The 60,948-nt window shown below is 41.0% G+C and overlaps 2 protein-coding genes across 6 annotated transcripts in view; both read left to right on the top strand.

Moving 5' to 3' along the window:
• The first annotated feature begins 7,247 nt into the window (after nucleotides 1-7,247).
• Nucleotides 7,248-29,018, top strand: LOC139546513 (tryptophan--tRNA ligase, mitochondrial-like). Of its 2 annotated transcripts, XM_071354973.1 has the most exons (7): nucleotides 7,293-7,428; nucleotides 14,258-14,358; nucleotides 17,545-17,802; nucleotides 26,206-26,286; nucleotides 26,882-26,964; nucleotides 27,079-27,197; nucleotides 28,313-29,018. In XM_071354973.1, the coding sequence occupies exons 1-7, from the start codon at nucleotides 7,413-7,415 to the stop codon at nucleotides 28,759-28,761; spliced, it is 1,107 nt and encodes a 368-aa protein (XP_071211074.1). In that variant the 5' UTR covers nucleotides 7,293-7,412; the 3' UTR covers nucleotides 28,762-29,018. The 2 variants fall into 2 exon arrangements, with proteins under 2 accessions (XP_071211075.1, XP_071211074.1); XM_071354974.1 differs by lacking the exon at nucleotides 14,258-14,358 and having other exon boundaries at nucleotides 7,248-7,428.
• Nucleotides 29,019-46,415: 17,397 nt separating this feature from the next.
• LOC139546511 (T-box transcription factor TBX15-like) overlaps nucleotides 46,416-60,948 on the top strand; it is a 22,438-nt gene continuing 7,905 nt past the window's right edge. For all 4 annotated transcript variants that reach the window (XM_071354966.1, XM_071354964.1, XM_071354965.1 and 1 more), the window contains exons 1-3: nucleotides 46,416-46,926; nucleotides 53,999-54,206; nucleotides 57,069-57,170. In XM_071354966.1, coding sequence (XP_071211067.1) covers nucleotides 46,725-46,926; nucleotides 53,999-54,206; nucleotides 57,069-57,170 — 512 coding nt within the window. In that variant the 5' untranslated portion in view covers nucleotides 46,416-46,724. The remainder of the gene's footprint in view (nucleotides 46,927-53,998; nucleotides 54,207-57,068; nucleotides 57,171-60,948) is intronic.

Raw genomic sequence — 60,948 nt, 5'->3', positions numbered from 1 at the left:
TCGCCAACACCTCATTCTTTAAACTAATTAAACTATAACATGTTATTAGATGTCATACCTCCATGAATCAAATAATTCACTACTCTAAAGACAAACACATTATTCAGCCGTAAGACATGGAGCACCTGTGACCTCTTTTAAATGGGGAAATCAGTAAATGTAATTATTGTTAACGTATTTGCTCAGGCTGCTGCGGGCAAGGTGGACAGTTAGCAGAGGCAGTCTGTTCTGAGCCTCGGGCCAGAGGGTTGTGGGTGTGCGAATCCCTTGTGAGCTGAGAAACTGTTGAACCTGAGGTATGGACCCAGCTGAACAAACGCCTGGAGGAATGTGGGAGATGTTTGAAATGCTAAGTCAATAGAGTCATTGGATAACATACAGATATAGGATCTTCTGTTGTTGCTGCACTGCAGGATTTACATAAATTCACTGAAAACCCGCACTAACACAAGTTATATTAACAGTATTGAACTTTTCTTGTAGCCTTATTTTGGCCGATCAAGCAACATTACAGCGGTGGGTGGAAAAGTGTGAATATGGATTAAACATTGAAATCCTGTTGCAGCAGGATTAATTTGCTGCGACAATGCTGGTCAAATGAAGATCCTGCATCTGTATAGTCACATTAGAGGATGTGGGTTACAAAGGCAGGCCGTTAGGAAGCGGCACTGCTTAGATCAGGCAGATGTGTAGGATCCATTTCTCTGTCTTGCTCTCTGTGAGAATACTATCCCCCTAACTGTCAGTCGCTTTGAAATGTAAAAAGGATGGTCCTGTAAGGGCTGACGCTTTCCTCATCCTCAGAAGAGGTGAGGAGAGAAGGATCTTCAGACCAAAATGCGGAGTCAGGGAAATAAGCCATCTTATTACAAATACGACGGCCACTAAACAAAACAAAACACTTTCAAAACTTACACAAAATAACAAAACGTAACGAACGGAACCTGAACATAAACTTACATCGACAAACGTAAACTCACGAACAGGAACGTTACATCGAAACGTACGAACAGCCAAACAGCCCCGATAGTGAATAACATCGAACACAACGAAGACATCACAGGAGACAATCACCCACAACGAACACTGTGACAACGCCTACCTAAATATGACTCTTAATTAGAGGAACGCAAACACCTGCCTCTAATTAAGAGCCATACCAGGCAACCCAAAAACCAACACAGAAACAGAAAACATAGAATGCCCACCCAACCTCACGTCCTGACCAACTAACACACAAAAACTAACAGAAAATAGGTCAGGAACGTGACAGGTCCCTTCCGCTAGATGACACTTTCCTAGTTTCAAAGAGAGATATTGTGGCTAGTTATGATTGATATACTACTTACATAATCCAAATTATATAATTATTATAAAAATGATAAATTGATTTTCATTGACTTATCTGAGACCATACTGTAGATGTGAATCAAGTAATTAGTAACAGAATAAATACTGCTAAGAGTATAACAATACCAATGGAGAAAAGAAAGGTGTGTTAGCATGCTTTTTATAAGACTATTTCAGTTTATCTATATTTATTTTTGCACAAATAATTTCAGAAAATGAATAACATTCTTGCAAAATATTAATATAAATACAAATTTGCTCAAATATTGTGTACATTTTCCTAATTTGTGATTTTCTATTTTCAAAAGAAATTTGATAAATGTTTTAAATAATACATAATTTCAATATTCCAGCATTTTTCTGTGTAAATGTGTGTCTGTGGACAGTACCACTCCATAATTAATACATTTGCAGAGCAAAATATACATTTTACAGAAAACTGACACAAAGTCAAATCTTCAGACTGAACTTTAATTGAAAGAACAACAACCTGTGAACTTGTGACTTTTAGTTGGTGACATAAACAACAACGTTTGCGTTGTTAACGACATTCTTACCTTACAACCAGTATATATTGCCTTTCCTCCCGCCACTACACAGCCACCACTAATGATCGTGTAATGATCTGTCTGAAATGTTTATGGTTTGTTTTAAAAACCTGTGAATCTGAGAGCAGTCATATTTAGGATTTCAGGATGAACTCCAACTGGGTCGGGTATGCCTGGGCTCCTCTACGCTTCATTATCCGAGAAAGAACCTTAAACTAAGCGGCCTGTAAAAGCAGCCGGTAGATCCTGTGTGTCTCAGAACCGGCTATTGTGTGCTGTAATTACGCATCTAATTACATGCCAGTGCTGGAGGACTGTAGGACTGTTTCTGTTGGTGGCAGTGTTTGTTGGACCTAAGCGTACTCATTTTCTAGGAGAGTTTTAGGAGTGATAGGGCACATCAGTACCTTGAGAGAGAGAGAAGCAGAGGAAGATGCAGAGAGAGGCTGATGATGCAGAGAGAGACAATGTTATTTGCGCGCGAGAATGTTAGATTAGTCCACCAACTTATAATTGAAGTTGGTGGTTACTACTGGTTTCAGATCCGAGGCAAAATACATTTTCTGCCATGTTTTGTGTTTTGGTAAGGTCTCGGAGTGATGTCAAGCACCCAAGAAGCCTCCCAAGAAACCACCCAAGAAGCCTCAACCCAACAGATATGAATGACTTTGCCTCCAGGTATCCTACGAAAGGAAATGTTGCTTACTGTTCAGCCATCGAGTTCCAATTTAGGCGCTTATCAGTGCCCAAATCTGCCATTTTCAACCCGTACACGGGTACGAGTGTAAAGAACTACAACAGTCTACATCTTGATTTGTGCTTACTCATGTCTGATCTATGAACCAGGTGATGCCAGACTTTTGCACCAGGTGAGCCTGGAGCAGGAACATTCTACCGACCAAACAGTCTTATTCATATAGATCTTGTTAAAGGCCCAGTGCAGTCAAAAACGTGATTTCCTGTGTTTTATTTTTATAGTGATGCTCTGGAATGTTAGTATGATTTCAGCTGGGTTTGAAATCCCTATTTTTTGTGTACATTTTTGTGTACATTTCGTATGCTACGTTACGTCCTACAAAAAAAAAGTATATATATTTGGTATTATATGTTACGAATCCAATTCGTACAATATGTTAAGAATTTTTGTGCTTAAGATCCCGGACTGTATCTTTAATTAATCATCAATTAACGACCACTAATTCATCTAGATAATCCCAGCTGAAACTTTGCTGTAAATTGACGTGTTTTGAACATCTGTACAGTGCAAGAAAATTCTGACCTTTCCTTCACTCCTTCTCTGGCTTTCTAACTGGAGAAAATTAGGTGTTATAATATTGAGGGTGTTTTTAGCAACCCTTGAACATACCCACACACCCGCTAGTACACACTAGATTACTGACACTTGAGCGAACAGTGTGTGCACTGTTCTGACGCTTCATCAGTCATTAGGTTGTGAGAGAGGCGGGCGACGCCTACGTCATTGCCGCTCTCCACCATGTGTTAATGCAGGGTAATTATAGCCTGAAACAATGAATTATTTAATCATCAAAGGCTTATAGGCCGAGCAAAAGTAAACCCCCTTCAATAGCTGGGCTTGACCACACTCCCTCTCTCCATGGAGAGTCTATTCACTGTGTGTGTGTGTGTGTGTGTGTGTGTGTGTGTGTGTGTGTGTGTGTGTGTGTGTGTGTGTGTGCGTGTGCGTGTGCGTGTGCGTTTGTGTGTACCAATCTACACAGTAAGCCAAACAAGGCTGTGTGGCTACGATCTTGTAAACCTTCTTTTCTTTCTTTTCCCTCCCTCTCTCCTCCCACATCACTGAATCCTTACTGAACCCCAAAACTAGCGAGACAAAAACAGAAGAAAATATGAGCAAGAAGATAGATAGATCTTGGTAAGTGGTCACATGGATGTAGTGAAACTATGAAGAGAAAAACACTGTCAACAAAATTGAGTTTGGCTCTGTGGCACCCAGTCTCAGGGTGGATTCAGAAAGACCTCGCATCTAAAGAGACAGACATTATTTTAATGCATTCACACTAAATTAATAATGCCAGTCTAGCTAATGCTGGTCCTCAATTGTGGTCAAATCAGGAGAAGTCTTGATCTACTAGCGTCAGTCGTTTTCTGATAAACCCGAGCATTGATTTATGCAAGAGGCTGGCTTTGATTACATGCTAACTAACATGCAGTCATCCCCAGACCTTTGTTATTGTGGAGATGAGCAGAAAACACACCCCCTTGTGTGTTGTCTTAATCCGACATGATGACACTCTTGTAGAAATAGCTTTCATGGAAATTCAGATCTATTAAACAGACTTAAAATCCCACTAGAGAAAACTTACTGGACACAAACTGGTTCTATCAATGCTGTTTTCAAAATATTTCAACAAAGAAATATAGATGATGACAATATATCATCGACAATATACCAAATGTTACCGTCGCCATTTTTCAACCACAATACAAAACATGCCTAAGGGTTTTGTAGGTTTCCTTTTTTGCTGTAGACATGCTAAAGTTACAGTACCCACTCATTGTATACTATATACCTACCCATAGGAGATGCCAGCTAATCAGAGGCACACAAGAGAGAGAGAAAGAGAGATAGAGAGAGAGATAGAGAGAGAGAGAGAGAGAGAGAGAGAGAGAGAGAGAGAGAGAGAGAGAGAGAGAGAGAGAGAGAGAGAGAGAGAGAGAGAGAGAGAGAGAGAGAGAGAGAGAGAGAGAGAGAGAGAGAGAGAGAGAGAGAGGGAGAGAATGATGTTCTTCTGAGAGCAGGAGAAAGGATTAGAAGGGGAGACGAAATAAGGAATGTAGCTAGAATGCTCAGAAAAAGTTAGATTGACAGAACTTGCTTGTATGGAGAAGTACATTCATTCTGTAAGTATGTGTGTGTGTGTGTAAGAAAGAAAAGAGAAACTCTGAGTGTCTGTCTTGCTCATGGTGATTAGTTGATGTCCAGGCCCAGGTGACCCCTGGTCGTGTGATTGGTGTTCTGGTGTCAGTCACATCAGATGCTGTGACAGACAACTCACTTAAAGCCCCTCTCTGCCAGGCCTGGGGGGGGTTCTGCCCGGCTGCTCTGCCTGTCTGCTTGTCTCTCTTTGCTGCCTGCCTGTAGGCTACAACAGACAGACAAACACGCTGCTGCCTTAATGAAAGCCAGACCTTCCTCAGGGAAGCAAACATTGCTTTACACAAAATACTTTAGTGCAAAAAATGTTTATTATCCTTCCAGAGACTTTCACACTAAGAAAATAATAAAATGGGTTTGGGGAATGTTCCTGCAGGCCTTACATCAGATGCTCCATAGACTCCATAGAGACACCTTCCATTAAATAACGCAGAGATTTTCATCTTCTCCAATTTTCTGACCCCCCCGGCCCCCTCCTTTTCCTCAATCCATCCACCCCTCCACTCATCTGTCCATCCACTTGGGTGGCGGACACCCCATGGTCTCAGCCGGCCGCTGTGTCAGAGGGGAGGGCCTGTCTTTCAGTGTCAGGATACAGCCGTGTCGGGGATCCGTTGATCCACACTGAGGCCCATACACAGTGTTGCAGAGCCCCAGGCCTCCCAACCCAGGCCCACGGTGGGCCGCTGCCCCCTGCCTGTCTTTATTATCACAGGTGGGCTGTCGGTCGCCACCACCCTGCCCATTCTCTGTTCAGCTCAGGAGGGGCGGTCAATAGGTCTCGGGCCAAATACATATGTCTGGACAAGGGGGTTAGGCCCAAATACATAGCCTATTGGAAGGGGATAGGGCCCCAATGTTGCCTATTGAAGGGGTGGTGATGGTGGTGAAGGAGGGTGAGGAGTCAAGTCGTGGAGGATCAAAGATAAATCCCCCAGATGGACGTGTGGGGAAAGGACAGACAATTAGTGATCTGTGGAGAGTGATGAAAGGGTGAGGCTGTCACTCAGCAAGCTGGCAGCTTCTCACCATTTCTCAGCAGGCTGCTGGACAGGCAGGAGGGGCCTCAGGAGATCTGCTGACTTTGGCACAACATGTCCCTCGTTGTTTCTCCCTCCATTTTCCACAGATGGACTGTCTGAAAAGTCTGCCAAAAGTCTGCAGATGGCAGTGTACACAGTCAATGAAGGAAGGCCCATTCTTAATGCATTTACTTAAAAACTCTAATTTGACATGGGTGTTAATTTAACAAACCATGTGTGAAAAGAACAGAAGAGGACGATAACAAAAAGAGGGGATAAAACAAAACCCTCCTTCCCCATACCAATAGAGATGAAGAGGAATAACCTGCAGACACACTTTGAAACAAGGGGAGTAAATTCCTCTTGAGTGAGGGAGAGAAGGAGGAGAGGAGAGACAAACCTCAAGTGGGTGGCCAGGAAACGGGGCCAGAGGCTTCAATGGTGGAGCGGGAGAAACCAGCCAACACACACACACACACACACACACACACACACACACACACACACACACACACACACACACACACACACACACACACACACACACACACACACACACACACACACACACACACACACACACACACACACCAACACACACACACCAACCGCTAACTCAGATTGGAGAGGATCCCCACAGAGACCTGGTGCATTAGGAGCTCAGCGCCTCAGGAAATAATAATGAATATGGAATTATATTTGTGTAAATACAGCCAGATGTAAAGGTGGGAAAAACCAGGAGCAGATGTTGATTACGGGGGCAAAACAATGGGTCTGAACTCTGAGGACTTGGAGGATCGAGCGTGCCCTCCAAACGTGTGAAATCCAATCCACCTCAGTGTATAATCATATATATCGCCTCTCGTAATTAGGGAGGTATGGAGTAGAGTTCTGCAGCTGCTGGGGAAGTTTTAGGAGCTGGCTAGACACAACACCCGCCAATTAGACATAGGTTTCAGACAGAGAGGAAACCACACATGTCTGTCACACAACTATACATATGTATACATATATATGTAGGGTCTACTATACTGTGCCTTCCCAATACATACTAAAAATACAAAGACAAACAATATCATAGGAATTGAAAATGTATATAATGTACCGGTATATAATATAATATAATATACAGCATCTTCACATTTGCACTATTATAACTTTTAACACATGTATGTCTATTTGTTAAATCAAATACTTTTTTCCCACCTAAGAAAGTAGCTACATGTTTTGGAAAGAGTTTATCTATAGTGAAAGGGCTCGATTAAAACAATTTAACTGTGAAAAATATCTTACATTAGAGTAAATATATTATAGTAAATATTATATTATTGTATAATAATATGATATTAAATATGCAGGCTCCCCAGCCATCTCATACAACTCAAGTTAGTTCTCAAAAGCCTCATTTCTGAGAGTAGCCGATATAGGAGTACATTATGAACGCGCTGTTTGGCATGTGGTAGCCACCGTAGTTCCTTAGTCCAAGATGGCGCTCCCGATCAGGGGTAATGTGAAATATCTCCTTCAATTCATTCAAAAGCGTCGTTCTCCAAAAAGACTATTCTGCGCTGGACAATGTGCGGACGGAAAGGTAGTGTGTTTCAAATGCACATTTACTGTATATTCATTGGTTATTGTACACCTTGTATATAGCCTCGTTATTTTTTTGTGTTACTATTTCCTTTTCCAAATTGTTCTTATTTTTTAACTCTGCATTGTTGGAAAATGGCTCGTAAGTAAACAGTTCACAAAGGTCCACTACACCTTTTGTATTCGGCGCATGTGACAAATCAAATTTGATTTGATATTATGCTTAGACCAGGAGCGAACAGTAGGACGCTGTTTTTGACAGTTCATGTTCATGAAACAGTGCTAGCTGATGCAAGGCTTCCTGACATTATCTTGTTGGGAAAATGCATGGTTTATAAACGAAAACGATGTAGTTAATGTATTTAAATTCGTTCAAAAAATTCAGCCCCCCCCCCCCGCGTAGGCTGTATTAATTCAATGTTAGTGCTATAATAATGATGATTTGGATAGTTTGTTTATTAGTTCTATAATAGCAGCTAGTAGTTGCCTACTGTTTCAGTATGATATGTTGGATAAAGGAATAAAGACAGACACCAATGTCAAGTTCAATAGCCTTGTTGAGCATTGTACAAATCCCTACGCGTGGAGTCTGGGGAACAGTCCAGCTAGTCGATTACCTATCAACTAGACTCCGTAACACCTACTATTATTTGCCTAGTGGTAAAGCATTGAGATTGAGTAATGTGGCTGTGTAGTATTATCCTGCCATTTGTCATATTTGATACAAAGGTGCTTCACCACACGCCATTCATCCCGAACTGCTTCAATCTACTTTTTAATCCATCACTCTTCAATTTCCTCAATCTAATTATTTGTTCTATTTCTTGTCTGTATCATGTAATTCAGCTTTTAGCTGCGAATGTGTACAATATCAAATAAACCTAACTAATAAAAACCCATACACTTAAATAGGCAATTAATGTAGTAGCTTTTGCTAGAATGGTGGTCACCAACCTTGGTCCTGGTCATGCAGGCTTTTGTTCTAACTCCCCACTAATGAACTCAATCAGCAAGCCCTCATGTGTATTAGTACTGGGCTGGAACAAAAGCCTGCACACTGAGTAGGCTATTGAGTAAGGCCATGTGTGAAATGCTCAGCAGTTGATATAGCCTAGTGCTTTAGACTGCTGTTTCATGAGGAAATGTGTCCTCAAATCTAGAGGTCTATAATTATTACATATTTGATCTCCTTAAAATGCGTAATTTATTCTAGGATGGTTTACTATTTGAGCTTGCGCTGCACTCTTGATTTGCCATGACACGAGCCCCCTTGGATAAATTAATAGACTGTTAAATCCAACAACAATCCGCTAACAATAGTTTGTGCGTTTTGGCACAGTAAGGATGCTAATTATTGTGTTACGACCGAGTTATTTTATTTTTTTAAACTGATGTACGAGCTGTGGGGCCTTAATGACTGGCCAGTGGTGCTGAGGAACGGAATGCGCGCTCACCGCCGCTGCGTCTGTGTTTTGTTAAGGTGAAGTCTCTCGAGATTTTGGCGAGGTGTGTGCGCGCTGAGGCGGAAGGCTAGATGGAAGTGGAGGAACCGAAAGCATCATCACAGCAGTGCTTCATTACCTGAAATAACATCAGAAATGAAGTGTTGGTTTTCATTTGTTTAAATCTTCTCCAAATGTCGACGACAGCGCGCAAATCCGGACACAATGCTCCGAGGTGTGATGTGCGTCAAGACATTGAGCTCGAAAAAGTGTGTTAAGTCACTTCTGCAGACCAATAGAGATTAACTATAAACTGTCACTGATCTAGAGCAGACCATGACGTTTGACTTGGCCTTATATAAATCTGAGACTATTTAACACATTTTGTAGCCATATTTTCTTAGTAACCTATCCACACATACAATTTATAGTGAGATAGTTTAACTCTTGTGCTTACACAGCTCCGTCAGTCTACAAAGTCGTGGAAAATTATGGAACCTTTAAATACTAAGGTCGTCCTCATCTGTAAGGTTAATGTTAAAAGGCAGTGTATTGGGTCTGGATTCATTCCGTATTGTTGAAGTATAGGTGAAGATCTGTATTATAGCTCGATTGACATTTAAAGGCAATGTTCCTGCATTCACGGAGACTGCATCCATGGTAAACGGTGCATCTCTCAACTCGTTTGGAAATGACCTTTAATGTAAATAGTTAAATGTATCAACACATTTTCTTTAAATCTGCAATATATACATTTTTGGGAGACCTGACCAAATTCACATAGAAATGTGAATTATAGATCTGTCATTGAAAGCAAATCTAAAAAGCAGTAGATCTGTTCATTGTGCTATTTCTATGCTTCCTGTTCTTAAGTTTAGTTTTACTTTGGATTTTGTACACCAGCTGAAAATACAATATTTTTGGTTATTGAAAGGATATTTCACAGCAGTTTAGATGGTAGAATAATTCTATACAATTGCTTGTTTTGTCACATAAAGTGAAATAAGGCGAACTATTCAAATTTTAGCAACCAGGAAATGGCAGAGCGATTTCTGCATATTGCACCTTTTTGAAGTATTTTGCAGCATGAGATTGTGGGCAGTTGATGCACTTGAATGTACAACTGGCCAGAGAAGGCCATAATGGTGCATCTATTTTAGGCTAGGGTGTGGTGTAGGCCGAACTGATATTACATCAGTTGTTAGGGGCAGAGAGCGAGTAACCTGAGGGCAGACTTGTGGCAGCAGCTTTGGGCAGCCATGATTCCTCCTAGCACTGTGTAGCATGGTATTCCCTCCCTTCCTCTCTGTCCGCTCCTTAACTCGTCTGTGCTCCTAATGGCTGATATCAGTCATCTCAACCCCACGCTCCAGGAAGAAGGAAGTGACTTCTAATTCGCCTCTGCTCTGCTCAGTTCCAAGTTCACTCACTGTGGTGTCAGCTAAAACCATTAGAACAGCTCCCTAGCCCCACACAACAGGGAAACGTCATGGACTTCAAGTTGAGTACATTCATTAATTGCTCTATTTATTTGAAACTGTCAGAAAAGCCCACTAATTCTCACCAGTCTCGTCCATACAGGATAATTAGGCGTGTAAAAGGCATGCTAGGCCCACCAATGCTTTGCAAATCAGCCATTTGTCCAAACTCCCCCGAATGTCAGCATTTTTTTTCTTTTTTCGACGTACCTAAACTGAATTACAGAATAAGTCTGTCTCTAATATGTCTATGTTAATACCCAGGAAGCCTTAAAAGCTTTCCAATCCCATGTCTTAATCTGTGGAGACCCAGACGTTGGACAAAAGGTCTGATGGTTTTTAATTAAAATGTATCTGGAATCGTGCTTTTGGGCTGCGCTCAAGTCAACAGAAGCTGCGTGTGCGTGTGTTTCCTGGCAGAGGTTGGCCCTGGCCTCAGTGTTACCATCATTATAGATTGAATAATTTATGAAGTGTCTCCGGGTTATTTTTGCTGTGCTTATGGTATTATTATTTCCAGTCTGTGGAGTAAAATTAAACCACTCCATCATTAACTCATTCGGCCATCTTTTTATAGGCAAATTTAAAACACTCATTACTTAATGCAAATGCCTATTAATGGTATCAAATGCTGTTGACTAATACCTAATTTATCCAATGTCTTGATTTGTCCATGGTGTGCCCAACAAAGCCGTAGCTGTATCTGCTTCGCTAGGCCAGGCCCGTAGCTGTATCGGCTTAGCTAGGCCAGGCTCGTAGTGGTAGCTGTATCGGCTTAGCTAGGCCAGGGCTTTATTGGGTAGGCATTAACTTCACTAGGGTAGGGGGCAGCATTGGGAATTTTGGATGAAAAGCGTGCTCAAATTAAACTGCCTGCTACTCAGCCATAAAAGCTAGAATATGCATATAATTTGTAGATTTGGATAGAAAACACTCTGAAGTTTCTAAAACTGTTTGAATGATGTCTGTGAGTATAACAGAACTCATATGGCAGGCAAAAACCTGAGAAAAAATCCAACCAGGAAGTGGGAAATCTGAGGTTTGTAGTTTTTCAACTCTTTACCTATCGAATACATAGTGTCTATGGGGTCATATTGCACTTCCTAAGGCTTCCACTAGATGTCAACAGTCTTTAGAACCTTGTTTGAGGCTTCTACTGTGAAGTGGGAGCGAAATGAGAGGGGAATGAGTCAGAGGTCTGCCAGAGAACCACGAGCTGGCAACGCTCGTTCACGTGAGAGTTAGCTTGCGTTCCATTGCATTTCTGAAGACAAAGTAATTCTCCGGTTGGAACATTATTGAAAATTTATGTTAAAAACATCCTAAATATTGATTCTATACATCTTTCGACATGTTTTCTACGGACTGTAACGGAACTTTTTGACTTCGTCTGCACCTAGTGATCGCGCGTCATGAATTTTGATTACTGGGCTAAACGCGCAAACAAAAAGGAGGTTTTGGACATAAATGATGGACATTATTGAACAAAACAAACATTTATTGTGGAACTGGGATTCCTGGGAGTGCATTTTGATGATCATCAAAGGTAAGTGAATATTTATAATGCTATTTCTGACTTCTGTTGACTACACAACATGGCGGATATCTGTTTGGGTTGTGTTGGTCTCTGAGCGCTGTACTCAGATTATTGCATGGTGTGCTTTTTCCGTAAAGTTTTTTTGAAATCTGACACAGCGGTTGCATTAACTTCTCTGTGGCAGGTGGGACGCAAACGTCCCACCGGCCAATAGCCAGGGAAAATACAGCGCGCCATATTCAAATAACATGATATAAAAATCAAACTTTCATTAAATCACACATGTAAGATACCAAAAGAAAGCTACACTCGTTGTGAATCCAGCCAACATGTCAGATTTCAAAAAGGCTTTTCGGCGAAAGCATAAGATGCTATTATCTGATGATAGCACAACAGTAAACAAAGAGAGTAGCGTAATTCAACACTGCAAGCACGACACAAAACGCAGAAATAAAATATAAATCATGCATTACCTTTGACGAAATTATTTTGTTGGCATTCCAATATGTCCCATAAACATCACAAATGGTCCTGGTTCGATTAATTAATTCCGTCGATATATATCCAAAATGTCAATTTATTTGGACCGTTTCATCCAGAAAAACACAGCTTCCAACTTTCGCCAAGTCACTACAAAATATATCAAAAGTTACATGTAAACTTTACCAAAAGATTTCAAACTACTTTTGTAATACAACGTTAGGTATTTTTAAACGTTAATAATCGATCAATTTGAAGACGGGATAATCTGTGTTCAATACAAAAAGAAAACAAACTGACGCAACTTCTTTCGTAACGTGACTCTCTCAAAAACTTTACTTCATGTGACCCTCATTTACGATAGCCCTACTTCACTACACAAAGGAATAACCTCAACCGATTTCCAAGGACTGGTGACATCCAGTGGAAGCGGTAGGAACTGCAAGCAAGTCTATTAGAAATCTGGTGTCTCTAAGAAAACTATTTGAAAAGACAGTGACATCAAAAAAAATACATTCTGAATGGTTTATCCTCAGGGTTTTGCCTGCTACATAAGTTCTGTTATTCTCACATACATGATTCAAACAGTTTTAGAAACTTCAGAGTGTTTTCTATCCAAATCTACTAATAATATGCATATCTTATATTCTGGGAATGAGTAGCAAGCAGTTGAATTTTGGCATGATATTTTTCCGAAAGTGAAAATGCTGCCCCCTGCCCTGAAGAAGTTAAGGAGAAGTGGATCTAAAATTCCATGCATTACAGTTTTATCTTTTAGCAATGTTTATTATGAGTATTTATGTAAAATTATGTGGCTCTCTGCAAAATCACCGGATGTTTTGGAACTACTGAACATAACGCGCCAATGTAAACTTTACCGAACAAAACATACATGTATTGTGTAACATGAAGTCCTATGAGTGTCATCTGATGAAGATCATCAAAGGTTAGTGATTAATTTTATCTCTATTTCTGCTTTTTGTGACTCCTCTCTTTGGCTGGAAAAATCTTTGGCTGTGTTTTTCTGTGACTTGGCCCTGACCTAACATAATCGTTTGGTGTGCTTTCGTCGTAAAGCCTTTTTGAAATCGGACACTGTGGCTGGATTTACAACAAGTGTATCTTTAAAATGGTGTAAAATAATTGTATGTTTGAGGAATTTTATTTATTGGATTTCTGTTGTTTTGAATTTGGCGCCCTGCAGTTTCACTGGCTGTTGACGAGGTGGGAAGCTACCGTCCCACGTACCCTAGTGAGGTTTTAAGCTAGGTCTGATATCCGACTGTAGCCATAGCTCCGTATTGGGGTAGTCCTGGGCTGGGCTGCCTCCTGGTTATTTTTGGAGTGCTGTTGGTCTCTGTCTGCGGGGAGCACTGTTTTTGAAGGGCCTCCAGTCCCATTAATCAGCCGGGCAGGCCCTGTTCCCTGTCCCGCCTCACTGACACATTCTGTTCTTCTCTCCCTTCTCCTCCCCGCTTTCTGCACAGTATGAAGCACAGAGGAACCTCATCAATCACACCTGTCCCACACGTCAACCACAGATTTAATCAAACGCTCCGTTTGGGCACCCCACTCCTCCATCCATACCCCTCACAACCCCTTTTTAGAGAACAAATAATCTCTCTTTCACCCAGACCTACCTACCTTTCCCTCTCTGGCTTCTACGTTGCTCTCCTTCACTTTGTTGCGTTCTCTCGGTTTTTTAATATCTTCTGTCTCGCTTTCATTCTACCCCTGTGTTTTCTCTGTGATCATTCACAGTTTGTGATCTGATACAGGCTATACACACACACACTGCCCCATCACCCTCTAAAAGTGAGGGTGTACATTAAACACCATTTCCTGCTCAATAGCTCACTGAAGTGGGGCTCTGTTGGTCGCCTGCCTTAACAGGTCCCTATGTGAGAGTGGGATGGAGAGAAAGAGGGATGATGGAGAGGGGGGAGACGAAGGAGGTGGTGGTGGGAGCGGCAGGACCGAGGCCTGTTTTAGAGGTTGGTTCAGCATGGTTTCTGTGTTTAATGGGATGCCTGGGGTGAGGGTGAACACTGGACCCTGTGTGTCTGTCAGTGGGAGACCGAGGGGGACTAAGGCAGACGGACACAAGGACCAGAGAGCATCTAATCCCCACCGCTTAGGCCTAGCTCGATCCTTCCCATGCTGTGACGGATCTGGTCCCACGGAGGGGCTGACGGTACCCTGTGGAGGTGACCGGTGCCCCCGGTGGAGACTCTGAGAAGTGTTGAAATTGGCATGGTGGAGTTGTGGCCACTGCAGGGGCCGGTCCTCTGGAAGCCCTATGAGGGGGATGTCAGTGAGCCACTCTCATATGATGTGTGAGGAGAAAAGTCCGGAAGAAAATCACTGTTTCCCAGCCTCTTGCCCAATGGCAATCAAGCTACTCCAGTGATTTATGGTGTTGGCTGGCTGGACACAGACTTAGACAGACAGGCTGCAAGTCAGCAGCCAGTCAACTGAACTGAGATTGGAAGTCTACCTAGATGATGAAGTAGCTCAAGCGACGTAGGCCTACACAACATGCTTGGAGGACTGTCAGGAAAGCAGACTCTTCTTTTTGTGATAACTTGGAGGACTTCCCTTTGGAATGCCTTTGAGAGCACAATCCTTCATTCAATTAAAAATTATTTCTCTCTCTCCCGTTGTAAAGCAATATATTTGTCATCTTTTACACATTCCAGTGGAAAGTTGTCACAGCACTGTACTTTGCACACAATTAATAAGGATTTCTGGCATTCCTCTTTGCACATATGCTGTGATCCACATGTGGTCTGGGGGAAACTAGGAGGAGAATTTGGGAAAGAGAGTTGTGCTGTTCCATTGAATTTAGGCCGCAGGTCTTCTCTGGTCATAAGTCATAAAGAAAACAGTTTTTCTAATTAACTGAATCTTTTCCAAAACTTCCATCGATGATTGTTGATGTTTTTCTGCTTAATAGAAGCCGTGCGTTGCATTTTTGTAATGTCATTAGTGTGGTTTTGATGTCAGATGTGATTCACTTTTTACATCTGTGATGAATTCTGTCATATTCCTGCTGCCCACACACACACACACACACACACACACACACACACAACCTCCATCCCTCCTTCAGTTTCTTTCCATCATTCTCTTACACACTCACACGTGTTATACTAACACGCATCCCGGAAAGTGTCTGTGATTGTGAAAACATGGCCTGAAAGTATACGTAACCCTTCTAGCTGTTGGCGTTCGTCACACTCGGTGTGTAATGTAATCACCATATGCTAGATGTGGATGAAGAAACCTTTTGTCACCTAGGCTACGCCGTGGTAGGACAGCATCACACCCCTCATAGTAAAATATGAGTAGAGGTTACCAATGCTGCTACGTGTCATCAACAGGCCCACAACGGGTGGGAGAGAGGGCGAGACGCACAGAGAGAGGGCGAGACAGGTTGAGGGGGTTTGGTTACGAATGGGAGATTCTGCATCGGTGACTATTCACCTAGCATCTGGTCATTTCAGTTCCTCAAAGAACAGCCCCTTTCATGTTCAATACTTGCCTTAATTATCCCAATATTGTCGCGTTGTCAACATTTAGCATACTTTCCTACGTATCTTAATGTATTTCCTCAACTGTAGTCGCACATGTTAAAGAAAGTTTTAGAATTTTCTCTGACCAAATGCTAAACTGAGCAGAGGTGTCAGGCAGGCGTCTGTGATGTGTGAGCCTGATTACCCAGTGGCTAGTTAGCAGTTAGCGTTGACTCTGTTAGTTTGCGATTGTCTCAAATAACACCATTACCATGTCTGCATGGCTAATAGCCTCCCCCAGGGTGAGAGTAGGGGGGGGGGGGTGCATTTGGCATGTCAACGCGAGGTGAGAACACATGAGCCATATTCAGGCCGTCCACACCCAAATCACTCCTGACACCTCTGAAGGGGCCCTCAGCATCAATGGCTCTCTGCTGAAAGTACCCCCTCAGTAATAATGACATAAGCACCCAGTTCCTTCCTGCCGGCGCTGAGTGCTTGCCCCGTACTGACCTGGAATCTGATCCCAGAGGGCTGATCTCAGAGCAGTTATCTGATCCCCTAGGCCGAACAGACAGACGACAAACAGGATGGGACTGGTCTAGGAACTGCTGTTATCTTATCCCAGAGGCCGTGGAAGGCTGTCTGTCCCTCACAGAAACTGATTGGGATTCAGACTACTGTTGCTGTTTGCTGAACGTACAAGAAATCCTTTGAGTGTTTTGGTTTTCTGATTAGTTATGATAACCCAAAATACTGTATAATTACCTGCACAATATTTGAGTAAGTTCCTAAAGATTTGTCAAGATAAAGAATTTCAAAGATTGCAGCTCAAGTTACACAGCAAGGGATTTCAACCCAATTCTGTTTGCAAGGTATCCAGAATTGATTTTATGACACCTGTTTTCGCTTGTGGTGTGAAGGGTAGTGCACCGATACAATTTCAAGCACTGTGTATAACCAACACTCAGACAGGCATAGCAGAGTGAGCAGACAGTCCCTCCTAACATACTACAACAAATTGTTTACGCTTTTCTGCTGAACAGCAGTGCTGTATAATATATTTAGCCAAGAAACCCCTCAAGTCATAAGTGAAGTTCCAGGTTCCCTTCCATGCCACCTCCGTACCGCAGTATTTGGTCCAGGCCGGGCACAATGTCATATCTAGTAGGAATGGACCAAGGCCAGAACCTAGCAGACTTTATCGATGCCATGGATCAATGGAGTAAGTCAAAGCCAGACCTGAGCATGCCAGAACCCAGCAGAACCAGAAACACTATTTACCCACAGATCCGAAAGGGAAGAGTGATCTCTCTCTTTTAGAGGGGAAAGGGCCCATTCCATGGCTTTAAAATAAGGCCTTTGTTTCTGATACACTTTGGTTTATGGCGATCTTGAGTATGACCTCTCTCTCTCCCAAATTTGATTTGTGCTCTGACTATATACCTACACTAAATAGGAGGAGCCTTTTTTAATTACTCTTATTGGTTTGACAGCCTGCCCTGCTTTCATTGGCAGTTTGTAGTTGTTCATGCTCTGGCCTCATTGGCTCATTTTGTTGGCTATTCTGTTCTCCCACTGACTGTTAGAGGTGCTAGCTATGGAGATAATTCAGCATCTCAATAACAGCTCATCAATGAAAATCAAATCTCTCTTCCCCCCCAGGAGCCTCCAGGTGGGCGTGTGTTCTCAGGAATCCAGCCCACGGGTGTGCCCCACCTGGGGAACTACCTTGGGGCTCTGGAGAGCTGGGTGTCCCTGCAGAACCAGTACCCCTCAGTGCTCTACAGCATAGTGGACCTGCACTGCATCACCCAGCCCCAGGACCAAGCCCTGCTGCGGGTTAACATACTGGACATGGCTGCCAGCCTGCTGGCCTGTGGCATCAACCCAGAGACATCTATCCTCTTCCAACAGTCACAGGTTAGTCAGACACGCACACACACAGACCACCATACACCCGCAATTGGTAGTGTTCACCCCCCACACACACACAGAGTTTGAACCTACAGTACCAGTCAAAAGTTTGGACACCTACTCATTCGAGGGTTTTTCTTTTATTTCTACTATTTTCTGCATAGAAAAATAGTGAAGACAACAAAACTATGAAATAACACATATGGAATCATGTAGTAACCAAAACAGTGTTAAACAAATCAAAATATATTTGAGATTGTTTAAAGTAGCCACCCTTTGCCTTTGACAGCTTTGCACACCCTTGACATTCTCTCAACCAGCTTCATGAGGTAGTCACCTGGAATGCATTTCAATTAACAGGTGTGCCTTAACTTCTTATGGCTGCAATCCCGGTAATGGGAGGATATGACAACAGCCAGTGAAAGTGCAGGGCGCCAAATTCAAAACAACAGAAATCTCATAATTAAAATTCCTCAGACATACATGTTTCTTATACCATTTTAAAGGTAATCTTGTTGTTAACCTCTTGACGCTAGGGGTCAGATTTTTTTTATATTTTTAAAATAACGTTCCCAAGGTAAACTGACTATTTCTCAGGTCCAGATCGTAGAATATGCATATAATTTACAGATTAGGATAGAAAACACTCCAAAGTTTCCAAAACTGTCAAAATATTGTCTGTGAGTATAACAAAACTGATTCTGCAGGCGAAAACCTGAGGAAATCTAACCCGGAAGTGATTTATTTTTATTTTTAATCTGTTTCCTTGTCCGTCTTTCTTCCATTTTAAAGGGGTATCAACCAGATTCCTTTTCCAATGGCTTCCTCAGGCTGTGACCAGGCTTTAGACATAGTTTCAGGCTTTTATTTTGAAAAATGAGCGAGATTTTACAAAACTAGTCAAGTGTCCTTTGATTAGTTCTTGCGCGCGAGAGGGTAGCTCTCCATTTTCTTTCTCTCTTTTATTGAATAGGTTACGGTCCGGTTGAAATATTATCGATTATGTTTGTTAAAAACAACCTGAGGATTGATTATAAGAAAACATTTGACATGTTTCTACGAACATTACGGATACTTTTTGGAATTTTCGTCGAACGGAACGAGGCTTTGGTTTTCTGAACATAACGCGCAACCCAAATGGTGTTTTTTTTGTTATAAAATTAATATTTATCTTACAAAAATAACATTTATTGTGTAACTGGCAGTCTCGTGAGTGCAAACATCCGAAGATTATCAAAGGTAAGCAATTAATTTTATTGCTTTTCTGACTTTCGTGACCATGCTAATTTGGGGCTAGCTGTTCTAGCATTGATTGATACACTCACAAAAGCTTGGGTTGCTTTCCCTGCAAAGCATATTTTCAAAATCTGACACGATAGGTGGATTAACAACAAGCTAAGCTGTGTTTTGGTATATTTCACTTGTGATTGCATGATTATAAATATTTTTAGTAATATTTTGCGCCCTGCAATTCAGCGGTTGTTTAGGAAAATGATCCCGCTAAAGGGATCCGTAGCGCAGAGAAGTTAATCCCACCAAAGTGTGGCACTACAAACCACTACAAACGATTGTTAGGTCACACCAAACCACAATAAGCACAGCCATTTTTCCAGCGAAAGATAGCAGTCACAAAAAGCAGAAATATAGCTAAAATTAATCACTAACCTTTGATGATCATCAGATGACACTCATAGGACTTCATGTTACACAATACATGCATGTTTTGTTTGATAAAGTTCATATTTATAACAACAAATCTGAGTTTACATTGGCGCGTTACATTCACTAGTTCCAAAAACATCCAGTGATAGTGCATAGCCACATCGTTTCAACAGAAATACTCATCATAAATGTAGATGATAATACAAGTTATACACATGGAATTATAGATATACCTCTCCTTAATGCCACCGCTGTGTCAGATTTCAAAAAAACTTTACGGAAAAAGCAAACCATGCAATAATCTGAGACGGAGCTCAGAACAATAGCCAAATTAGCCGCCATGTTGGAGTCAACAGAAACCAGAAATGACATGATAAATATTCCCTTACCTTTGATCTTCATCAGAATGCACTCCCAGGAATCCCAGGTCCACAATAAATGCTTGATTTGTTCGATAATGTCCGTTATTTAAGTCCAATTAGCTACTTTGGTTAGCGCGTTTGGTAAACAATTCCAAAGTCACAAAGCGCGTTCACTAAAACGTGACAATGTCCAAAAGTTCCGTAACAGTCAGTAGAAACATGTCAAACGATGTATTGAATCAATCTTTAGAATGTTGTTAACATACGTCTTGAATAACATTCCAACCGGAGAATTACATTGACTTCAGATGAGCAATGGAACAGAGCTGCCTCTCACGTGAACGCGCGTGGTCAAAGCATGGTCGCCTCATGGCAGTGGTGACTCATTCCTGTCTCCTTCGGCCCCCCTTCACAGTAGGGGTAGCAGTAGGGGTATCAGACAAAGTTCTATTGACTGTTGACATCTAGTGGAAGCCGTAGGAAGTGAAAACTCATCCATATCTCGCTGTAATTTCAATGGGAGCTTGGTTGAAAATCTACCAGCCTCAGAAAAAATCCAAACAGGAAGTGGAACTTAACAGGTTTTTACCTGCCATATGAGTTCTGTTATACTCACAGACATTATTCAAACAGTTTTAGAAACTTCAGAGTGTTTTCTATCCAATACTAATAATAATATGCATATACAGTGGGGCAAAAAAGTATTTAGTCAGACACCAATTGTGCAAGTTCTCCCACTTAAAAAGATGAGAGGCCTGTAATTTTCATCATTGGTACACTTCAACTATGACAGACAAAATGAGGGAAAAAAATCCAGAAAATCACATTGTAGGATTTTTAATGAATTTATTTGCAAATTATGGTGGAAAATAAGTATTTGGTCAATAACAAAAGTTTATCTCAATACTTTGTTATATACCCTTTGTTGGCAATGACAGAGGTCAAACGTTTTCTGTAAGTCTTCACAAGGTTTTCACACACTGTTGCTGGTATTTTGGCCCATTCCTCCATGCAGATCTCCTCTAGAGCAGTGATGTTTTGGGGCTGTTGCTGGGCAACACGGACTTTCAACTCCCTCCAAAGATTTTCTATGGGGTTGAGATCTGGAGACTGGCTAGGCCACTCCAGGACCTTGAAATGCTTCTTACGAAGCCACTCCTTCGTTGCCAGGGCGGTGTGTTTGGGATCATTGTCATGCTGAAAGACCCAGCCATGTTTCATCTTCAATGCCCTTGCTGATGGAAGGAGGTTTTCACTCAAAATCTCACGATACATGGCCCCATTCATTCTTTCCTTTACACGGATCAGTCGTCCTGGTCCCTTTGCAGAAAAACAGCCCCAAAGCATGATGTTTCCACCCCCATGCTTCACAGTAGGTATGGTGTTTGGATGCAACTCAGCATTCTTTGTCCTCCAAACACGACGAGTTGAGTTTTTACCAAAAAGTTATATTTTGGTTTCATCTGACCATATGACATTCTCCCAATCTTCTTCTGGATCATCCAAATGCTCTCTAGCAAACTTCAGACGGGCCTGGACATGTACTGGCTTAAGCAGGGGGACACGTCTGGCACTGCAGGATTTGAGTCCCTGGCGCCGTAGTGTGTTACTGATGGTAGGCTTTGTTACTTTGGTCCCAGCTCTCTGCAGGTCATTCACTAGGTCACTAGGTGAGATCTTGCGTGGAGCCCCAGATCGAGGGAGATTATCAGTGGTCTTGTATGTCTTCCATTTCCTAATAATTGCTCCCACAGTTGATTTCTTCAAACCAAGCTGCTTACCTATTGCAGATTCAGTCTTCCCAGCCTGGTGCAGGTCTACAATTTTGTTTCTGGTGTCCTTTGACAGCTCTTTGGTCTTGGCCATAGTGGAGTTTGGAGTGTGACTGTTTGAGGTTGTGGACAGGTGTCTTTTTATACTGATAACAAGTTCAAACAGGTGCCATTAATACAGGTAACGAGTGGAGGACAGAGGAGCCTCTTAAAGAAGAAGTTACAGGTCTGTGAGAGACAGAAATCTTGCTTGTTTGTAGGTGACCAAATACTTATTTTCCACCATAATTTGCAAATAAATTCATTAAAAATCCTACAATGTGATTTTCTGGATTTTTCCCCCCTCATTTTGTCTGTCATAGTTGAAGTGTACCTATGATGAAAATTACAGGCCTCATCTTTTTAAGTGGGAGAACTTGCACAATTGGTGGCTGACTAAATACTTTCCCCCCCCACTGTATTAGCAACTATGACTGAGGAGCAGGCCGTTTGCTCTGGGCACCTCTGTGCACCTTCATCCAAGCTACTCAATACTGCCCCTGCAGCCATAAGAAGTTAAGTTAATTTGTGGAATTTCTCCTCAATGTGTTTGAGCCAGTCAGTTGTGTTGTGACAAGGTAGGGGTGGTATACCAAAGAAAGCCCTTTCTGGTAAAAGACCAAGTCCATATTATGGCAAGAACAGCTCAAATAAGCGAAGAGAAATTACAGTCCATCATTACTTTAAGACATGAAGGTCAGTCAATCTGGACAATTTCAAGAACTTTGCAAGTCTTCAAGTGCAGTCGCAAAACCATCAAGCTCTATGATGAAACTGGCTCTCATGAGGACCGCCACAGGAAAGGAAGACCCAGAGTTACCTCTGCTGCAGAGGATAAGCATGAATCAGGCCTTCATGGTCAAATTGCTGCAAAGAAACCACTACAAAAGGACACTAATAAGAAGAGACTTGCTTGGGCCAAGAAACACGAGCAATGCACATTAGACCGGTGGAAATCTGTCCTTTTGGTCTGATGATTCCAAATTTTAGATTTTTGGTTCCAACCGCTGTGTCTTTGTGACGCAGAGTAGATGAACGGATGATCTCTGCATGTGTGGTAACCACGTGAAGCATGGAGGAGGTGTTGTGGGGGTGCTTTGCTGGTGACACTGTCAGTGATTTATTTAGAATTCAAGGCACACTTAACTAGCATGGCTACCACAGTATTCTGCAGTGATACGCCGTCCCATCTGATTTGGCTTAGTGGGACTATCATTTGTTTTTCAACAGGACAATGACCCAACACACTTCCAGGCTGTGTAAGCTCTATTTGACCAAGAAGAAGAGTGATGGAGTTCTGCCTCAGATGACCTGGCCTCCACAATCATCCGACCTCAACCCAATTGAGATGAGTTGGACCTTAGAGTGAAGGACAAGCAGCCAACATGTGCTCAGCATATGTGGGAAGTCCTTCAAGACTGTTGGAAAAGAATTCCAGGTGAAGCTGGTTGAGAGAATGCCAAGTGTGCGCAAAGCTGTCATCAAGGCAAAGGGTGGCTATTTGAAGAATCTCAAATATAAAATATATTTTGATTTGTTTAACACTTTTGGTTACTACATGATTCCATAAGTGTTCGTAGTTTTGATGTCTTCACTATTATTCTACAATGTAGAAAATAGTACAAATAAAGAAAAACCCTTGAATGAGTAGTTGTGTCCAAACTTTTGACTGGTACTCTACATTCTTATGTGGTTTACAAACCGTTAGAAAAGCTGAGAGTTTTTGTGACTTGGCGGTCTGAGCAGGCTGCCTTGGATCTGTTTCCCAGCATGTCAACAAGAGACTGAGCTGGAGCAGCGGCCATATTGGAATGTATGTTTTATCATGGCAATCTCAATGTTTACGTAATGCAGCAGCTTTAAAACGCTTATTCTATCACTCCGATCCTTATCTTTGTGTGCTCTGCAAATTCACAGGGATTAGGAAAACACATATTCACAGAACACCATTTACTTCAGAGGAAACCACATGAAGGGGGTGATAGATATGCACCACTTCAACAGATCAGTTTCAGGGAGGTGTTAGGAATAGAAGTGAATCATAAGACATTTTATTTTCCCTGGACACCTAAATTGTGTGTTTGTGTGTCTATCTCTGGAAATGTCATGTCTGTTTTGATAGTGTGATCATCTGTGATTTTCCTCACACACACACACACAGCCCTATTTTTATTCCCGTTTAGCTTCATGCCACATATCTTGGCAGCGAAGGAGACCTCCCATCGAACACATGAGCCGGAGTCTGTTCCACATGTACAAATACCACTACCACCCAAAGAAAACACTTGACTTCATTGAAAAAGTGGTTACAAGCCGAAATCAATAGTGTCTTAAGGGAAGGGCCCTCATCTTGAGAATGGAAAAGCGTGTGTGTGTGTGTGCGCGCGAAAGAAAGACCATAGTAAAGTTAGACCCTTTCTTACTGGAATAACAGCAGCAGATCGACAAAGCTGTGAGTTTTATAGAAATATCTTGGCTCCCACCCGCTAATAAATGAAAGAGCTGTTGATCTACTGTGTAATGACTAAATCAGTCGTCCTATAATGACATAGTCCATAACATTAATAGTAGCGTCTTTGTTTCAGTTACTACGAAAAAAAATCACATTCAATATGAATGCAGTTGTTGTTCATTATGAACCTTCTAAAAAGTGTTTTATTGAAACTAGAGCCGTGTCAGTGTCCCTCACTCTTCTGTCATCAACCTCTTATCCCACCTTCATCGTCTGGCTGGAATTTTCTACTTACATTCATTCAGTTTTAAGTCCTGGTTTAGTTCTGTGCTGTCCTAAATTTATATCAGACTCTTTAGAATCTGTTTTAAATGGAGAGGGATGGCAGCCACTTTGCCAGCGCCAATAAACTTTAATTCTCTGAGGCTGAATTTTTTTCACACCAATGAGTTGTTGGCCAGGCCCATTGATTTTAGAGAGGCCCATGTCAAAGAGAGAAGCATCGGATGGTTGTAGCCTTATGCAGAGAGGGAGTCGTTAAACAAGCCCTGCTAAGGCTTAGGTTATTGGAGTTATTTAATGGCTCTAATGCCTTGATACCGATGTATAATGGAGTATGGCCATTGGCTATGACCTCTAGGGCAAAAGAGCACCTGCTAAGGCATGCAGACTCAGAGGGGGTGGGGGGAATCCAGTGTAGTTCCTATCTCTGCCACATGGTGGGGCTAGGTGTCACCCCCACCTGTCCCCAGAGAATCTGAAAGGTTTTTAGTTACAGTATGTTTTGTAGTGGTGGAGAAGTAGCCTGGCTGACTTGACCTGTGGGGTCAACCAGACTAGTGGAGAAGAGACTTTGATTTTCATTTTACAGGTAGGCTTCGTCTAACCCCTTACACTTGGCCTATAGGGATAAATTGAAATATTTATTACAGAGGAAATATGGAAGCATATGCATAACCATGGTAGCAATTAAAAGGGAACCGGTTGGAGATTATGGCAAAATGATTAGACTAAAGGTAAGGACACAGCAGTTCACCTAACACAAGACTGTATCCAAACATTACACTTGATTTTATGTGCATTTTACATTTACTGTACTTTTCACCTCATTTTGTTGATAACACGATCTGAAAATTCTCTGGATACATTCAGTAACCTGATAAGAATATTCATAGCGAAATTTTGGGCAGGTGCAATATAGGACAAAAAAATGATATGGGTTTGAGTGAGAGGTCCAACTGGTGTTTCCAAGTGGCCACACACACCTCAAGTGTGCACAGTCTCTATGTAATTTCAATGTACTTTTATGACTCGAAGTCTTCAACTATAAGATACTTTTTTTGAGCTCTCCTAACTGTCCCAATGAGGAACTAGAGCAAGCACACTTTTGGAACACAGCCCTGCATCCCCGTCTTTACACAATTACTGTTTGCGCAATCCAAAAACGATCTATTATATAACGCAATCTGGGTCAGGTGGGCATAATTTGAAAGCTTGTTCTATTGCCAACATGACTAGCTAAGTTATAAAATACGATCTTAGTGTCAGGCTTTCGCAAGGCAATTCAGAGAAGCAGATCGTAATAGGATTCATGAGTCCATTCATATGTGTGATCCATGGCAAATTTTCTTAGCAAACAGGCTCATTCTGTTCAGGACAACCCAGGGTATAATGGCATGTCATCTTCTAACTGTACATCAGACATAGTGATCATAAATGGTGACACTGTATATTACATGCGTTTTATGATATGGAAATGTGAAGTGCACATTTGGACTCACGGGTGTTTGGCTTGCTTGTATGACATCAAAGCGGTATTTATTATAATCCTCAACTTATCTTTCAAAATATATAGAGCCCCTGATGTGTGCGGTACTCAAGTTCAGAACGGCTGTCAGTCAAAACCAATACGGAGCTGTGAAGCGTAGAGCCTGAGCTCTGACGTCATGTATAGCATGTTACTGTACAGACACTGCGTTCCAATTCCGGTGCTTATCTATGTCCAAATCTGTCATTTTTCAACCCGTATACGGGTACGATTGGAAAGGACTACAGACAAACAATATTTGGGCTTCAATTATGTTGACTGACTGGTTGTGATGACTCTCCCTCTCTTCCACAGGTCTCTGAACACGCTGAACTGTCCTGGATCCTAGGCTGTCTTACCAGTATGCCCCGACTCAGACACCTGCCTCAGTGGAAGGTACAGAACGGCTTGGGGATGCTGTGGAATTTGAAATGCAGTGGTAGAACCACTGAATGAGTTTACTTGGGGACAAATCATGAGTTTTTGTGTAAATTATGCATTGATTTCAATGGGAGAATTGTGCTGAAAAGTACAATTATTTAGTGAAGTTACAAATGGTGGAAAGGTCAATGCTTTTCTTCAGTCTTCCTCCATTTTCTTTTCTCATTTTCAGCATCCTGACCTATTGTTTTAGTCCTGTTTGTTTCTCATACCTCACCTGCCAGATCTGTTTTAACGTTCTCATAATGACAGTGATTTCCCTGGCCACATGCAGTTTTACTAGGATGCCAGAGGGAAGGAAGGGACGGCCAGCAGTGTTCTGGTTCTACTCAGAAAACACCTTTTGTTTACTCAACCGATGAGTTCATGTCAAACGTGGCAGAAAATGTCCCTTGAATTCAGCCATGTTGTGTTTGTGGGAGCACTCTTCACTCGTAAAGAGAAAACGCCTTCTTAAAAATAACCTAACACGTTTTTATTTTCTTGTTCTCTCTCTCTCCTTTAATTTCTCTTCCTGCTCTCTCTCACTCTTTCTATCCCCTCTCCCCAGATGAAGAGTAAACAGAAGAATGAGGGGAGTGTGGGGCTGTACACGTACCCCGTCCTGCAGGCTGCAGATATTCTCCTCTACAAGTGAGATCAGTCTCTACAGTACCACATTGTGTCTGTGTTGCTGCTGCCTCAAATGAATAAAATATTTAAGACAACGTTTAGTAAGTTTGGGTTTTCTCCTGTATGTTCTGACAGGTCAACTCACGTCCCAGTAGGAGAAGATCAGGTCCAACATCTGGAGCTTGCTCAGGACCTGGCCCGCATCTTCAACAACACCTACGGAGACTTCTTCCCTGAGCCACGTGCTCTGCTCAGTAAGTCAGCACACTGTATGATCATTGGTTATATTTGCAGGCAGAGTACTCTCAACATTTCTCTCGCTCTCTCTGTTTCTCATACACGTCCAGATGCAAATCTCTACACACACAGAAAGACACATGGCCAGCATGTTCTACTGATGGAGACTCTGACAAAGACACATGGCCAGCATGTTCTACTGATGGAGACTCTGACAGAAAGACACATGGCCAGCATGTTCTACTGATGGACACTCTGACAGAAAGACACATGGCCAGCATGTTCTACTGATGGAGACTCTGACAGAAAGACACATGGCCAGCATGGTCTACTGATGGAGACTCTGACAGAAAGACACATGGCCAGCATGGTCTACTGATGGACACTGACAGAAAGACACAGGGCCAGCATGTTCTACTGATGGACACTCTGACAGAAAGACACAGGGCCAGCATGTTCTACTGATGGACACTCTGACAGAAAGACACATGGCCAGCATGTTCTACTGATGGAGACTCTGACAGAAAGACACATGGCCAGCATGTTCTACTGATGGAGATTCTGACAGAAAGACACATGGCCAGCATGTTCTACTGATGGAGATTCTGACAAAGACACATGGCCAGCATGTTCTCCATCATTATGGCCATCGTAAAAGCATAAGATGTAACCAACCATGCGTGTAATGGAGCTTTGATTAAATGACTGTTCCTGTCATCTTATATCTGAGAACTAGAGTGATAATAGATTTTTTTTGGGGGGGTGCTATGTCCTCAAGATGACTTGGTGTGTGTGTTGAGATGAATAGATGTGTGTGTATTACAGGGGTTGTCAGCAGTTTGACACCTGTCAATCATCAGCCGCGTCTTTGAAACCAAATCAAAGATGTCCTCTTAAGCTCTTAGTTTCAGGGTGATTTATCAGGATATGGACCCACACACCCCCTCTTCACCCTGACTTCTCTGCTCACAGCATACTGCCAGGACCTGGTTCTTATGGTGACATGATTCAAAAGGGATTCATTTGAAGCAAGGATATCATGCATACATCCACCTTAATAAGATGCTGTAGCCATATCGCTGCCTAACACAACCCAGCCTTAACAAGACCTATTCTCTTTCATCCCAATCAGGCTCCACGCGAAAGGTGAAATCCCTCCGTGACCCCTCCTCCAAGATGTCCAAATCAGACCCCCAGAAGATGGCCACTGTCAACCTCACCGACTCTCCCGACGACATCGTCCTCAAGATCCGCCGCTCCGTCACAGACTTCACCTCTGAGGTGACCTTTGACCCTGAGGTTCGTCCGGGCGTGTCCAACCTGGTGCTGATTCATGCGGCAGTGGCGGGGTGCACGGTAGAGGAGGCAGTAGGGTGGGCCAAGGGGCTGGACACGGGAAAGTACAAACAGCTGGTAGCGGATGCTGTGGTGCAGCGGCTCACACCAATCAGGGAGGAGATTGAGAGGCTGAGGGGGGACAGGGGGCACCTGGAGAGGCTGCTGGCCCACGGAGCCCAGAGGGCCAGGGAGCTGGCTGCACCTGTACTCAAGGAGGTCCACCACAGAGTAGGCTTCTGCTGAGGGAAAAAGGGGGAGGCTTCTGCTGAGGGAAAAAGGGGGGTCAAATTGCCTGTTTTCTATGGTTTGTCAATTAATTTAATTTAATTTACTTCTGAATAATCCCATACCAGAAAGGCGGGTTGGGACAGAGGGACAACACGTTTGGGGGGGGGGACTGGAAGATTGGCTATGTGTTGTCATTTATGAGGCTCTGTGCCTTGTTTCATATTGCTGATAATGCTTTTTTTATTATTTAAAGAATAAATATGTACAGTATACTCTGGGTTTCTCAAGCTCTATCACAAACAACACACACACCTTCCCTTCATGGCCTTCATCAGACAGTCTGTGGGTAGTGAGTAGGCTAATGCCCTGTCAATAGTAGGCATTCTGCCTGTTCAGTTGTGGGCTCTGGTCTACAGATGGAGATGGAACATGGAGAAGAGCTCAGCCTCACTGTGATACTTGGATAGACTAACCTGCGATCTGGACTGCTTAGGATAATATTTTTACCCTCTGGTTTATCCTGATATTTTCTCCCACAGTCCTGGTGATGAAAAAGATCCCTCTGTGGGAGCTGGACTAAAATATGGCAGAAAATATAGCCTATTCATATTAGCCAATAATAGCCTACAATGACTAAGGAGTAGGCTACCAAATTCAATTTAATACATGCAATATATTTATATATTCAAGGATCTTTCAGTATAAAATGTATAATATATTTTATAAGATCATTTTAATGTAAATGTAATCTAATCTAGCATGAGTAAAATAAAAAAGGGTTTATTAGAATTTCTAATGTTTTTACAAAGGAGGTCGACTTGATTTTGTATTTTTAGTCTACTTCGGCTGAATCTCCTCTCGGATTTATATTCGATCCAGACGTCATCTGTGGCCGGAATATGTCCTGGTTTGTAGGCCTATCCGATAGTTGTGTTAAATGGAGTGTATGCCCAATTTGTCCATAGGAAAAGATGTATTGTATCTCAATGGTATAGGCTAAAAACTCATAGGAAAATAGCCTGAACCTCCAGAGCTGCTGAAATACTCTGAAAGGACGGAAAGGCAATTTAATTCGCAACACACGTAGCCGGACTCAGATGGGCTACTTTATGAAGTGTTAGATGAATTTCATTAAAATAGAAAACAGTAACGGAGGCAAATGCAGGTTCAAGTATTTATTTAGTATTAATCTTATTTGACACTAAAAACAAACATTGAGGTTTTGTATTCATGTTTTATTTTAAATTGTTTGACTTTTGTACTATAATAGTTGGCTAATTGATTTAGGCTACTCATAAGTTTGAAATAACATTGTACCCCTTAACTAATCTTTTTTTTTTTCTTAGTATGTAATGAATTAATCTCAGAAATGTATTAGCCAAAGTTTGGTTAGGCTATTGATAGTCCTGGCAGTATGCTGTGAGCAGAGAAGTCAGGGTGCATGGGGTTGGCAATTGTCTTTTTTCAGAGCAATAAATCACATTCAGAAACAAAATACACTGTCATTATTTCCACATTCCCTATAATTTCCATGGTAAAATAAGTCTCAATTTCTGTTGGACTATTCCTTTTTCATCCTTAGGCTACATTTCTGAATGAGTATTTGTAGGCTATCCTGCTCTTTTCCCATTTTCCATAACTGCAGCAGCTCACTGTATAAATTCCAAACACAATTTCACACTAAATTCATGCAAATATGTACAAAGTAGTCCAGCAGATTATTAATTTGTATTTTTTTGATTTATTTTTTATGGCTTAATTTGTAGGAAAATAGATTTTTTGGGGCAAACTTCAGAACAATCTTTTGAAAGTTATTGGAACAATGCATTTTGGGTAATGGTGTTCTACACTGCCTTTTTTTGTGTCCAATATTTATTTATATAAAAAACAAACATGTTATTAATCCAATATTGTTAATCATCCAGGTTGTCACCGAAATAATTATAATAGTAACCATACGTGTTTTTTTTTATTTGTATTAATGCCCATACTGTTTTCTATGCTTGTTTTCACTTAACACTTTGGGATACTGGTGCACTTGTAGTCAAAGGCCCTTTTTTCGTGTAGGCAACAGTAGGTCTATACGATTTTCTTCATAACACATTTCATATTTCGTGAAACCTATATTACACAATTTTCTTCATAATGCATTTAATACAAGGCTCCACTTTTTTGTGTACATTACACCATTTCTTTCGTAATGCATTTTATTCAAGGCTATGTTGAATTTTATGAGGGTTGCCAGATTAGAGAGAGAGACAGAATTTAAAATAAAATAGTGCTATCAATGAAGGTATTACATTGGGGAATGCAGATACATTTTTATGATGGGAAATTATAATACACACCATAATACGCACACACATACACACACTCACTTTGTTTGTACTCCTGTTATAGCCAACTTTTGTATTAATTATTTTTTATAAATATTTATCTAGTTATGTATTCATTTAACTGTTTAAATGTTTGTAGTTTGCATGTTTCATTAATGATTGGCATGGTTAAATAGTCATTCTCTGCTTGATTTAGCTTTTGCTATATTTGGCATTTTTATACATATTCTGTATTTCCATTGAAGAAAGAAATAGTTAAATCAACACACTACTGTAAATAAATGCACACTACCTGTTATAAAACGGAAATTGCTCTCTGTAAATATATGGTGAGAAATGTAATGTCTGAAGCCATACGGCAATGGGTTTCACAGCCCTATAATAATAACATATCACCTTTAAAAAAGTTTATTTTCAACCTCTGGGGTATAACATGTTGTGCAAAGTGGTATAGGAGAGTCTGACAAATAACCCCTAACTTGAGTTCAGTCTTTGCCAATGAGAACCAAGAGGGGCCTAGCTTTGTTCTTCATGAAATAAAGGTAAGATGACTGGGAAAGCCCTTGATTCTAGGCTGTAGAAAATCCTCCATCCATCTCATCAGAACAGGGTGGATCAACAGTGATTCATATTACTGGTTTGCATTCTTAAAAGGATAGTTGTGTTTTCCTGCATACCACACATTATTTGTCTACCAGTTGTCTACTCATTATCAGGTTATTAGATACAGTATATAAGCTTCAGTAACAACAGAACACCATGGTTGTAATAACACTTTAAACAGGTAGTTTGTAAATGTATAGAATGTGTTTGTTTTGGGTCCACACTGGTAAGTTACCTTACAGTGCCTTCGGAAAGAATTCAGGCCCCTTGACTTTTTCCACATTTTGTTACATGACAGCCCTATTTTAAAATTGATTAAATTCGTTTTTCCCCCTCATCAATCTACACACAATACCCAATAATGACAAAGCAAAAACAGGGTTTTAGATTTTCTTTGCTAATTTATATAAAATAACAAATGGAAATATTACATTTAGATAAGTATACAGGTCTTTTTACTCAGTACTTTGTTGAAGCACCTTTGGCAGCGATTACAGCCTAGTCTTGAGTATGACACTACAAGCTTGGCACAACTGTATTTGGGGAGTTTCTCCCATTGTTCTCTGCAGATCCTCTCAAGCTCTGTCAGGTTGGATGAGGAACGTCGCTGCACGGTTATTTTCAGGTCTCCAGAGATATTCGATCGAGTTCAAGTCCGGTCTCTGGCCGGGTCACTCAAGGACATTCAGAGACTTCTCCTGAAGCCACTCCTGTGTTGTCTTAGCTGTATGCTTAGGGTTGTTGTGCTGTTGGAAGGTGAACCTTAGACTGGGGCAGACATCCTAAGCGCTTTGGAGCAGGTTTTCATCAAGGATCTCTCTGTACTTTGCTCCGTTCATCTTTTCCTCAATCCTGACTAGTCCACCAGTCCCTGCCACTGAAAACCATCCCCACAGCATGATGCTGCCACCACCATGCTTCACTATAGGGATGGTGCCAGGTTTCCTCCAGACGTGACGCTTGGCATTCAGGCCAAAGAGTTCAATCTTGGTTTAATCAGACCAGAAAATCTTGTTTCTCATGGTATGAGTCTTTATGTGCCTTTTGATTGGGGACACTGCTCTGTGTAGGGTGCTGTCTTTCGGATGGGACGTTAAACGGGTGTCCTGACTCTCTGAGGTCATTAAAGATCCCATGGCACTTATCGTAAGAGTAGGGGTGTTAACCCCGGTGTCCTGGCTAAATTCCCAATCTGGCCCTCAAACATCACGGTCACCTAATAATCCCCAGTTTACAATTGGCTCATTCATCCCCCTCCTCTCCCCTGTAACTATTCCCCAGGTCGTTGCTGCAAATGAGAACGTGTTCTCAGTCAACTTACCTGGTAAAATAACGGATAAATAAAAATAAATAAAATAAAATAAGCGGGCTGTCATGTGCCTTTTACGGAAGAATGGCTTCCGTCTGACCACTCTACCATAAAGTCCTGATTGGTGGAGTGCTGCAGAGATGGTTGTCCTTCTGGAAAGTTCTCCCATCTCCACAGAGGAACTCTGGAGCACTGTCAGAGTGGCCATCAGGTTCTTGGTCACCTCCCTGACCAAGGCCCCTCTCCCCCGATTGCTCAGTTTGGCAGGGCGGCCAGCTCTAGGAATAGATTTTGTGTTTCCAACATCTTCCATTTAAGAATAATGGAGGCCACTGTGTTCTTCGGGGACCTTCAAAACTAAAGACATGTTTTGGTACCCTTCCCCAGATCTGTGCCTCGAGAAAATTCTGTCTCGGAGCTCTACAGGCAATTCCTTCGACCTCATTGCTTGGTTTTTGCTCTGACATGCACCATCAACAGTGGGACCTCATGTAGACCAGTGTGTACCTTTCCAAATCATGTCCAATCAACTGAATTTACCATAGGTGGACTTCAATCAAGTTATAGAAACATCTCAAGGATGATCAATGGAAACAGGATGCACTTGAGTTCAATTTAGAGTCTCATAGCAAAAGGTCTGAATAGTTATTTCTGTTTTTTAATTTTTAATACATTTACTAACATTATCGAAAATGTTTTGTCATTACAGGGTATTGTGTGTAGATTGATTGAGGAAAACATTTACTTAATCCATTTTAGAATAAGGCTGTAACAATGTGGAAGTATCAAGGGGTCTGAATACTTCCCGAAGGCACTGTATGTAAAGTAGACAGTCACAGAGGATTTTCTCCTGAATAACTGGTCAGGGCAGAGCAGCTTCAGGCAACTTTGATGTAAGGCTTGATCACACCTGCTGTGACTACTTCTATCCATCATGCCCATTGATTTATCTAGTGAACAATGGATAAGCACCAATGTAATTACACCCAACACAATGTTGAAAAACAGAATGCTTACCACCACTAGATCACATAATTAGAAATGAGCTGGCACCAGTGTAGCATAAGAAAGTGAAAGCTGCAACAGGGACTCTAACCAGGGCTCATACGTGGCAAAGTGAGCTCTAACAGTTGTTGCCATGAAAGCCCAGTAGGCCTCTGGGCAGAGGTGGTAGGACTGCAATGCTGGCATATGCCTAAGTATATAACATGATTGACACGACCGTAATAATCATCATGAAACGGCCTTGGAAGTGCCATAAGTGTAAGCCAACATAATACATTATTTTACATTAACCTGTTTAACCCTTTGGTGCGTACGATCACATATTTGTGATCATTGTTGACTGGTCCCTGCAGCATACCATCACAAATGTGATTGGAACAGTAGCAACAGAAGGTATAGTTGAAGTCTGAAGTTTACATACACCTTAGCCAAATACATTTAAACTCAGATTTTCACAATTCCTGACATTTAATCCTAGTAAAATTCACTGTCTTAGGTCAGTTAGGATCCCCACTTTATTTTAAGAATGTGAAATGTCAGAATAATAGTGGAGAGAATGATTTATTTCAGCTTTTATTTCTTTCATCACATTCCCAGTGGGTCAGAAGTTTACATACTCAATTAGTATTTGGTAGCATTGCCTTTAAATTGTTTAACTTGGGTCAAACTTTTCGGGTAGCCTTCCACAAGCTTCCCACAATAAGTTGGGTGAATGTTGACCCATTCCTCCTGACAGAGCTGGTGTAACTGAGTCAGGTTTGTAGGCCTCCTTGCTCGCACATGCATTTTCAGTTCTGCCCACAAATTTTGTGTAGGATTGAATTCAGGGCTTTGTGATGGACACTCCAATACCTTGACTTTGTTGTCCTTAAGCCATTTTGCCACGACTTTGGAAGTATGCTTGGGGTCATTGTCCATTTGGAAAACCCATTTGCGACCAAGCTTTAACTTCCCGACTGATGTCATGAGATGTTGCTTCAATACATCCACATAATTTTCCTCCCTCATGATGCCATCTATTTTGTGAAGTGCACCAGTCCCTCCTGCAGCAAAGCACCCCCACAACATGATGCTGCCACCCCCGTGCTTCACGGTTGGGATGGTGTTCTTTGGCTTGCAAGCCTCCCCCTTTTTCCTCCAAACATAACGATGGTCATTATGGCCAAACAGTTATATATTTTTTCATCAGATTAGAGGACATTTCTCCAAAAAGTACGATCTTTGTCCCCATGTTCAGTTGCAAACCGTAGTCTGGCTTTTTTATGGCGGTTTTGGATCAGTGGCTTCTTCCTTGCTGAGCGGCCTTTCAGGTTATGTCGATATAGGACTCGTTTTACTGTGGATATAGATACCTTTATACCTGTTTCCTCCAGCATCTTCACAAGGTCCTTTGCTGTTTTTCTGGGATTGATTTGTACTTTTCGCACCAAAGTATTTTCATCTCTGAGACAGAACGCGTCTCCTTCCTGAGTGGTATGACGGCTGCATGGTCCCATGGTGTTTATACTTGCGTACTATTGTTTGTACAGATGAACGGGGTACCTTCAGGCATTTGGAAATTGCTCCCAAGGATGAACCAGACTTGTGGAGGTCTACAATTATTTTTCTGATGTCTTCGCTGATTTGTTTTGATTTTCCCATGATGTGAAGCAAAGAGGTACTGAGTTTGAAGGTAGGCCTTGAAATACATCCACAGGTACACCTCCAATAGACTCAAATTATGTCAATTAGCCTATCAGAAGCTTCTAAAGGCATGACATAATTTCTGGAAATTTCCAAGCTGTTTAAAGGCACAGTCAACAGTGAATTATAAGTGAAATAGTCTGTCTGTAAAAAATTGTTGGAAAGATTACTTGTGTCATGCACAACGTTGATGTCCTATCCGACTTGCCAAAACTATAGTTCCTTAACAAGAAATTAGTGGAGTGGTTGAAAACGAGTTTTAATGACTCCAACCTAAGTGTATGTAAACTTCCGACTTCAACTGTATGTTGTAAACAAGAGCTGGTGCTCGAACTCTAAGGAAGTCTCAAGGTTTTGCTCACCTGAGGTACATTATCTCATGATAAGCTGTAGACCACACTATTTACCAAGAGAGTTTTCATCTGTATTTTTTGTAGCTGTCTACAGACCATCACAAATCGATACATGCACTAAGACTACACTCAATGAGCTGTATACTGCCATTAGTGAACAGGAAAACGCACACCCAGAGGTGGCGCTCCTAGTGGCCGGGGACTTTAATGCAGAAAAACTCATCAGTTTTACCTAATTTCTACCAGCATCTTATATGTGCAACCAGAGTGAGAAAAAAACTCTAGACCACCTTTACTCCACACACAAAGATGTGTACAAAGCTCTCCCTCGCCATACATTTGGCAAATCTGACCATAATTCTATACTCCTGATTCCTGCTTACAAACAAAAACTAAAGCAGGAAGCACCAGCGACTCTGTCAATAGGAAAGTGGTCAGATGAAGCAGATGCTAAGCTACAGGACTGTTTTGCTAGCACAGACTGGAATATGTTCCGGGATTCTTCCGATGGCATTGAGGAGTACACCACATCAGTCACTAGCTTCATCAATAAGTGCATCGATGACGACGTCCCACAGTGACATTACGTACATACCCCAACCAGAAGCCATGGATTACAGGCAACATCAGCACTGAGCTAAAGGGTAGAACTGCTGCTTTCAAGGAGCAGGACTCAAACCCGGAAGCTTATAAGAAATCGCACTATGCCCTCCGACGAATCATCAAACAGGCAAAGCGTCAGTACAAGACTAAGATTGAATCGTACTACACCGGTTCCGATGCTCGTCGGATGTGGCAGGGCTTGCAAACTATTACAGACTACAAAGGGAAGCACAGCCGTGAGCTGCCCACTGACACAAGCCTACCAGACGAGCTAAATTACTTCAATGCTCGCTTCGAGGCAAGTAACACTGAAGCATGCATGAGAGCATCAGCTGTTCCAGACGACTGAGTGATCACCGTAGCCGATGTGAGTAAGACCTTTTAAACAGGTCAACATTCACAAGGCCGCAGGGCCAGACGGATTACCAGGACGTGTATTCCTAGCATGCGCTGACCAACTGGCAAGTGTCTTCACTGAAATTCTCAAACTCGCCCTGTCTGAGTCTGTAATACCAACATGTTTCAAGCAAACCACCATAGTCCCTGTGCCCAAGAACACTAAGGGAACCTGCTTAAATGACTACCGACCTGTAGCACTCACATCTGTAGCCATGAAGTGCTTTGAAAGGCTGGTTATGGCTCACATCAACACCATTATCCCAGAAACCCTAGACCCACTCCAATTTGCATACCGCCCCAACAGATCCACAGATGATGCAATCTCTAGTGCACTCCACACTGCCCTTTCACACCTGGACAAAAGGAACACCTATGTGAGAATGTTATTCATTGACTACAGCTCAGCGTTCAACACCATAGTGGCCTCAAAGCTCATCACTAAGCTAAGGACCCTGGGACTAAACACCTCCCTCTGCAACTGGATCCTGGACTTCCTGACAGGCCGCCTCCAGGTGGTAAGGGTAGGTAACAACACATCTGCCACACTGATCCTCAACACGGGGGCCCCTCAGGGGTGCGTGCTCAGTCCCCTCCTGTACTCCCTGTTCACTCATGACTGCATGGCCAGGCACGACTCCAACACCATAATTAAGTTTGCCGATGACACAACAGTGGTAGGCCTGATCACAGACAACGACGAGACAGCCTATATGGAGGAGGTCAGAGACATGGCCAGGACAAGAACCTCTCCCTCAATGTGATCAAGACAAAAGAGATGTTTGTGGACTACAGGAAAAGGAGGACCGAGCACGCCCCCATTCTCATCGACGGGGCTGTAGTGGAGCAGGTTGAGAGCTTCTGTATGGCAACTGCTTGGCCTCCGACCGCAAGGCACTACAGAGGGTAGTGTGTACGGCCCAGTACATCACTGGGGCCAAGCTTCCTGCCATTCAGGACCTCTATACCAGGCGGTGTCAGAGGAAGGCCCTAAAAATTGTCAAAGACTCCAGCCACCCTAGTCATAGACTGTTCTCTCTGCTACCGCATGGCAAGCGGTACCAGAGTGCCAAGTCTAGGTCCAAAAGGGTTCTCAACAGCTTCTACCCTTTTCTATTGGGGCATAGTCACTTTAACTCTACCTACATGTACATATTATCTCAATTACCTCGACTAACCGGTGCCCCCGCACATTGACTCTGTACCGGTACAGAGTCAATGTATATGGCCCTGTATATGGCCTCGCTATTGTTATTTTACTGCTGCTCTTTAATTATTAAAACATTTTTTTTATTTATAATCTATTTTTTACTTAACACATATTTTTCTTAACTGCATTGTTGGTTAAAAGGCTTGTAAGTAAGCATTTCACTGTATTCGGCGCATGTGACAAATAACATTTAATTTTATTTGAAAATCTGCTGAAATACTTTTTGTACATATTTGCACAAATTGAGTGTGAGATTGTGTTGCAACACAACACTTAATCCACAAAATAGATCTTCACTAGTATCAATCAGTGCATGATTTTCACAGAAATATCAGGATTTGGTCCCTTCAATTTAGAACTTTGCATTCAGTGTATAGAAAGACCTGGGCCCACTTTCCCAAAAGCGTCTTAAAGAGCCACTGAACACGATGATTGACACTTGTGTTTTTCTGTTGCCCTTTAGAAAAATGAGATTTCAGTCTTGGAGCTGTTTCCTGACCGATTTCACGTTTGGTTAATGATGTTTGTCCCCCATGAAACACTGTAGACGTGGATTTTACTTCCTCAAAATAACCAGAATGAATCTGATTCATAACCAGAAGAAATCTGTAATTTTTATGTTTTTGCCAAGGATGTTTTAGTTTCACAACTGTACATCTAACTAAGGTGTTTGGGGCAGTATTTCTCAAGTTAAAAAATGCTCAATGTCTTGTCTTATGTAAACAAAATCGGAACTGCTGGGCAGGACTGTCTCACTGTCTATGCTCTTGGATAGAGCGCATCACTGCAGCTGTTCACCCCATGTTAGTGGGTAAATGGACATCGTCAAATCAAAACTCAACCTTAATTTATCCGTTGTGATGCATGGACGTTCCAAACTCAGTTTTAAACGAGACTGACTTCATGACAAATTATCCTATTTACACTTTGTAGTCAATTTTGACATAAGATGAACTGTTTCTGACTCAAATTGATGCCACAGGCCGGTTTCAAAGGCTTTTGTTGCTTTTTAAAGGCAGTCTCTCTTTAAAGCTAATTTCGTCATTAGAAACTTCAAGAGGTGATTTTAGCATATAAATCTTGGTGGGGCAAAAAAATAATTAAGTGGGATGCATGCCAGCAAAGCCACTACACAACACAACACTAAACAATACATTAATTGAACTATAATGGTGACAAACTGTGCCCACAAACTGTTAGGGCCTACATAAAGCTGTCCCAACAGCAGTCCAAACATCTTCCCATCAGCGGAACCTTGTCTGGCAGCGAAACAGTTCTTTCAGCCTCATTTACTGCCTTTTTAAAAAAAACATAGCTGATATGGCTGACTTGCTTAAACAAATGTGGTTTCTAATGACAATTGAGATGTACAAACTATGGAATAAGGGGACGACAAGCGGATAAGAGGCAATCCATCATTTCGATTAAGAGATTAATGAGCAAGCTACGACGGACGTAGTCAATATAACTATTTGTTTAGCACTTTTGAAATGTACAGCGACAGAATTCAGAACATGGTTCTTACAGTTTTCTCCCTGTACACCAAGTCAGAACCGTAGTATAAATGAAGGGGGCATATAAGCACACAATGAAAGCTCTTACAATATTCAATGATTACATTTCTCTAAAACTGGTTATAGGCTACATGTGCACCACCAAGTCAGAACAGTAGGTGAAATTAAGAGGGGTAAATAGACTAAATTATTAGGGTGAGGCCCATGGGCTACTAACATCTTACAACATACCTAATATCTTACAACATACCCTTATGTATATCTCCCTGGCATATTACATCCTTTATGCAGCAGCATACAATACATGTTTGGACTCACCTTGTAGTGCTGTGCTCACATGAAAGGAAGATGGTGCGGCGGTCCTTCGCGGGCAAATTATGCTTCATTGACAGCATGGCCAATGTTGAATGTTTATCATTTTAAACTTGGAAAAGAGCCCCTTAATCCTAGATTTGGGACCACACAGCCACTGTTACTGATTCCTTCCAAACCACTCATTGTTGAATTTGCTATTTCCAACTTGTTGTGTAATGTTTATGTCCTATGGTTGATGAGCACCGATATGTTTTATCTATAATTTCTCTTCATTTTTTCTCTTCATATGACAAGGATTAAAAATGATTTTTCAATAGATTGTCGACTTGATTCATGATGATGACTGCTAGCTAAGATTTTGAAAGTATGATGTTGATATGATCAGTCCAATCAAAGCTACTGTACTTATAACGTTGCCATTTTATCTGTGGCCAATGACCTTGAGCCTTCTTGGATGGGCACTTCTAATGTAAATCTATGGCAGCACCCAAGGGGCTAGAATTTTTGAGGTGTCCCCTTAGACTTTGAGGTGACGTTGTGTCCCCATGAGTGACAGAACACTGAGCCAATCACGGCGCAATGCTCCTTATTTTCTGCTGGCTTGCCCCACCACCACCACAGAAAGCACTGAGCTAGGCAGAAACCCCTGCATTTGTGCCGCCTTAATCAAGAAAAACAAAAAATAGACCATGTTTGTATGCGGCTTTATTAACTCAATTACATCTGTTTTTACATTATTTGCAAACTGATATGTGACACGTATTAATGCCAAAATAACATGCAAAACAGGCAAGCCCCCCCAAAAATGTGTGCTAAAAATGTGGGGCTCAAAACAGGTGGAGCAGAGCTGAATGACGGATCACCACCAGAACCTTCATAGGATCATCTTAAATCTCTGAGTTGTTTTGCAAAACCATCGTTTTTAATATTGCACTTGAAAACACTCAATCTAACGCCTGCCTCAGAGCAGTCGTAGAACAGCTAGAACTAAATGCTTCCTTACAGGTTTTCTTTCTTCACTGCTGCATCAATGTATACACAAACATGTCTTCTAAAAATAGAATCACATGGTTTATCCTTCTCTGTGTTACTGCTGATAACTTCAGAACTAAGTTCACTACAAATACAAAGTTGCCAATGTCTTTGCAATTGATACGAACAAGCAATGTGCGAAAATATGATTCAAATGAACAGAGATGACTGCATTAATATATTAACAGTCTGCTATGCATATTTCAATCATGTTGAAATACATTTTATGTTCAATCAACTGAGTTCTGTAATTTGTCTCAATATATTTCATGATGTATAGCCTAGCATATGCACAATTATCTGCCACATCTGTGATTTTGTGAATTGTTATTGGGTAAGCATTAGAGTAAGCACCTCAGTATTTAGTGGTAATACGAGCGGCCCACTGGGCACAGACGTCAGTTCAATGTCTGGTTTTGATTTACATTTGGTTGAGTTGTCAACTAACGTGAAATCAACAAAAAATGTACTATGTCATTGGACTTAGGTAAACATTTTGGGGGTAAAATACGAAATTCTCTTACTTGCAGGGAGATCCTTGAAGATTGATGTCGGAGTTGGACTTCTATCCATGTCCAGAGGACATCGGAAAATGCCTTCAAAACCGGCCACTAGGGGCAAAAGTGAGCGCTATTACCATCAAGTAGGCTTGGGTTTTGCTAGGATGTTGTGGATCGGATGGTGGATGGGCGTAAACTCATGACGCCGGATCACTGGTTTTACTTTTTTGGTTTTAACCCTATCCCAAACTTGAACTCTTACCTTAACCATTCGGAATGAGTGCCTGAACTTAACCCTTAACTTAAATATTTTACATTTGGAGAAATGGAAGATACACAGCAGCAGGAGCAAAAAAAATTCGAAAATTTACATTTGGAGCAACTTCGAAATTTGACGTTTAGAGAATGTGGATGAATGTATAATTCTGCAGTGACTGTCAGAGCTTGTTGCTGGATGAGTGTTTGCAAATCCAATTAGTTTTCTATGTAGTTTCAAAGTCATCATATTGATTTTTGGGGGTTGAAATGACATCATTCAACCAGTTTTTTCCCAGTCGGTGATCCGTCGTCAGTGTTGTGAAATAATTATAATGTTAAGGTAAGATTTGAATGGAAAAAGCTGATCTGAGAGCAGAGCTCGCTTTCTTTCCTTAGCGACCGTTCTCTGTGTGGTGTTTTGGGAAATGCATGTTACATCTTCGGCTGTTTTAATTTTTTTTATTTAACCTTTATTTAACTAGGCAAGTCAGTTAAGAACAAATTCTTATTTACAAAGGCAAAAGGCCTCCTGCGGGGACAGGGGCTGGGATAAAATGTTTTAAACATAAATAAATATAGGACAAAACGCACCTAACGACAAGAGAGACACCACAACACTACATAAAGAGAGACCTAAGACTACAACATAGCATGGCAGCAACACATAACAACACAGCATGGTAGCAACACAACATGGCAGCAGCACAACATGGTAGCAGCACAAAACATGGTACAACATTATTGGGCACAGACAACAGCACAAAGGGCAAGAAGGTAGAGACAACCATACATCACGCGAAGAAGCCACAACTGTCAGTAAGAGTGTCCATGAAAGATGCATCATTAAAACAGTCCTAAGCCTAAATTCCATGTAGTACCGGGTCCTGGGCCTCGTTTCCCAGTTGTGACGTAACTTAACCTGATGATCGTACCAGATACATCATTATTTATGAGCCAAGTTTTTATGTGTTTCCCAAACAAGCACATAGAGAGAACGTTTGCTAAGTGCGTCGTTAGACTGTCCATATTGATAGGATCGAAAGAAAAGCAGCTCTCTCAGATCAGCTTTCTCCATTTAAATCTTACCTTTACATTATAATTGTTACACAATACTGACGACATATCAGCTCCTAGAGCGATATTACCACCTAAGGCTGCAAATAGGCTATTGAGGCGGATTATTATGCTTAAATTTGATTTACCCAATAATAATGCACTTAATCACAGATAGGGCACGTAATAGCGCACCTCACACAAACACATTGAGGAAAAAATGACAGACCGTAGCCTAGTAGCAAATTACAACAATTAATTGAACATGAACTGTATTTAAATATGTTTGAAATGGCCTATATAGGCCCATGTATTCTATGTATCTATTAATGCAGTCATCTCTGTTTTCATTTGAAGCATCATTTTATCCTTCACTTGTTTGTAACAATTGCAAATAGGCCTACTTTGGCAACTTTGTATTTGTAGTCAACTTCGTTCTGAAGTTATCGGCGGTCACAGTCACAGCCTAAACATCTTCATTCTATGTTTAGCAGATATCTTCTGAGAATAAAGTGATGCAGAAGGGCACAACATAATCTGATGCACTTTGGCTGCTCTACACGTGGTCTGGATCATTCCTAGATGGGCGAATGTTTTTAGAAGCCATGTTACAAACGAAGGCTCTGGGAAACACCCCCGCTACTATAAAGATGCATCATAAGAAGGTTTTAACGATTCTCTTAACACTACTAAGGCTCTGGGAAAGGAGGCCTTGAGCTGTCAGTTGATGTAGAGAGGACCGGGTCGCCTATAGCCTGAACTGTCAGTTCATTTGGAAGTGTTATAACAGCCGATGTGTTGTCATTTTGGATGGTTTAGCCTACTGCACCCCGACCTGTTTCCTCCGTTGCATGGTTTATTTCCCCGGGGTCACGGGGTCAAACAACTTATTGCACTAATTGAATGTGAACGGTGGGCGTTGAAGTCTTTAACCCTTTCATAATCAACAAAATTATATCCGGCTAGATAGTGGAAACTAAGAAGTAACCCATCTTATTTCACAGATTAGCTGATATGGCTGTTATGTTAAACCCTCATGATGATCATCTGAAATGGACAACCCCAATTGGGTAAATTAGTGACGATATTTTACATTTCCATTAACATAAATTGGTTTAATGTTATGCTTTTAGAATCGTCAACCGGGCACGGTTATTTTATTATTATAGGCCCAATTCTTCCCTGAGGCTCTGAGACAGTGCTTGACTTGGGCAGCAGCTCATCGAGCTGAGTACCGGCACCTCACAATTTCTACTGCTTGATGTCCTGTTCCTCTTATAGAATATTAGCTCAAACGTATTGTGGAGCTCCTGCACCTAAATGTAAACAATACCGGCTCCCAAAATGAGTACAGGCACCTATTTTAGTCCAAGCCAAGCATTGCTGTGAGGGATTCACACTATTTGTCCTGGAATATTGGACATTATGCACAAATGTTGCATTGCGCCATTTTAGGGCTATGTGGCCACGGCAGGGGGCACTCTAAAAATCCAGGCATTTTAAGTTTTAACGTTTGCACATTGCATAATATTGTTCATAACCTTATATCAAAGTTTGTTTGATGTATCATTATAATATTGTTACATGGTTAACCATATTCATCACAATGCTCTGTTATATCGGCCATCGGTTCGTTAATAAACTCGATAACAAAACCATTCCTTGCAAATATTAGCTTTTATTCACCCAACCTCAACCTCTTTCCTGTTTTACGGTTTAATTATGGTTGACAAGTATTTTAATTGAACATGTAGCCCAATAGGACTGTAACCTATGTGATACGTACATCTTTGTACGAGAAAGGAACACAACAATTGACTGTTTTTGTGGTGTTTTTTTCACATTTGTGTTTAAATATTTTCAAAATGTATGCATTATGAGTTTCAAGTTCCACATTGATAGGCCTTCAGCCATCACATCTTGAATTAAAGTGATCTTCGTTTACTTGTCCTATATTTTCTAAAGAATTTCACGATTAATTAACAAAAAACAAAAAACAAAAAAAATTAATTAACATGTTTCAACCTTGTTGTCCTTTAATTATTATTTACTCTGAATTGATGTATTATTAACGAGTAATTCTCAGCTGGTGATTGATCGGCAGTTTATTTATCCAGAACCCAAGGAACGCAAGGAGCATTTAGACTATAGGATCATTTCATCATCAAATTATAGACTAATATGCAACCAAAATGTTGTAATTTTGTAGGTCTATGAAATTATAATTTTGCCGCAACTCCGACACTATTGTTTACATTTTGATATTAGTTTTAGAAAAATTATCTTATGATTAATTTAAGTTGTTATTCAGCGCTTTTAATTAGAGGATCCTCAAATCTGTAGGCAGAAACATACATTAATTATAATAATCAAATAAATGTTGTGCTTGTTTGAAAATGAATGGTTTACCAAGCGACTTTTTATTTTCTGTACATGGGGTTTCTTGGCCCAAGGAAACCTCGTTTGATTAGAGTCAAGGGGTCTAAAACTATAAACGTTCCTAATTATAAAAGTGATATATAAGTAAGTTTATTCATGGGATGTTTTGTGCACTGTTGTTTTATCTCTGATACTTAACGTTTGCACAAATGCTTTATAGCTGGCCCACATAACAAGATATTACTGCTTCGTTCAACATTAACCTACCATATATAGGACATATTTCATACGTGTTTGTCCCGTCTCTTTTTTTCTAGTGGCACACTCTGGTTTTCTGAAAAATCCTGTAATGTAATGATTAGGCAATAGTCTAATAGAAAATATGATTAGGTCTACCATAAAAACCTTGTAATAACTCAAGAATAACATTTCTATTTTGTTTGTCAAATCTTCTCCATTTGGAAAGATATGATAAGCCAACCACTTTTCCTTATGTTTTGAGTGTGTAAACGTTATTCATTAGATAGGCTATTTAGATGGCTTTGCTAAACAGTTTTAGACATTTGGCCTCCAACTTGCGCCCTGACTCTACCAGCATCGTGCGCGCTTTAGGATGAAAAGAATAGAGGCAAATGAAACTAATCAAAGCCTTGTTTTCAGTGTCTTCTAGTACACAGTGCACAGCTATAGATACAACGTTTCAATAACTTGGTAAAGATACATATTATCTTCTATATTCTCCCCTCAAACAAATAATCTTGCTTCTGACCAGGCCACCTGTCATGGTCTTTGAGCTCGCTCTGATTTTCAGCTGTTCATGAAGCTCTAACATAACTTAAATCAAATAAAGCCCTAATCGTGCAGCAGGTTATGATACGTTTTGAATTATATTTATCAAATAAATGTAGTACTATTTTTTTCCATAAATCCCTTACGATGTTAATTTAGTGCTGGATGGTCAGTTACGAGGGTCCAGTTTCGGATTCCTCTTCCAAGAGTTGTTCTTTCTCTCAACTGCAATTGGTTGACACATTTTGGCTCTCTCTCTTTCTAGGCCTCTCATTGGACGCGCGAGGTTTGACAGTGAGCGAGAGGGTTGCACTTAACGCTTCGGAAAAAAAGTTATCCAGAAGTGAGTATCAATCAGAGAGCGGGGTGAAGGACAAAAAGAGAAAAAGGAAGAGGCAGAAAAGCAGGACGGAGAGACAAAAGCGATAGATAACATTACTTTCGAGCAATCAAACGCGCCGTAGAGATGGCATATCATATCGTTAGAGGTTTGAACCACCATTTATAGTCATAGTTTTTGGATTACTTTCGTCATTGTCGACTCTTTGCACTGTTGTAAACATTGACGTGCGCATTTTCCTTGTGCTCACTGCTTGGACGGAGTTTTTGTGTTCCCTCTTGTGGATTTGCCTTGGGAGAAATGAGTGACAGGAGGCGATCTGCCGCTGCTCTGAGCTCGAGAGCGCACGCCTTTTCGGTGGAAGCCCTGATCGGGTCAAACAAGAAGAGAAAGCTCCGCGCCTGGGAGGAAAAGGAGCTGGAGTTGTCTATGGAGAGCCTCGCCACCAACGGACAATTAGGAGACGGCGACGACCCTGTGCATTGTCTAGATATCGAGCCCGGTCAGTGCGTAACCACCATCACTTCATATTTTGGGGTTGTTGAATATTGTTATGCTTCCATCACAAAACTACGGATTATATCTCATGGAAAAGAGGAATACAGAAAAGGCAACCATTTCATCACCATCTCAAAGATAACGAGTCCTTATACTTTTTCCTCAGATAGCTAATGTGGAATAATATAGTAGCCTACTACTGTAGGTTAATAGTGCCCGTAAATAATATATGTTTGTAGTTTAACATAACTATATACCGTTGGCCTAGTAGTGGTGTATTAACATTGTGTAAATTATCAAAGCCGTTAACCACAAAGTATTGATTTTGTATAAGAACCATTGCTTTAACAAATTAATTGTCCTGTCAGTAGAAGCACGCAGAAAAGTAGTAGCCTCTCGTGGAAGGTCACGGTAAATGTTCTTATTGCGCTACTATATTCATTCATATCTTAAATGGTTACCTTAAAAGTTTTATTACCATTGTTTTACAAATTACTACATATTGGTACAACATACAGGTGCATGCATGCATGCATACACATGCATGTGAGGCCAGTTCCCCCTCTCTATTAGGCCTAGCTGGGTAAAATCTATTTCACGTGTGCCTTCCCACTGAGCACAGACGTCAATTCAACGTCTATTACACGTTGGTTCAATGTCATTTCATTGAAATGACGCGCAAACAACGTTGATTCAACCAGTGTGTGACCAGAGGGTCTCTATTGATACAATACAATTGGCCATACAGGTGACCTCAGTGGAGACATGATCAATTGTAATTAATATTTACATATTAAGATGGTCTTGAATTGAGAGAGATATTTGGCAGAGATGGGGTAGGCCTACATTAGCAGCAAGGTTACACGAATTAGTGTAGGTTCTGTGGTTCAATGCAAATCATGCATTTTTGCAGAGTGCCACATACAAGCTTTCGTAAAAATAAGCCATCAAAGGGCAAATCTGTTTTTTTTATACCCCCAAAAAATGGTGAGTCCAAATATAATATAAGACAATGTGTGTGTGAAGAGAGTGTGTGTGTTGTTTGCACATGGTTAGCCTGTGTGCCCTGTATTTTCTATTCCAATTTCGTGCAGCATATATAGACCTAGTCTAACGCCATAATTGTTCATATTTGGGAAACAATAGGCCAATGAAACGTACGTTTAAACTATTTGTATTATTATGTTGTATTGGTTTATTTTTCCAATAATATAAACTATTTCGCTATATGAAATTAAGGACACGCAACCCCCGTCTGCGTTTGACCTATAGGCCTACTCAAAATGTGTTCAGTGGATTACTTTAAGTCTAAGGAAAACATCAACACAGCTTTCAGTCAATTCTTGAGTCTTAATATTATTTTGCAACGTTTTAAAAATGTGTATTTTTGCAGTGTATTCGCTATAGGAAAAACGACTCGGGCCTCAATCTCCAAGTAGCACTCACCTATATGAGCAATGGTGCGTATAAAGAATAGCCTAAAACAGAATTGGGACATCAATGTATATTTCATTCAAATTGATGATTGTGAATTTTGTATGCCTAAATCCCAAAATTGAAATGCCAAGGCAAATTTTAATGGCCTGCTATGAATTACGCAGGCTTTTTATTACTGTCAAAACATTTCATATCCATAAATCGAAAATCGAAAAATCTTTTAAAAATCTTTTATCGTTTTTTATTTGTTGGAAATGTTGTAATAAGCCAAAGAAAGTAGCTTAGCCTATCAGGATTTTAAATAGGTCGAAGTTAGTGCAGGCCTAGGCCTACAGTGCGCAAGTCACATTATATTCAAGTTATGATAGGCCTATCTATCATTTTAAATGATAGAATGTTCTAAATTATTAACGAAGAAAGCAAAATCTGCATGAAAAGCTTTTATATGTCACAAATATATCGTATTTTCTACGTTTTGTGGGATTTGGAGCAGGTTTGAATTGAAGAACACTTCATTGATCTTATCGGAGAGACTGATGTCAAAAGCAGACAACAATGACATAAGAGGCTTCGAGCTTGAATATCCTTACTTTATTAACTACATGACGATGGAGATATTCCATAACCTGGCCTATTCTAACCGCCTCTGGCCTCAAATATGAATCGTAGGCCTAATATAAATTGATACATATCCTCTCAGCTCATTATAGCCTACATTGAATTTCAACAGACACCTAAACCAACAATCCCCATTACAACTGGTTTCACAATAGGTCTTGTAGCCTATAGACAAAAGGCTTTTTCTCAAATATGTAGGCCTGCATTAATGATCTAAAAGGGTCTAAAACGTTTTGCATTATAGGCTATATGCCTATATATATATATTATTTGGTTCATTAAAATCATTGTAGACTCATTTAGCGTCACGTGCATGGCTTTATGATCTACATATTTATTTATAATTTTACAATTCATTGTTGAGGCCTGGTCAAGCTGCATGGTCGAGAAGCCGTCAGCAAAATGACTGGACCCTCGCGCACAGAGGTTGCTGACTGAAATGCGCCAGCCGCCAAGCGTTGGGCATTTGGTGGATGCCTCACAAACGAGGAGAACCGAACTAAATTAGTTCACAGCTGAGATGCAGGGTATCGGTACTACCATTGACAATAGGACAGCGAGCCAGTCAGTCAAATACAGGTGATATATCCTCCACGGTTTCACATGAGCTGTTCCAGTTAGAGTCGTCGTTAATTGAAAAGACACGTTGTCTCGACGAGCTCCAAGTCATTATGAGCCAGATTCCTGGCAGCGTTGCAGGCAGTGTGTGAGAGTATCCAGCCTTGACTAGCTTCCAGTTGATGCGTAGACCAGCCATCATTGAAAACAGCTCGTCTCTGTGGTCAGTTTGTGCGGTTTAGGCTTTTTACTTAATGATTTTGCCTCCATGTGAAGCTTTCAAACCGACATGGTCATATAACATTCTTATTGAAAGACACGTCTTGGAAGAATATATCAAAATTTTGAGAACACCACACAATAGCTTAAACTGAATTAATCCCAATGTGTTTTCCCAGAGAACCAACATGTATGACAAACATGACCTTAGTTTCAGATAAGCACATGTAGGCCTGTCTGCAGAATTTCTCCTCCAAAGCAAGGACTATTATCAATATTAAATTACTTGCCTGAAATGTAAATATCAGCACTCTCAGGTGTGTGCGAGAGAGAACATACAAAACCTGTAATAATAAGACAGAGTACTTGTGGATTTACAAATACATATATATAACATATTGCAGATTGCCTCACTCTTAAAGATACTGGCCTATTACTAAATGGTTTGTATAGCATCTATGTCTCACACAGGGAATCGGTAATTATATTATATTATGGATAATAATTTAGACTTGTATTTTTATTTTTACAGTCTATGTGGTGACACTGGATTTTAAGAGACAGGCATAGGCTACTGAACTGTTGAATCTTTATTTTAAACCATATATTTGTGATTTTGTGATAATTCTGTCCGTACTTCATTTAACTCTGTGGTTTAAATATGTTTTCCTATTCTGTATAATAATATATTATATAATGTATGATATATAAATTGTCACTTGGTACTGATTATCCCAGAACCATTTTCTACATTAGAGACTCAAATGTAAAAATTCTGCCTCTGAGAAGAAAAGCCAAAATGTAAGACAACAGATGTGTGCGCTATTAAAATGGTTAAATCTTAATTTTATTGCCTCTCCCTAACATGGGTCTGAATTAAATTCAGGCAGAAACAGGTGGTTCTGCTTCTTGTGGATTGGGTTACTCTTCAATTTCATGGTTGGTAGATTGCTACTTACCCACTCTGTTACAACTGTATTAAATGCATCTTCTATTCATAAACCTGTTTCCATAGGAAGGGCTTTACCTTGTAAGGCAAGTGTGTAATGATCACCAATGACCAGATTAGTCATACTCATACATGTGAATAGTCCATTGTTCCAATTCAATAGTCACACACACATTTGTTAGTTTCTTAACATGTTTTTTCGAATTAGATCATTACATAGTGAATGAGTTTGTGTGTGAGAATAAGAAGCTAAAATCCATAATATTCTTTGTGTTATAAAAGTGTTATAATTCACATTCAAACTATCTAGATTTCTTGTTGTGACAAACCGAAGACACCATTATTGTTCTTTTTTCAAACTTGGTAGACGTACAGGGAAAATCAATGTTCTCCGTCTAATGAGGTTCAACACAAGTTTCTCTGTGCCTAACCACAAGTTAGTTTATAGGGTTTTGAACAAGTGAGTGCTGTTCTCCATAGTTTAGCAGAGATTGGTGCAGTCTTTATTGGACAACTGTCTATGATTGTAGTTGGTCTGCATTAATCATGCAGTTGAGGTTAGCGCCAGATTTCTGACTCTGCTTCCACCTTTCTCTCTATTAGCTGCAGTGAGGTGCTACTTCCTTAAATATATCTATTTGTTCCTCTCTTCCTCTCACTCCGTCCCTTTCATTGTCTCCCCGTTTCTCTCTCAATATGTTTATTTTTACCCAGCAATATCCTGTGTAATGTGGGATAGATGTGTGTCGTTTCTGTCACTTGTGTTGCTCAGCTGTACTGACTGGTTATAGTGGGTGAGACAGAGCAGGCTGTCAGTGAGTAGGGGGACAGTGGGATAACTGTGGTGGACAGGGACTGGTCTGGTGACATATGAGGGACAACGTGGTGACTCGTTGAGGGCTGGTAGACGCACGCAGCGCAGCTTGATGACAGCAAAGGCCTGAGATGACAGCAGCAACCAGGCTGTCATGGTTGCTCTGAGCAGGCACAGATATCTGGTCTGGCCTCTCCCGCTGTGTGGCTGATGGCTGTAGGGCTGTATGGGCCAAATCAACAGCCACTCTGTCTGCCTTGTTCTTCGGCACATGGTGTGAGGGAGAGGATCATCACCGCCAATACGCTGAAAGGATCTCTCAAGTGGATGACGAAAAGTCTTTCCCTTAAATATCTCACTCCTTTTCTCTGCACCTCTCTCTCGCTCTCTTTCTTCCTCTCTCTCGCTCGCTCTCTCTCATATTACTCTCTCATCCACCTCTCTCTCTCTCTCTCTCTCTCTCTCTCTCTCTAATCCCCCTCTCTCTCTCATCCCTCTCTCTCTCTCTCTCTCTCTCTCTCCCTCTCATCCCTTTCTCTCTGTCTCTGTGGTGTATCTGTCCTGCCTGCAGTGTCTTCATGTCTCCACTCAATGCTCTTGTCTCTTGTTTTGGGGCTGGTGATCACTTGGTGGTTAGTCCTGGGCCACACTCCAGTCTTTAACAGTCCTGCATCTGCATAACCCTGCTTACTTGGTGTGTCCTTCCAAAGCAACCTACTCACGTCAGGGCTCTCAATAAATAATACAATATTACATCCCTGGGACTAAACACCTCTCTCTGCAACTGGATCCTGGACTTTCTGACGGGCCGCCCCCAGGTGGTAAGGGTAGGTAACAACACATCCGCCACGCTGATCCTCAACGCAGGGGCCCCTCAGGGGTGCGTGCTCAGTCCCCTCCTGTACTCCCTGTTCACTCATGACTGCACGGCCAGGCACGACTCCAACATCATCATTAAATTTGCCGATGACACAACAGTGGTAGGCCTGATCACAGACAACGACGAGATCGCCTAAGAGGAAGAGGTTAGAGACCTGGCCATGTGGTGCCAGGACAACAACCTCTCCCTCAACGTGATCAAGAAAAAGGAGATGATTGTGGACTACAGGAAAATAAGGACCAAGCATGCCCCCATTCTCATCGACGGGGCTGTAGTGGAGCAGGTTGAGAGCTTCAGGTTCCTTGGTGTCCACATCACCAACAAACTAACATGGTCCAAGCACACCAAGACAGTCATGAAGAGGGCACAACAAAACCTATTCCCCCTCAGGAGACTGAAAAGATTTGTCATGGGTCCTCAGATCCTCAAAAAGTTCTACAGCTGCACCATCGAGAGCATCCTGACTGGTTGCATCACTGCCTGGTATGGCAACTGCTCGGCCTCCGACCACAAGGCACTACAGAGGGTAGTGTGAACGGCCCAGTACATCACTGGGGCCAAGCTTCCTGCCATCCAGGACTTCTATACCAGGCGGTGTCAGAGGAAGGGCCTAAAAATTGTCAAAGACTCCAGCCTCCCAAGTCATAGACTGTTCTCTCTGCTACCGCACGGCAAGCGGTACCGGAGCGCCAAGTCTAGGTCCAAGAGGCTTCTAAACAGCTTCTACCCCCAAGCCGTAAGACTCCTGAACATCTAGTCAAATGACTACCCAGACTATTTGCATTGCCCCCCCCTCTCCCCCGCTTTACACCACTGCTACTCTCTGTTGTCATCTATGCATAGTCACTTTAATAACTCTACCTACATGTACATACTACCTCAACTAACCGGTGCCCCAGCACATTGACTCTGTATCGGTACCCCCCTGTATATTGTCTCACTATCGATATTTTACTGCTGCTCTTTAATTACTTGTTACTTTTATCTCTTATTCTTATCCTTATTTTTTTTAACTGCATTGTTGGTTAGGGGCTCGTAAGTAAGCATTTCACTGTAAGGTCTACCTACACCTGTTGTATTCAGCGCATGTGACTAATACAATTTGGTTTGATTTGATTTGATATTGGCACAAACAAAGGAGACAGTACATTAATAAAAAATAGAATGTATAACTTTACAGTAGACTGTATAGAACTCTACCTGGAACCAAAAAAGGGTTCTCCTATGGGGACAGCCAAAGAGCCATTTTGGAACCCTTTTGGATTCCATGACTTTATTTGGAAACTAAGATCTGGAATAGTTAATCTGGGAAATTTCGTCAATTCATGTTGTTTATGTAGGCTACACTTCTTTGCCATTTTCATTGTTGTTATTGTGTTGCCTCTATTAGAGATTTAATGGGAAAAAACGTAAATGGAATAGTTTTAGTCAGATTTCAATTTTCTCCAGTTTTGGTGCTTTCTCTGAGTTCATGCTGCAGGTGATTTGGCCTCAACGGGCAATACCAGAGACCATAAAAACAGGTCAATACTCAACGCCAATTTTCCTAAAGCCCCGGCTCTACTGTGGCTGCATTTTCATAATCTTGATAATCTCCACAGATTCGGAGGCGAGCCCCGGATCAGACGACGAGGGTTTGGCGGAGAGGACGTCGTGCTCCTTCGGCTCCCCCGCGGACCTGGCCCCGGCGGCCTGCGAGCTGTCTCCCGCTGCCTCCATGGAGGAGATTCAGGTGGAGCTGCAGTGCGCAGACCTCTGGAAGCGCTTCCATGAAATTGGCACGGAGATGATCATCACTAAAGCGGGGAGGTAAAGCAACTGCTGCATATTTATGATTTAAGGGACTCATCTGATATTATATTTCCTTCTAGGAATAGGCTGCGCTGAACACATGTTCTGTGTTGGCCTACTATAGGATAGACTAGGCATATGGCCTAGCTTTCTATAGGTTTTACGACTAGGTGCATTGCCTCTGATGACGCAAAATTGTTTATGAAGTTCTGTACAAAATTGATTATAATTGCTACATTTTTCCACACGCACACGCACACAGACACACGCACACCGAAACCTAGTTTTGCGCAGAAGATCCTCTATGGGAATTACCCCTGTTTTTGTGGGGTGCTAATGTGTTGCACATGGGGGAAAGGGCTCCGGACGTGCGAGGGCCGCTCCAATCAGAGGCCATACATGAAGTGTGAGGGTATTCCATGGCTGATGTCAGAAAATAGCCGGCGAAGAAAGGAACTGTTTCTAATTAATCTCTTTGAAACATGTTTTCGGTTTTCTTATCCTTTTGGGTAGCAATTACAACCTAAACCGAGCATATAACTAAACCTACACTGTTCTCAGGAAGACCTTTCCCCTGCGCGCTCTCACCGGGAGGGCCATGTATTTCCCGTCCATTTTGAATTTTACGATCAAGCAATATGAGAAGGGAACTTATTGCTTGATTTATTTTTTTTGCCGTCAAGGAAATTTATGAAGTCCACTTATTCACAAAGTAAGCCTAAAAATAAAGCGGTCTAGGGTATTACTATTCCCTCCATGAAACAAATGAAAAACATTGGGAAAGCATGTTCCTCTGTAGGCCTATAGTTTGTAATACATTAACCTATTTACATATTTGTTTATTTCAAAATTAGGGTATTTGCAGATAGAAGGTGAAGAGGTTTATCTAACCTAGGCCTAACTGACTTTAGTTTCAAAGGCCACTTGATTTTACAGCTCAGTTTTCTTTAAACTACCACTATAAACTTCAGCTAACCTTAGCCACCACAAGCCACCAATCAATGGAAGTGATGGGGAATCTGAGTATGTTTAATTTAAAAAAAATGTCCAAATCACCTGAAATCAATTCAACTCAACTCCATGTTTGGTTTGATGTTTCTTAAAGGTGATTTGGCCATAAAAAAAACATGCTCACATGCCCCCATCACTTCCATTGATTGTTAGTTTGTGGTGGCTAAAGTTGGCTGAAGTTCGTAGTGGTTTAACGATAACTGAACCATATATTACAGTTTCTCTTATTTTCAGGGTGAGGAACCATCTAACATCAAGTTCTAAAATAGTGAACTACTCCTTTAAGGCCATTTCAGCACCCTGTTTTGAGTTCAGAGACTTCAACACATTTAAATACATATATATAGATTTCATTTTTTTATGGATCAGAAATATTACTTATGTTTTAGGCTACCATTTAATGTCAATTAAGGAGAAATAGAGGCCCAGTAAAAACATCAGCATCAAACATTTAGATTTGTCCCCGTCTAGGCTAGTACAGTATAGGCTAATATAGACCTACTACTTTTAACAACAGAAGATAGTACGATATTAATTTTAACAACAAAAAATATTATGATATTAATCACATTTATTAAACATATGATAATTCCTCTGACTATGTAACACGCATCAGAAGAGAGCGAGGCCAGAGCGGAATGTTCTATGGCCTAACGTAGGGATGCGCATATTTCTCTTCTCATTTGAAAATGCTTTCCATTTCGTTAAACCAGATATCCATTATTTTTGATTATTTTTGTCGAACTTATTTTTGTCGAACTTTTATTTGAAGCTGACCAATTAGTCTACATGTTTTTATGGAGAAATGTCAAGGACCACGTTGTTTGCGTGTTGAATTTTCTTTTGGTAGGCCTAGGCCAATATCAAATTGCATAATATTCTAAAGTTGTACTGTGAAGTTGTGAAGTTGTATTTTTCGGTTTGCTCTTATGTTAATACTACATGTACGCTAACTTGACAGCTAACCCGTAAATCAGATTTACCTAAACAATATATGATCAACGTTGTTTTCATGATATTCATGAATCAGATTTACGTTGTTAATCGCTCCATAAATAGAACCAGTCCCAGTTTCAATGCAGTAGGCCTAGAGTTTACAGGACTGGCTGCGTGTATTTCATGGCTCTGCTAATAATAAGCCTATAAATTCAGAGGAGGAAGGAAGTAAGAAAACAGCCCTCTTTTCTCATTATGAGGGAAAAGATGTATGACGTTTAAATGAAATAAAAATGCAGCTTTTGAAGTGTAAAACGAGGAATTAACTTGAAAATGTCTCTGTGTATGCAGTCCTACTTTTAATAGGGCGTCTGTTTGCGTTCTAAACTTATTTTCCTGGTTTGATTTGCGTCGAATAACAAAAAAGAACTTCTATGATTGGGTACACATTGTCAAGGAAGAGTGAGTTTGTTGCCAGCTCGTGCATTAAGACAGTTTCAATCTTCTTTGGATGAAATGACCTACTTTCTTAAATCAGAATAATATTTATTTAATGAAGACATTGAACTTTGATAGACATTTTAATGAATTATCATAAAGTTGTGCATCTAGGCCCTGTTATGATGGGATGAGGGGTGAAAATGACCTCATATGACTGGCAAGACATTGGTCAAACTTCAAACCTTGTCTCTCTCGGGTGTTGTGAATTTTCTCAGTGATTTGCCCAGTGGTGCACTAGAATGTATTTCAAGTGACATTATACTTAATGTCTGCATTAATTATACTTAATGTCTGCATGGTGCAGGGTTTCTTTTCCCCTTTTTAATGCTGATACTCATAATCCAATATAGCTTTGCAAGCTAGTTTGCTAATATCACACACACTCTCTCTCTCTCCCTCTCTCCCTCTCTCTCTCTCTCTGTCCTCTCTTAGGCGGATGTTCCCTGCAATGAGAGTAAAGATCGTGGGTCTTGACCCCCATCAGCAGTATTACATAGCCATGGACATTGTTCCTGTGGACAATAAGAGATACAGGTATGCTCCTATCTTCTTAAGGTATGCTCACACTTCTTAGCGCTTCCAAACATTTCCTAACTTCCCAACTAATTTCCTAACTTCCCCATTCAGATGTGTGTGTACAATGATGTATCCACAGTGATGTACACATACAGTGTCTTCAGAAAGTATTAATACACCTTGACTTTTAGTTGTTTTACAGCCTGAATTCAAAATGGATTAAATAAAAAGAAAAGTCACACCCATCTACACACAATACCCTACAATGACAAAGTGAAAACATGTTCTTCGAAATTGTAACTCATTTATTGAAATTTAAATACAGAAATATCTAATTTACTTAACTATTCACGCCACTGAGTCAATAATTTGTAGAAGCACCTTTGGCAGTGATTACAGCTGTGAGTCTTTCTGGGTAAGTCTCTAAGAGCTTTCCACACCTGGATTGTACAACATTTGCCCATAATTCTTTTCAAAATTCTTCAAGCTCTGTGGAATTGGTTGTTGATAATTTCTAGACAAGCATTTTCAGGTCTTGCCATAGATTTTCAAGTAGATTTAAGTAAAAACTTTAACTTGGCAACTCAGTCTTCTTGTTCACTGTCTTCTTGGTAAGCAATAGATTTGGCCTTGTGTTTTAGGTTATTGTCCTGGTGAAAAGTGAGTTCATCTCCCAGTGTCTAGTGGAAAGCAGACTGAATCAATTCTTCCTCTAGGACTTTTCCTGTGCTTAGCGCCATTCCATTTATTTTTTATCCTAAAAAACTCCCCATCCTTAATGATTACAAGCATACCCATAACATGATACAGCCACCAGTATGCTTGGAAATATGGAGAGTGGTACTCAGTAATGTATTGGATTGGATTTTCCCAAAACATAACACTTTGTACTCAGGACAAAAAGTGAATTGCTTTGCCAGATTTTTTGCAGTATTACTGTACTTTAGTGCCTTGTTGTAAACAGGTTGCATGTTTTGGAATATTTTTATTCTGTACATGCTTCCTTCTTTTCACTCTGCCAATTCGGTTAGTATTGTGGCGTAACTACAAGGTTGTTGATCCATCCTCAGTTTTCTCCTATCACAGCCATTAAACTCTGTAACTGTTTTAAAGTCACCATTGGCCCCATGGTGAAATCCCGGCGCAGTTTCCTTCCTCTCCGGCAACTGAGTTAGGAAGGACGCCTGTATCTTTGTGGTGACTGAGTGTCTTGATATACCATCCGATGTGTAATTAATAACTTCACCATGCTCAAAGGGATATTCAATGTCTGCTTTTTAAAATTTTACCCATCAACGAACAGGTGCCCTTCTTTGCGAGGCATTGCAAAACCTCCCTTGTCTTTGTGGTTGAATCTGTTTGAAATTCACTGCTTGACTGAGGAACCTTACAGATAATTGTAAATGTGGGGTACAGAGATGAGGTAGTCATTCAAAAATCATGTTAAACATTATTATTGCACCGAGAGTGAGTCCATGCAACTTAATATGTGACTTGTTAAGCACATTTTTACTCCTGAACATATTTAGACTTGCCATAACAAATGGGTTGAACATGTATTGACTCAAGACATTTTATTTTTTACATTTTTTATTGATTTGTAAAAATTCCTCAAATAAGTATTCCACTTTTACATTATGGGGTATTGTGTGTAGGTGTAACAGTTTTGCTTCCGTCCCTCTCCTCACCCCTACCTGGTCTCAAACCAGGGACCCTCTGCACACATCAACAACAGTCACCCACGAAGCACCGTTACCCATCGCTCCACAAAAGCCGCGGCCCTTGCAGAGCAAGGGGAACAACTACTTCAAGGTCTCAGAGCGAGTGACGTCACCGATTGAAACGCTATTAGCGCGCAACCCGCTTAGAGCTAGCCAATTCACAGCGGTTACATAGGCCAGTGACAAAACGTCTCAATGTTATCCATTTTAAATTCAGGCTGTAACACAACAACATTTGGAAAAAGTCACGGTCTGTGAATACTTTCTGGAGGCACTGTTCATTAAATACAACACATTATTGGGACATGACACTCTCCATGTCTGAGATTGATGTTCTAATTCAGTCAAACCAAACTAGTCTCTGCCCCCATCTTGGATGAAATAGCCTACTGTTGATAAATTATTGTTGTTTTTTTGGACAGTAGTTAAAAAAAAAAAAACATGCACAGATCATTTCACATGGTGATAAGAAATGCAGATATACACATAAATCTGAATGGAACCTGAAACAATGGTCTTTACTGTATGTCCATCTTGGGGATATGTTTTTATGATGGATATCTCCAGGCAAAGTATCTGAATGAATTCCTGGCATAGAACACAATGTCTGGCGCTCCATAGAACCAGAGGAGAATGAAAAGTATTTATCATGATGTGTTTATGGTTCGAGTGAGACCATCAAATTGATAGCTTTATTCACTGTGTAAATGGCAAGGCATATTTTTACTGTAAACCTATTTGACCGTGGTGGAATACTAGTTTTATATTTGTAAGTTATCTCAGCCATCTCAGGACAGTGTCAGAGTGACAGACAAAACGGCAGTGTCATAGTTGCAATAACGTTATAACAGCGCTACAGATGGGTTACCATGCCTTTGTTTCATTTGATCTCAAATTGAACACAGAGTACATCTTCAGTTTATATATCAATAACATAGATTAATGTTATTGTTGTTACAGACATTTTTACTATGTTTAAGTTTTATTTGATAAACAGAACTTGGCTGTCTTGAACGGAACACTGGAGAACCACTTTGACAATGCATTTTCAGTAGTTAAACATTATGTATTCTTTTCCCAAGTTGTTTATTTACATTTTTTAATTGAAGCACAGTAGAACCCTGGCTCTCTCATTGACTGCAGCATTTGCCTTAGAGTGAACGGTCTAGAGAACCAAAATATCATGGAAGATTTTTAGAAGCCAAAAGATCTTGTAAAATGAAATAGGATTTTCATCCCGGCTCGGGACTTTACCACAGGGCTTTGTAAACTGAGCTCCGAGCTGTCACTGGAATGTCTCATAGTTCTCATAGAGTTGGGGTCTGGAAATACAGTCGTTACTTGCTTTACTTAGGCTCTCTGCCTCTCTTTAGGAACTTCTTGTTTATTCTGGGCTCTTTAAATCTCTATATATTAAGTGTCCTTTATGTGGACAGTTGGTAAGTTTTAAGTTTGAATCACATTGAGCACACAGACCAGCAATGTCAAGCTCTTAAAATTGACTTTGTCCGCTATATGTGAACACAAACACGCACGCACGCACACACACACACACGAAAACACATGTTTACATATGAAGACTTGACTTGATGAACTCAACCCTGTAGGGTAATGTAATAGTAATATTTACTCTGTCAGTAAGGTAACCCAATTTCCAGTCTGGGTTTGGCAAGTGTGTGTCAGTCTGAATTTCTGTTTGTCCATAAAAGTATATATCTGTTTGATGAGTTGCATGCATACATATGTTGTGTCGATGGTCTGTGTGTGTGTGTGTATAGGAAGTGTGGTGTTGGATGAGGGGGCGTGCATATCCCCCCCCCCCCCCCCCCCATCTGTCCAAAGGGTGTCACATAAAGTCAGATCTTTATTGATTGTGCTGGAGCCAGATGGCAGATTTATGGAAGATGAAAGGGGACTAATCAAATTTCCAGTCCTGTTTGGGGCTAAGGTTTCTCTCTTCCTTAACACTTTCCCTGCTACACCGAGCTTAACCCTAAACAGCACTCCAAACAGGAAATTACACAAACGCCTGGCATTCTGTGTGTGTGTTTGGTCTGGGGTCGGGTCTGTGTGTG

Source organism: Salvelinus alpinus, chromosome 20 (genome assembly GCF_045679555.1).
Source record: "Salvelinus alpinus chromosome 20, SLU_Salpinus.1, whole genome shotgun sequence".
In the NCBI taxonomy this organism is placed as follows: domain Eukaryota; kingdom Metazoa; phylum Chordata; class Actinopteri; order Salmoniformes; family Salmonidae; genus Salvelinus; species Salvelinus alpinus.
The sequence above is the reverse complement of the archived record's forward strand: the minus strand, read 5'-3'. Positions and strand labels throughout refer to the sequence as shown.

Bases quoted from the DNA above. Each gene is read 5' to 3' on its own strand.
- LOC139546513 (XM_071354973.1), top strand. The intron at 26,287-26,881 runs GTACAGAACGGC...CCCTCTCCCCAG, and splicing joins GACACCTGCCTCAGTGGAAG to ATGAAGAGTAAACAGAAGAA. The intron at 27,198-28,312 runs GTAAGTCAGCAC...CATCCCAATCAG, and splicing joins TGAGCCACGTGCTCTGCTCA to GCTCCACGCGAAAGGTGAAA.